Consider the following 72,089-nt stretch of genomic DNA (forward strand, 5'->3'; position numbering starts at 1 on the left):
GATTGATATGGTCCTCTTAACTCATTTACATTTAACCAAGATTACAATGAAATATTATATATATGTTATAGTTTGAAAAAAAAAAAAAAAAATGCGGAAGTTACGAAAAGAACATTCAAACTCAAGATAAACTGACAACGCCTTTGCTAAAAAAAAATGAAAAAAAAAACAAGATAGACCAAAAACACTGCATAGAAAAAAAAATATATCACAAAAATACCGAACTTCAAGGTAAATTTAAAAGGGGGAAGTCCATAAAAACTGAAAAAATCAAACGATATCAACAAACGAACAAGTGAAAAAAAACTGCCATATTCCTGACTTGGTTCAGACATTTTCCGAAAGTAACATAGAGAACATATCTTTATCAATAGAAATCCCGCCGCAACAAGTGTTATAGTAGGCATTTTAGAAAGGTTAGAATAATTTCTTATTATATTATGTGAACAGAGCGGCAAAATTTCATCAATGGAACTTCAAGCATACGGCTGGTTTGATTTTAGCATGGTTAAAATATCAAATCGAAATATACAAATTGAATGACATGTTATGGTATGAATTGACAGTAGTTTCATTTCAATAATTTCATGGCGAATATCATGCTGCATGACCAACTCCAAAAGAAAAAAAAAAAACAAAACAAAACAAAACAATAAAGGCTTTTTTGAAAGATTGTTTTATTTCGTCTCAATAGGTTCTATTGTTTGCTTGAATAGGTTTAAATAAACATTTTTTGAATAGTTAACAATTCGCAAATAGTAATTTACTTTCCCAGTTATGTTGTTGTTAATTCTATTAATTTGGCTTTATCTTCATTGATACGCTCTTTAAAGAAACTTCTGTGGCATGCCAAGATTGCCAATATATTGCATCATTTTGTGACAGTTCATTTGTGTAAAACATTCCATTTAGGTTGCCATCAGTACTAATTTTAAACCACCAGCCAGAATGTTTCAATACAGCAGCATTAATGGAGTGTTTGTCATTGTCTCTGTCGAATGTAGTAAACGCCATTCCATTTATCTGATACATTGAACCCCTGGGTGGATTTATTATGGAATCACCTGAAATACACAATTATATCTGAAACAGGTATAAAATGTACAACATGTCAAATGAATTCTAAGCATTGGATTGTCTGTCTTACATTGTAGCTTGATAAATAAAGATTTACTATTAAACAAACTATCATGTAACTAACTACTAAATACTACATTCTACACAAGTTTGAATGTCCTACATGTCTATAGGAAGACCTGTCATTGTCTTCTAAAGCATCATCAATTAAGATATAAACAGAAAACATGAAATTGAAAGGAATAGATCAAGTGCTCATTTAGGTTAATGTCTTTTTATATTTATTATGATGTTGTAAGGAATTACTGGATTCAGATGACTGAGTGTCTTTTCCTGGTACTGTTTTTGAACGAGTCGAGTGTAAGTGGTTTGAATTGTGTGTTATATTGTCCTATCTAAGTTGATTTTAAATGGACTTTGGCTAATTTTTAACGTACGTTTTGGTCATATAGCGCTTATAGTTTTTCGTTATTTATACATTCTTGCAATTTGGATTTCAGATTTTCTGATGAAGTTATATCTAAAAAAGCCCTTCGGAAGCATTCAATTTATAAGGCTATATTTTTATATTGAATACAAAATAATGGCAAACAACATGTATACTTTACAGACAATTCTTAGGAGTCGACGTTACAACGCTTTTCATACTAAAGTCGTAATGAATAATTCATTTGAAATAAGATACTTTGCATTTGAAGCATTGTAGATATGACTATCACTCTATTTCAACATCCTTCCTATGGCATTAATTTTACTGCAAATGACAGAAAACTAGATGCACGATATTGGAGTCGAACGAATAGACTGATCAGTCCGTAGAGGATCTCCAAAATATTTTCTGGAAAATTCTTTTATGAAATGTTACAATGTACTAGTATAAAAACTGAATATTTAATCAGCGAATTCTGAAAAGCCGATCAATATGATCAATTTGAGATTAACGAACTATATTTAGTCATTTGCCTATTATTAAAAATGAAGGATACATAAACCAGTCTAAAATATATTTACCAGCATCTCCACTATATCCAGCAACTGTGAGCATATAGTTTGTGTTTTCATTTCCCACAACAAACGTGTCATATTCTGCATACCGTGTATCATCATTCCAGTCTTCTAAATCAATCCGTAGTTTATAATTTTGCGTAGATAAGATCTTATGCAAGTTATCGTTTCCTATGAAATATAATCGCATACTGTTTTATTGCATTTGGTATAATCGATTACTTTACTTTGACTACATAAAGACAGACACTCGAATTTGTCATGTTTATATACTATTTGTATTTTCCGTAGTCCTCTCCCTTGCATTCACTGCTTTATTGATATAAAAAGGAATAATAATCCTTTGTCATTATATGAAGAAATTCGAACTTCTTTTAGTCGGTTTAACAACGAATGACTACTCTAAGAGCAGATAGTTGACGGTAATTAGTCATCATACCAATAATATAAAAGCTTCAAATAAACTTAACATTTGTTTACACCTGTCCTAAGCCAGGAACTTGATGATCAGTGGTTGTCGTTTGTTGATGTGGTTCATAAGTGTTTCTCTTTTCTCGTTTTTATATAGATTAGACCGTTGGTTTTCCTGTTTGAATGGTTTTACACTAGTCATTTTGGGGTCCTTTATAGCTTGCTGTTCGGTGTGAGCCAAGGCTCCGTGTTGAAGGCCGTACTTTGATCTATAATTGTTTACTTTTACAAATTGTGACTTGTATGGAGAGTTGTCTCATTGGCACTCATACCACATCTTCTTATATCTATTAACAGTTTGTACTATTTCATAAGTACCAAGAATGTTATCGAACGTAGATTTATTTAAGAAGTATTAAAACAATTCTTAATTTAAATAAGAAGATGTGGTATGAGTGCCAATGAGACAACTCTCCATTAAGTATTTATTGGGGTATTCGTCCAACATTCAACCAGGAACCAATTACATTATCGAGTCAGTGTACAGTCTTCGATATGAAACATGACTAAGAGCCAAAATTACAATTTTTGGTCAGAAAAAGTTGAAAAAAATCCCTAATTTTTTCTGCTACTTGCCTACTGGTATGAAGTTGTTTGACATGTAAAATGAGCTCTTAAATTGTGATAAATGACAGTACAGTCAGCAAATGTTCAATGATTTTGATGCGCAATTACAGTGTGGAATGCTGTATCTGTCTGGTAATCAATAATCAATAATCGGTTTCATATTTCATAATACTTTTAACTCAATTGGTACGTTATCGCGTTATCATTCATTTACAATAATGACTCACAATATCACACAAAACTAGTATTCATATTTTCTATTTCGAAAATTGAAAATGCATGTTGATAATGCAGATAAGCTCTGCTACAATAAATACCTAGCCAATATTCAAAATTGACATTCCCGAATCCATCTTTGTATTCCTGCCAATCTCGATAGAAATCTGTTGTGCCATCTATTCTTTTTTTTGGATCACCTGTTGATATATTTTGTCTTATTTACCATAATCACTATAATACATTTCTACTACTGGTATATAAGTATGTATTTTGGTTTGTGAATTTTCAATCATTTGTTAAACATGTTAAAGGATTTATCTGTTGCAAACTGCACATATTTCATTATTATTATTATGTTAATAAAATACACTCTCAATTACCACCGGTGGTTAATGGTTCTGCTGTGTTGGCCATAATTATTCCGAATTGCATTTGGGCATTATAAAAAATAAAATTACAAAGTGTTTTTCAACAAATAATCAGGATTCGCATGGGAACCAATTGTGCTCGTCTTCTTGTTAACTTTATTTATATGAGGTAGACTTCATATCAGGAGCTTCTGCGGAAAAAATGAGAGAATCTAGCATTATCCTTTCAACTTCACGTTCCGTTATAAAGATGATGTCCGATCACTAAATTATTCAAAGTGGTGATTTTGTTAAACGCATTTATTTTATCGAATTTAAATTAAAGGATACAACATATACTGTTGAGTCTAGCTCATGTCTTGACTTGCATCTAGAAATTAACAATGACGATCGATTGAGAACAAAACTTTACGACAAAAGAGATTATTTCAACTTCTCAGTTGTGAACTTTCCATTTGTATATTGCAACATTCCAGTAGTGCCTGCATATGGAATATACATCCACCAGCTGATACGATACTCAAGAGCTTTTATTTCCTGTGATGATTTCCTTAAAAGATGGTTGCTGCTTATAAGAAAGCTATCAATTCAAGAATTCCAAGTAATGATGTTGAAATTATCCTTACCAAAATTTTACGGGCGTCATCACCGTTATGGAATATCTGTTTCACAGTTGACGAAGGACATGTTTCAATTGTCGTAACCACAATACGTCCTTTTTTCCTCGAATGTGACATACTGAATTAGACGCAACACGACGGATACCACTTGATGAGAAGGATCTTGCCGTAGGGCGGCTTTTGGTTGGGTTCGTGTTGCTCAGTCTTTAGTTTTTCTGTTTTGTGTTGTATACTGTTGGGTGTCTTTTGGTCGCTTTTTTGTTTTTTTGCCAAGGCATTGTCTGTTCGTTTTCGACTTATGAGTTTTTTTTTATCCCTTTGGTGTCTTTCGTTATTCTTCTTCAAGACATCCAACTCAATACGCGCATTTTTAAATTCTATTACTCGTCAATGGTTCTCAAAACTAAGTGCTGAATTTGAAAAACATCACTTCCAGTAAAATTACCGTCATCTGAAACTGAAGAGTATATGTATATACTTCAGTACTATGATAATTTAAATGATATAGTCGTTTGATAAGAGGAGTAATCTCGTAACTTGCAACTATTCATAATTATATTTTTGTTGTTTAACAATCACTAAACGAGACTTATTACCAGAGTTATACATAACATGATCAGCATAATCGATGTCACTAATGGAAATGATACTGATGACCCTTTTGAAAAACCTAGGATCATTCCCAGCTAAGGGGGATTTCCACTATTCACGAAAGTCTTCTTCTTTATTATAATAGCGGACGTTTCGCATGTCCCGTTATTGTCGTAAACTGAAGTATAACCTTCTCAGTCGAAGTAAACCTTATAAGGATTTATTGTTTCATTTAGAAAAAAAAAAAATTTTCATTACTTTTAAACCAAGTGCCGTTCGTTTCCAGTGCGGCATCACACTTTCACATAATATTTACTGATATTATAGAGTATGCAGCCTATCCGAAAAAGATTTCAACTGAGATATGCTAAGAAACAATACTTCAGATAAAGCCTCACGATTAAACATTTGAGTATATTTTTATTTTTGTTTACAGTAACGATATTTTAGATTATGATCGAAATGGTACAATGGCTAAAAGAGAGGCGAAAGATACCAAAAGGACATTCAAACTCATAAGTCGAAAAATTAACTGAAAACGCCATGACTAAAAAAGAAAAAAAGACAAACAGACAAACACATGAAACAATAGTAAACAAAACAAAACATAGTAAACTATAGACTGAGCCCCACCAAAAACTGGGTGTGATCTCAGGTGCTCCAGAAGTGTAAGAAGATCCTGTTCCCGTCGTGTTGCTCAGGTTAGTACAAACCCGTAACGGTCAACAAACTCGTGATGGAGTCCGTAAAATTTACGAAGGGGTGATTTCAACTTCAACACTTGGAACTCTTGGTTTAATAGCTTCCTTGTGAGCAGAAACACTCTATCAAGGAAATCATGATAGGAAGTAACAGCCCTGGAGTATCTTATCAACTTAGTGATATATACTCCGTATGCAGGCGCTGCGCGAATGTTGTTACATAAAAATGGAAAGTTCACAATAGGGAAGCTGAAATCATCTCTTTTGTCATAAAGTTTTGTTTTCAACCGACCCTCATTGTCAATTTCTAGATGTAAGTCAAGATATGAGGCAGACTTAACTGTACTGTTGTATCCTTTATCTAAAGTTTGATGGGATAAATGCGTTCAACATAGTCATCAGATTTTGAATTATTTGGTGAGAGAACATCATATATGTAGTGGAAAGTAAAGTTAAAGGATACTGCTAACTTCTTTTAATTCTTCTTCAGAAGTTTCTGTATGAAGTCAGCCTCTTATGGAAAAAAGGAACAAGTCGGCAAGAAGAGGGGCACAGTTGGTTCCCATGGGAATGCCGATTGTTTGTTGAAAAGCACGTCCTCCAAAGGTAACAAATATGTTGTCAATCAAGAAATCAAGCATCTTGATAATGTCAGTTTCAGAGAAATTTTTGTTAGAATCAGAGTGAATTTTTACAAAGTATGATTTATCCATCCCTAAGAAAAGATAGTTGTATCTATGTTGGCCATTGGGTCTTTTAGTTTTGATTGGGGAATACTTGTGTAAAGTGTATAAAAGTCAAATGTTTTAATACTATTGCAAGATGAACGAGTCGTAGATTGTATGCACTCTTGAAGATTTTTGGTTTTTTTTAGCATCCACATCTGATTCACGCCACCTCTAGAATAGGTAGTTTCACAATAACTTTGAAGCCCGGCTTTGATTGCTGATAAAATTGATATTAATAATTTAGAAAGAAGTTTCGTGGAACACTTGGAAGACCCAGCAATATACCATTGTTTGTAAGGACACTTATGTAATTTAGGTATCCAATACAGTGATGGAAGATCCAGTTCTTCATCTTTGGTTGAAATTCCAAAGGAACATAGATAATTCAACTCACCTGCTTATTTGAAAAAAAAGAAAAAGAATTACTAGAGACAACCTTGGTTCGATTTCATGAAAACGAGCTAAATTTGGACTCGCAAATACCAGCAAAGTAAATTTTCAAATTCTAATTGCATTAAAGATATTCCGATTTTCATTACAGATAATAATATAATACCGTCCATTGATCATCGCCAATCAATTCGCAGTAAACGTCAACTGGTTGATTTTCAATATATATTGTATATACACCACCAGGACTACCACTTGCAACTTCAGTACAATCAATGATATCGTTGGTCGTTTTGACGGTTGTTGTTTTCACACTTGTTGTTTTGAGATTTGTGGTTTCAAAGCTTGGTAAGTCACTTATTTTTGCTTCATTACTTGCTTTTGTGTCTGTTATTATTACATCACTTGTTGGCATGGCGAATGATGTTTCGTAATTTGGTTTGTCCCTTGTTGATTTGTAGCTTATTACTTCATAGGTTGTGGTATTCCATGCTGTTTTGTCACTCGTTGTTTGGTAGCTTGTTTTGTCAGTTGCAACTTTGTAGTATGTCATTTCCATTGTCGTCTTGTCACTCGTTGTTTTGTCACTCGTGTGTACCCCCGTTGTTTCTTGGTTGCTTAGTATAACATCTGGAAAAAAGAATACAAACATGTATATGTTCTTTTGTATTTGGAATTAATTTCATTTGTTCATTTATTATGCATTCATTTTATTATTAAAATGTTACACTCGATGAGAATGTATGGTAATGTGTACTGTATACGCGTCAAAGGCAACTGTTAACTCTTTGATAAGTTTTTTTGTAAAGATATCCGCAAGGCAGTTATATGAAATACAAGTAATAGTTTTCAGTTGTTATATTTCGGTAACTATATATTTATCATCCAGTTAGGGGTTATGCATAATTGTCAACCATTTTCAAAAGTGTACAAAACATACACTTTTCCAAACCCCCCACCCTCCCTCAAAAAGTGTACATCAACCATTTTCAGATTTCAAGACAAGAATCAATCATTCTTAATAAAAAGAAGATCCTGTCTATTATAGTATAGTTTCAGATAGAAATTTGCATTGAAATTAACTGAAACATATCTTACTGTATTATTTGATGACATCTATCTGTGATGCTTGTGTTTTGTCAGCATAAAGAGGATAAAGATACCATTTTGTTGTTTTTGTTGGTTTTAATGCATGGGATAGATGCATTTACACGCAGAATACCAAGATATTACACTGAAAGCATGCAATCAAGCATTCCGGAAATCAAAAAAAAAAAAAAAAAGCGTACGATAAAACTGTTGATTTTTTAACCCCCCCCCCCCCCCCATTAAAAATGGTATGGATGACCCCTTATTTATTACTTCAAACGGGTTTTTAGTAAAAAAAAAAAAAGTAGGGATAATTGGTATGAGTGTCAATGATACTACTATCCACCAGAGTCACTTGAAGTTCTTTTCACATGTAATATTTTGTCAGCTCCTACCTTTCACTTAGCAAATTTGGTGACGTAGTTTGTAAATTTTATACTTTATACCAAATACAATGACAGAGTGGTAAAGATTTGAATCAAGAGCGAATTGATATTTATTAAATGGGATTTGTCCTACAAAACAAATAATCAGTTATCAATTATTTTTTTTTAGTTTACAAAAATATCTTGGAAAGACTTTTTTAAAATACACAAAGATTGATTATCGTTTTTTTAAACAATTTAAAAAAAGAAAAACATATATATATATATATATATACGCCTCCGTTTGTCAACTTAATCATTTATTGAATGTAACTTTATCATTTATTGAAGAAGACTTACTTGAAGATTTTCGTAGAATCGTTCCATTTTGGCATGCTTCAAATTGTGGGAAACAATTGTAGTCGATCTGACACTCACTTGTTTGTTTATCAAAACTGACGGAACAACATGGTGAATAATCTACACACAAAACAGCACATGTTATTGGCGATTCAGTTCTTCTTATTTCAATAGATGTAGTAGATGATGTAATCTTTATATTTTTCTCAACCTTAAAGCTTTGACTTTTCATCTGAAAACTGGCGCAATGTAAAGATATTACACTGTTCGCGTATATAACCAAAGAAGTAAACATATTGTACTGCATGTTAAGAGAGGATTTTAGTAAAATGATATGAACTACTCGATCATTACTTTATAAAGGGGAACGGAAAAACTAAAAAAGAAAAAAATGTAAAATATTCATGTTCTTTGAGCCAATTGGCACGTATTTAAACATACTATGGTCGGTATAATCCGTTAATTGCATTTTTTTTAATAAATAAAACATAGATTAAGCTTTGAACATTAAATGATTTTAGAAAGTTAAAAGTCACTTCATCTTTATAAAACTTCCTGTTTAATATTTATACACAACGCGATAAAATGTTACATTCAATAGAGTTATTGTAGGAATCAGACGCTTTGTAGTCGACAAGCCAATTCTTTTCTTCTGCATAATATAGTACTGTATGCAATTTCTTTTCTTCAACTTTAAAAATTACTAGTTAAACATAATTATAAAGTGGTAAGGCATTTAAAATGAACTAAGGTTCTACTTAAAATAGACAAAGAGAAATGTGGGATTTAAATCATTGCGACAGCAACCAAAAAACATAAATCGCTTACAGCATTTTATAATCTTCGGCAAAAAACGGATGTCGTTACTATATTGCAAGCTCTTAATTGTCCCAAAGTTGTGTTTGAATTATACAAATGTTCTTCAAATTACTAACATATTTTGATATGACAAAAGACGATCGCTGATTAGGTTCCAGACTTGTAATAAGCATCAAAACATGCGTCGTGGTTGAACTAGTCATGTTGACACCTTAATCTTACCATTGTTGATATCGATCAGTAATACAATGTATGGATAAAAGAAGATGTTGGGGATACGTACACGAGACAGCAAGCATACAAAAAATATAACCAGCAGACATCTAAACGGCAATATACATAACCAAGAAACATGTCTATGCTTTCATAATAAAGGTTTACTGTTTAATTTACTGTTTATTAGACAATCGTACAAAACGATTAAGTTACTTTTCAGTGTCTAGAGATAAATGGCTTCAATCAGCTACCCAACGAAAACAACTAAAACGAATGAACCAAGCATTTCACATGAACATTTTGTCATATACAGTGTACAATTATGGACATTGATTAAACTATTCTTTCGCTCGTGAAGTTTTTCCCAGCAATTAAAACAATCCTTGTAGTCGACACTCCTATTTTACACTCATTTGAATCTTTGTAAAATACATCTTGTAGCAAAATATAATTTTAAGTAAAGCCTAGGCTAATATCTAACTATTCATGAAAAGATCTCACAATGAGGCTTTTTGAAAGTTTTTGCAAATATGTCATAAATGCAAGACGTTTGAAGCCTTAAGATAAAAATTATAGATATAGATACTGCAGATGTTATCTGACTGTCTTGATTGTGTACACTAAAAGTATTCTATTTGACAGATTTATAATACATTGCTTTTTATTTCAAGGGACGAAAAGAGAGTTCTGATCACACCGTTTCTTTAGCCGCTCATAAAATTTCAATCATTGGAAAAACTTACTTGATTCTACACATAAACATAAATCACCTTATCTATATTAAGCACAAGTTTTTCGGATTTAACGGTTTTGATGCGATACCCTTTTCAATAGATTTTTTCGACAAGGCTACTAAATTTGTAATATCAGGTGTAGTTTTAGACGTTGAAACGTTATTACGAACATAGAGTTGACTGATGAAGTGTATTGTGAGAATAACTGCCTTATGAATAAATTGGCGTACACATGGTAAAGTGTATGGTCACATAAACTTGTTTTGTATGGTATTAATATCCATGATAAAGGGAAATTCATTTGGTTATGAGAAATGTATAATATATAGCCACATCCAGTCGAAAATTTGCTGCCCAAAGAGACATTTCATATGTCGAGGGATACTTTCAAAAGCGTACACAAGAACGTTGGAATGTGTAAAAAAACATTTATAACAGATGAATATTCGATCAATTGTATGATGATATTTAAATTACAGAACTTGTTTTTTGTTGGTAACTTTTCGTCAATCGGGGAAATGATTACTCCATACTTGAGAAAGATTATGCAGTTACAAAGGAAATTGCCACTTGATACAACTTTTTAAGTCTCTAATTGAAATTGTCCCTATCGGTGACTTCTCTTATTGAGTTGCAATTTGACGGAAAAATAAACTTTCTTACATCAAAACCTTTTTTTTTGCGGATTTTTCATAGTTCTGTCCTTACTTCAAATAGGACAAAGTTGTTGCCTTCTTAATATTGCGTTTCACATTCAGTTATGAGTTAGTTATGATGATAAGCCTCTAGGAAGTTAGAAAAATAGGATGATATTATTGTTTTGAAATGTAACTTAGTTTCATAGCTATTCAATATTAATAAAAAGACGTACAACACCATTCAAAACTAAAAAATTTAGGTCCAATTAACTATATCTTATCAGAAGTTAATTGTGGTACTGAAACAATCTACACTCAATCTTAAAATACATTTTCTTTCTGATATTTGATTGTTTGTTTGTTTGTTACAATTACAAACAGTTGAGGAAATGTCATGATACTGTTTTCTAAGAGTAAGTTCTACTGATAAAGTCCTTGCGAGTATCATTAGATCAGTTGAAAGTGTTTCGGTACATGATATTTAATACAGTTTTGTTTATTTCCGCGTTGATACCACACAATTAGAAAATATTTTGAAATTACGGTTCTATCGCCCTGATGCAAAGTTGACCTAAAACGAATTTAGCTGTTATCCATTGATCATATACACTAGTAACCAGAATTAAGTTTGATCGGTCAAATAGTTGAACCTATTTAAAAAGATTACTTAATATAAAAGATTACTAAATATAAAAGAAAATTAAAGAAAATTAAAAACTTTTCAATAGATTTCAATCTGTTTTAAATTATTGTAATTCCAGTCAAATAGTTACCTTTGTGGTAATTTCAGTTGATTTAATATATGGTTAATCTTCGTCAAACTAATCAGGCACTGGTATTCATCCCGTTTAAATATTTAAAGTGCCTATTTGTTTGTAAGTTAAATCACTCAAACAGAAAAGCAACCCCTATATATCTATCGTCATTCCGTTCCAAACGTTATCGATTTTAATTAGATAATATACATGATATACCGCCATCCGATATTTTTATGATTAAATTACGGGGCCCTCAATTACAATGAATTTATGACTAATAAAATGTACATATAAGTCAATTAAGTAATTTATGGAATATCTGTTTCACAGATGACGACAAATATGGCCAATCGTCCTAACCACAATTCCGTCCTCCTTTTCCTCGAATGCAATATTCGGAAATCACCGGGTTTGTACTTTCGTGAGCAACACGATTGGTGTCACATGTGGAGCGGGATTTGCTTAATCTTCCGGAGTACCTGAGATCACTCCCGGTTTTTGGAGGGGTTCGTGATGGTAAGTGTTTTATGTTTTATTTTGTATACCGTTGTTTGTCTTTTGTTTTTCTGCGGTTTTTGTTTGCCATGGCGTTGTCAGTCTATTTTCGACCTATGAGTTGAAATGTCCCCTAGGTATATTTTGCCTCTTTTAATTAGTTAGTGGTGGTTGACTTTTAAAATGCAGTGAAAAATATAATCATTTGGAAACGAAATTAAAAAATAAATTTTTTTTTTTTTATTTTTCCACAAGCAGTAGCTCTAGATCTAGATCTGAAAGATTGTTAATAATTGATATGAACACTCGTGTTATCTAAGTAATTGTTCAAAATAATACGAGAGAGTGATTCAGAAGGTCTTAATTGCCCTCAATGGTGCGAACCCAGGGATTGTGGAAGATAGCAAAAACATCAAATAGACATCAATGGATTAAAACAAATTTGTCAATCTGTTTCTCTTTATGATGATGAATTTTTATTTAGATTTCTTGTTTAATTAATCATTTAAATGTGTCAAATTTACGTTTGTTCTCGTATATTTGTTTTTTTTTGTCTGCATTTCTATCTTGTATTTATTATTTGATAATACATAGAGGTACACATGTAACAGGAACAGAAAATAGTAATTGTTTACATAACTTAAATTTATATTAAAATAAAGGCAATCGTAGTATACATGGTATACCGCTGTTCAATAGCCACAAATATATTTAACTGAAACAAATCAGGGATACAAACCAAAACCGAGGGAAACACATCAACTATAAGCGGAAAACATCGGAACAAAAGAAAAACTGAACTGCTACAAAAACAAACGCCAACATACATCATGTACATAGAGACGGACACTGCCATATTCCTGACTTGGTACAGCACATGTTAAGAAAAAATGGTGGGTTGAACTTCGTAATACGGCTAGCCAAACCTCCCGCTCATATGGCAATGTTAAAAATACCGCTAAAATGACAACATTACGTAACAGTACATGTCAAGTATAAAGTATGAAATTATAACGGTTCTCTAGATATATAGCGGGCATTTGTTAATGACGGACGGACGGACAGACTGATCACTATAGGGTGACCCGCCACATGGCGGGGCCCTAATAAACGCAAGAACACTCAGGACAGAGAAATACATAAATAAATAATATAATAGTACATTATAACATGTAAACCACAGAATAAAAACGAACACCTCAAATTAATTTACACCAGCACAATAGAATTATGAACTGTATGTCACACGAAAACATACTTTTACAATTACCGGCAATTACAACAGTATTTATAAGAAGAAATTCATTGATTGTAAAATGTTGAAATTTATTCCGTAACAGTTCGTTGTTTAACCCTTCATCTCGGTCAACCCATAAACATTACTAAATTGACTTATGAATCAAATGTTTAATTTGATTTTTAGGCGAACTGAATATGTTTGATGATTGCTACTGGACGTTATGCAAACAACAATCAATTTAAAGGATGTTTTTAGATATCTATTATTCTTGACTTTCAAATGTTAAGGTATGAACGTTTTTATCAAAGGTAAATCCGGAAAAGTGCTTTGAACGCACACAATCTTTAACAAGTGTTATATTCATTTACTACAGATAATGAGGACCTTCGGTGTAACTTAGAGTAATTATATTGATTCGTTAGATATAAATAAAGGCTAGAATAAAAGTCATTTTTCAAACTACAACTTGAATACTATAGTGCCGAACAATGAATGAATTATCTTCTTTATTGTCGAACGGCAGAATATAAATGCATTAGGATATAACAGTGACTGGCGTCTAATTCATTAGAAGACAATCTGTGAATATCAGTATTTGATTTGATTGTTTCATTTGCTTAAACATGTTAAATAAATATATCTGACACTGACGCTTTTATTTTTTAACTTGGCTTTATTTTCATTGATACGCTCTTGAGGGAATACCGTGAGGATTGCCAAGACTTCCAGAATATTCCATCACTAGCTGTCCGTCCTCCTGTGTAGTACAATCCATTAAGGTTGGCATCAGTATTCCAGTTTAACCACCAGCAAGACCGTTTCAACTCAGCAGCTTTATAAAATGGGGCTTTATCGTTATCTCTATCGGAAGTCGAGAACTCCATTTCATACATCTGGTTAAAATAACCTGACGGTGGATTAATGATGCTATCACCTACAACACACAATCAAATGTATAACTATTATGCAATCCCACTTATGCTGCGGATACTTTATTTTGCGTTTACCCCTTTTCAGTCGACTTCGTGGCAATTTATTTTCGTTATTTTATTTTACTTTCTTGATGAATTTATAAAAAGGATGACCGACGATTTACATATTCGCGACGATTTAAATTTGCATTTTTTCTTCATTTCGATAAAATCACGAAATAAATCGCACGCCAAAAATAGTTGATTTAAAGTTTGTCAAATAAAGAGTCTAATTATTTTTTAGTTTCTTAATAATACATGCAAATTTAGTAGCTGTAATATGTATGTAGCAATAACTTTAAGAATACCAGGATAAAAAAAAAACAAATTAGAGGCAATAGTAACATTGAGAATGGAAACAGGGAATGTGTCAAAGAGACAACAACCCGACCAAAGAGCAAAAAAGAGCCCAAAGTCACCAAAAGGGTCTTCAACACAGCAAGAAAATCTCGCACCCAGAGGCGGACTTCAGCTTGCTCCTAAACAAAAATGTTTACTAGTTCAGCAAAAATGGACGTCACACTACAATCCGATACATATAAAGAAAGCAAAATAGAAAAAAACAAACATGCAAGACTAACAAATTCCAGAGGTTCCTGACTTGGGATAGGCGTCGGGCTAAACATGTTTTGTGAGTTTTTAACCCTCCCACTATACCTCTAGCTAATATATAATAAACACACAGCAATACACACAGTAAAACTTGGTTTAAAAGAAGCCAGAGTCCGATGACAGAATAAACTATGCAAAATGCAAAGATCAACATAATTTAAACTCAATTAAACTGATTGAAAGTTTATGTCTTCATCATATGAAAATCAAGCACAATCCCTCTCGTTGGGAGTTTTGTAGTTTCATAAAATATACGAGAAAACATGTAATTGACAAGTTTTGAAATCTTGTACATTTATTGACACTACACAAAATCAATGAGAGAAAAAAAATAGAACTGAAATGAATTGAACAAACTCCAAATTGATTTTCAATATATATTGTATATACACCACCAGGACTACCACTTGCAACTTCAGTACAATCAATGATATCGTTGGTCGTTTTGACGGTTGTTGTTTTCACACTTGTTGTTTTGAGATTTGTGGTTTCAAAGCTTGGTAAGTCACTTATTTTTGCTTCATTACTTGCTTTTGTGTCTGTTATTATTACATCACTTGTTGGCATGGCGAATGATGTTTCGTAATTTGGTTTGTCCCTTGTTGATTTGTAGCTTATTACTTCATAGGTTGTGGTATTCCATGCTGTTTTGTCACTCGTTGTTTGGTAGCTTGTTTTGTCAGTTGCAACTTTGTAGTATGTCATTTCCATTGTCGTCTTGTCACTCGTTGTTTTGTCACTCGTGTGTACCCCCGTTGTTTCTTGGTTGCTTAGTATAACATCTGGAAAAAAGAATACAAACATGTATATGTTCTTTTGTATTTGGAATTAATTTCATTTGTTCATTTATTATGCATTCATTTTATTATTAAAATGTTACACTCGATGAGAATGTATGGTAATGTGTACTGTATACGCGTCAAAGGCAACTGTTAACTCTTTGATAAGTTTTTTTGTAAAGATATCCGCAAGGCAGTTATATGAAATACAAGTAATAGTTTTCAGTTGTTATATTTCGGTAACTATATATTTATCATCCAGTTAGGGGTTATGCATAATTGTCAACCATTTTCAAAAGTGTACAAAACATACACTTTTCCAAACCCCCCACCCTCCCTCAAAAAGTGTACATCAACCATTTTCAGATTTCAAGACAAGAATCAATCATTCTTAATAAAAGAAGATCCTGTCTATTATAGTATAGTTTCAGATAGAAATTTGCATTGAAATTAACTGAAACATATCTTACTGTATTATTTGATGACATCTATCTGTGATGCTTGTGTTTTGTCAGCATAAAGAGGATAAAGATACCATTTTGTTGTTTTTGTTGGTTTTAATGCATGGGATAGATGCATTTACACGCAGAATACCAAGATATTACACTGAAAGCATGCAATCAAGCATTCCGGAAATCAAAAAAAAAAAAAAAAAGCGTACGATAAAACTGTTGATTTTTTAACCCCCCCCCCCATTAAAAATGGTATGGATGACCCCTTATTTATTACTTCAAACGGGTTTTTAGTAAAAAAAAAAAAAGTAGGGATAATTGGTATGAGTGTCAATGATACTACTATCCACCAGAGTCACTTGAAGTTCTTTTCACATGTAATATTTTGTCAGCTCCTACCTTTCACTTAGCAAATTTGGTGACGTAGTTTGTAAATTTTATACTTTATACCAAATACAATGACAGAGTGGTAAAGATTTGAATCAAGAGCGAATTGATATTTATTAAATGGGATTTGTCCTACAAAACAAATAATCAGTTATCAATTATTTTTTTTTAGTTTACAAAAATATCTTGGAAAGACTTTTTTAAAATACACAAAGATTGATTATCGTTTTTTTAAACAATTTAAAAAAAGAAAAACATATATATATATATATATATATATATATATATATATATATATACGCCTCCGTTTGTCAACTTAATCATTTATTGAATGTAACTTTATCATTTATTGAAGAAGACTTACTTGAAGATTTTCGTAGAATCGTTCCATTTTGGCATGCTTCAAATTGTGGGAAACAATTGTAGTCGATCTGACACTCACTTGTTTGTTTATCAAAACTGACGGAACAACATGGTGAATAATCTACACACAAAACAGCACATGTTATTGGCGATTCAGTTCTTCTTATTTCAATAGATGTAGTAGATGATGTAATCTTTATATTTTTCTCAACCTTAAAGCTTTGACTTTTCATCTGAAAACTGGCGCAATGTAAAGATATTACACTGTTCGCGTATATAACCAAAGAAGTAAACATATTGTACTGCATGTTAAGAGAGGATTTTAGTAAAATGATATGAACTACTCGATCATTACTTTATAAAGGGGAACGGAAAAACTAAAAAAGAAAAAAATGTAAAATATTCATGTTCTTTGAGCCAATTGGCACGTATTTAAACATACTATGGTCGGTATAATCCGTTAATTGCATTTTTTTAAATAAATAAAACATAGATTAAGCTTTGAACATTAAATGATTTTAGAAAGTTAAAAGTCACTTCATCTTTATAAAACTTCCTGTTTAATATTTATACACAACGCGATAAAATGTTACATTCAATAGAGTTATTCTAGGAATCAGACGCTTTGTAGTCGACAAGCCAATTCTTTTCTTCTGCATAATATAGTACTGTATGCAATTTCTTTTCTTCAACTTTAAAAATTACTAGTTAAACATAATTATAAAGTGGTAAGGCATTTAAAATGAACTAAGGTTCTACTTAAAATAGACAAAGAGAAATGTGGGATTTAAATCATTGCGACAGCAACCAAAAAACATAAATCGCTTACAGCATTTTATAATCTTCGGCAAAAAACGGATGTCGTTACTATATTGCAAGCTCTTAATTGTCCCAAAGTTGTGTTTGAATTATACAAATGTTCTTCAAATTACTAACATATTTTGATATGACAAAAGACGATCGCTGATTAGGTTCCAGACTTGTAATAAGCATCAAAACATGCGTCGTGGTTGAACTAGTCATGTTGACACCTTAATCTTACCATTGTTGATATCGATCAGTAATACAATGTATGGATAAAAGAAGATGTTGGGGATACGTACACGAGACAGCAAGCATACAAAAAATATAACCAGCAGACATCTAAACGGCAATATACATAACCAAGAAACATGTCTATGCTTTCATAATAAAGGTTTACTGTTTAATTTACTGTTTATTAGACAATCGTACAAAACGATTAAGTTACTTTTCAGTGTCTAGAGATAAATGGCTTCAATCAGCTACCCAACGAAAACAACTAAAACGAATGAACCAAGCATTTCACATGAACATTTTGTCATATACAGTGTACAATTATGGACATTGATTAAACTATTCTTTCGCTCGTGAAGTTTTTCCCAGCAATTAAAACAATCCTTGTAGTCGACACTCCTATTTTACACTCATTTGAATCTTTGTAAAATACATCTTGTAGCAAAATATAATTTTAAGTAAAGCCTAGGCTAATATCTAACTATTCATGAAAAGATCTCACAATGAGGCTTTTTTGAAAGTTTTTGCAAATATGTCATAAATGCAAGACGTTTGAAGCCTTAAGATAAAAATTATAGATATAGATACTGCAGATGTTATCTGACTGTCTTGATTGTGTACACTAAAAGTATTCTATTTGACAGATTTATAATACATTGCTTTTTATTTCAAGGGACGAAAAGAGAGTTCTGATCACACCGTTTCTTTAGCCGCTCATAAAATTTCAATCATTGGAAAAACTTACTTGATTCTACACATAAACATAAATCACCTTATCTATATTAAGCACAAGTTTTTCGGATTTAACGGTTTTGATGCGATACCCTTTTCAATAGATTTTTTCGACAAGGCTACTAAATTTGTAATATCAGGTGTAGTTTTAGACGTTGAAACGTTATTACGAACATAGAGTTGACTGATGAAGTGTATTGTGAGAATAACTGCCTTATGAATAAATTGGCGTACACATGGTAAAGTGTATGGTCACATAAACTTGTTTTGTATGGTATTAATATCCATGATAAAGGGAAATTCATTTGGTTATGAGAAATGTATAATATATAGCCACATCCAGTCGAAAATTTGCTGCCCAAAGAGACATTTCATATGTCGAGGGATACTTTCAAAAGCGTACACAAGAACGTTGGAATGTGTAAAAAACATTTATAACAGATGAATATTCGATCAATTGTATGATGATATTTAAATTACAGAACTTGTTTTTTGTTGGTAACTTTTCGTCAATCGGGGAAATGATTACTCCATACTTGAGAAAGATTATGCAGTTACAAAGGAAATTGCCACTTGATACAACTTTTTAAGTCTCTAATTGAAATTGTCCCTATCGGTGACTTCTCTTATTGAGTTGCAATTTGACGGAAAAATAAACTTTCTTACATCAAAACCTTTTTTTTTGCGGATTTTTCATAGTTCTGTCCTTACTTCAAATAGGACAAAGTTGTTGCCTTCTTAATATTGCGTTTCACATTCAGTTATGAGTTAGTTATGATGATAAGCCTCTAGGAAGTTAGAAAAATAGGATGATATTATTGTTTTGAAATGTAACTTAGTTTCATAGCTATTCAATATTAATAAAAAGACGTACAACACCATTCAAAACTAAAAAATTTAGGTCCAATTAACTATATCTTATCAGAAGTTAATTGTGGTACTGAAACAATCTACACTCAATCTTAAAATACATTTTCTTTCTGATATTTGATTGTTTGTTTGTTTGTTACAATTACAAACAGTTGAGGAAATGTCATGATACTGTTTTCTAAGAGTAAGTTCTACTGATAAAGTCCTTGCGAGTATCATTAGATCAGTTGAAAGTGTTTCGGTACATGATATTTAATACAGTTTTGTTTATTTCCGCGTTGATACCACACAATTAGAAAATATTTTGAAATTACGGTTCTATCGCCCTGATGCAAAGTTGACCTAAAACGAATTTAGCTGTTATCCATTGATCATATACACTAGTAACCAGAATTAAGTTTGATCGGTCAAATAGTTGAACCTATTTAAAAAGATTACTTAATATAAAAGATTACTAAATATAAAAGAAAATTAAAGAAAATTAAAAACTTTTCAATAGATTTCAATCTGTTTTAAATTATTGTAATTCCAGTCAAATAGTTACCTTTGTGGTAATTTCAGTTGATTTAATATATGGTTAATCTTCGTCAAACTAATCAGGCACTGGTATTCATCCCGTTTAAATATTTAAAGTGCCTATTTGTTTGTAAGTTAAATCACTCAAACAGAAAAGCAACCCCTATATATCTATCGTCATTCCGTTCCAAACGTTATCGATTTTAATTAGATAATATACATGATATACCGCCATCCGATATTATTATGATTAAATTACGGGGCCCTCAATTACAATGAATTTATGACTAATAAAATGTACATATAAGTCAATTAAGTAATTTATGGAATATCTGTTTCACAGATGACGACAAATATGGCCAATCGTCCTAACCACAATTCCGTCCTCCTTTTCCTCGAATGCAATATTCGGAAATCACCGGGTTTGTACTTTCGTGAGCAACACGATTGGTGTCACATGTGGAGCGGGATTTGCTTAATCTTCCGGAGTACCTGAGATCACTCCCGGTTTTTGGAGGGGTTCGTGATGGTAAGTGTTTTATGTTTTATTTTGTATACCGTTGTTTGTCTTTTGTTTTTCTGCGGTTTTTGTTTGCCATGGCGTTGTCAGTCTATTTTCGACCTATGAGTTGAAATGTCCCCTAGGTATATTTTGCCTCTTTTAATTAGTTAGTGGTGGTTGACTTTTAAAATGCAGTGAAAAATATAATCATTTGGAAACGAAATTAAAAAATAAATATTTTTTTTTTTATTTTTCCACAAGCAGTAGCTCTAGATCTAGATCTGAAAGATTGTTAATAATTGATATGAACACTCGTGTTATCTAAGTAATTGTTCAAAATAATACGAGAGAGTGATTCAGAAGGTCTTAATTGCCCTCAATGGTGCGAACCCAGGGATTGTGGAAGATAGCAAAAACATCAAATAGACATCAATGGATTAAAACAAATTTGTCAATCTGTTTCTCTTTATGATGATGAATTTTTATTTAGATTTCTTGTTTAATTAATCATTTAAATGTGTCAAATTTACGTTTGTTCTCGTATATTTGTTTTTTTTTTGTCTGCATTTCTATCTTGTATTTATTATTTGATAATACATAGAGGTACACATGTAACAGGAACAGAAAATAGTAATTGTTTACATAACTTAAATTTATATTAAAATAAAGGCAATCGTAGTATACATGGTATACCGCTGTTCAATAGCCACAAATATATTTAACTGAAACAAATCAGGGATACAAACCAAAACCGAGGGAAACACATCAACTATAAGCGGAAAACATCGGAACAAAAGAAAAACTGAACTGCTACAAAAACAAACGCCAACATACATCATGTACATAGAGACGGACACTGCCATATTCCTGACTTGGTACAGCACATGTTAAGAAAAAATGGTGGGTTGAACTTCGTAATACGGCTAGCCAAACCTCCCGCTCATATGGCAATGTTAAAAATACCGCTAAAATGACAACATTACGTAACAGTACATGTCAAGTATAAAGTATGAAATTATAACGGTTCTCTAGATATATAGCGGGCATTTGTTAATGACGGACGGACGGACAGACTGATCACTATAGGGTGACCCGCCACATGGCGGGGCCCTAATAAACGCAAGAACACTCAGGACAGAGAAATACATAAATAAATAATACAATAGTACATTATAACATGTAAACCACAGAATAAAAACGAACACCTCAAATTAATTTACACCAGCACAATAGAATTATGAACTGTATGTCACACGAAAACATACTTTTACAATTACCGGCAATTACAACAGTATTTATAAGAAGAAATTCATTGATTGTAAAATGTTGAAATTTATTCCGTAACAGTTCGTTGTTTAACCCTTCATCTCGGTCAACCCATAAACATTACTAAATTGACTTATGAATCAAATGTTTAATTTGATTTTTAGGCGAACTGAATATGTTTGATGATTGCTACTGGACGTTATGCAAACAACAATCAATTTAAAGGATGTTTTTAGATATCTATTATTCTTGACTTTCAAATGTTAAGGTATGAACGTTTTTATCAAAGGTAAATCCGGAAAAGTGCTTTGAACGCACACAATCTTTAACAAGTGTTATATTCATTTACTACAGATAATGAGGACCTTCGGTGTAACTTAGAGTAATTATATTGATTCGTTAGATATAAATAAAGGCTAGAATAAAAGTCATTTTTCAAACTACAACTTGAATACTATAGTGCCGAACAATGAATGAATTATCTTCTTTATTGTCGAACGGCAGAATATAAATGCATTAGGATATAACAGTGACTGGCGTCTAATTCATTAGAAGACAATCTGTGAATATCAGTATTTGATTTGATTGTTTCATTTGCTTAAACATGTTAAATAAATATATCTGACACTGACGCTTTTATTTTTTAACTTGGCTTTATTTTCATTGATACGCTCTTGAGGGAATACCGTGAGGATTGCCAAGACTTCCAGAATATTCCATCACTAGCTGTCCGTCCTCCTGTGTAGTACAATCCATTAAGGTTGGCATCAGTATTCCAGTTTAACCACCAGCAAGACCGTTTCAACTCAGCAGCTTTATAAAATGGGGCTTTATCGTTATCTCTATCGGAAGTCGAGAACTCCATTTCATACATCTGGTTAAAATAACCTGACGGTGGATTAATGATGCTATCACCTACAACACACAATCAAATGTATAACTATTATGCAATCCCACTTATGCTGCGGATACTTTATTTTGCGTTTACCCCTTTTCAGTCGACTTCGTGGCAATTTATTTTCGTTATTTTATTTTACTTTCTTGATGAATTTATAAAAAGGATGACCGACGATTTACATATTCGCGACGATTTAAATTTGCATTTTTTCTTCATTTCGATAAAATCACGAAATAAATCGCACGCCAAAAATAGTTGATTTAAAGTTTGTCAAATAAAGAGTCTAATTATTTTTTAGTTTCTTAATAATACATGCAAATTTAGTAGCTGTAATATGTATGTAGCAATAACTTTAAGAATACCAGGATAAAAAAAAAACAAATTAGAGGCAATAGTAACATTGAGAATGGAAACAGGGAATGTGTCAAAGAGACAACAACCCGACCAAAGAGCAAAAAAGAGCCCAAAGTCACCAAAAGGGTCTTCAACACAGCAAGAAAATCTCGCACCCAGAGGCGGACTTCAGCTTGCTCCTAAACAAAAATGTTTACTAGTTCAGCAAAAATGGACGTCACACTACAATCCGATACATATAAAGAAAGCAAAATAGAAAAAAACAAACATGCAAGACTAACAAATTCCAGAGGTTCCTGACTTGGGATAGGCGTCGGGCTAAACATGTTTTGTGAGTTTTTAACCCTCCCACTATACCTCTAGCTAATATATAATAAACACACAGCAATACACACAGTAAAACTTGGTTTAAAAGAAGCCAGAGTCCGATGACAGAATAAACTATGCAAAATGCAAAGATCAACATAATTTAAACTCAATTAAACTGATTGAAAGTTTATGTCTTCATCATATGAAAATCAAGCACAATCCCTCTCGTTGGGAGTTTTGTAGTTTCATAAAATATACGAGAAAACATGTAATTGACAAGTTTTGAAATCTTGTACATTTATTGACACTACACAAAATCAATGAGAGAAAAAAAATAGAACTGAAATGAATTGAACAAACTCCAAATTTTTAGAATTTCAAGCTATTCATGCATCCTCCGTCATGTCAATCTACACCCGGTCAAAGTAGTCCTGTTATCGCATACACAATCAGAAATTTGGACACTGTAATGAGTAACAAATCACTTATAACATTATACAACTCCAAAGTGATAAGATCAGTCTGTTTTCTTCATCCCCGAAAATATGTTTACTTTGTAAGTTAGTATTATATATACATGTATGTATTAAAAATGCATCATACAAAACAAAACACTAAAGACCATACAGAAGTATAAAAGTCATCTCTCAGTCTTTTATAAAGTTAACTTAATTCTATTACATTTTAAACTTATAAAAACACCATATCGATGTCTATAATAAAAATAAAAAAGGAAAATTACATTTTTTGTGTGTGTTCAAAGCGCTTGCTCATATTTACGGTCTTCTAAACGTTTAATTAAAACAAGGTGTTGGGCATCCGTGAAAGAGACAGCCAGCCCACCCATAAAAAATCGAAATACAACAAGAGGTCAATATGTGCCATAACAATATGTTCAACTCTTTCTCAATCAACCTACGTTCAGAATAGAATGGATTTAGCAGAATTGTATGTAGATAAATTAACAGCCAGCGAATAATTCTATCAGAAAAAAAACTCTTTTCTGTGAGTGTGACATCACCGATTGAAACATTGCCACATGTTGAATAAGATGTATGCCCCCTTCCGGAGCACCTGAGATCATCTTAGGCGGCGGTTCTTTTCGTATTGTTTAGTCTTTGGATTTCTATGTCATGTGTGGTGCGGCCTTTTAAAATGTTGTTTGCCTTTTTTGTCGTCGTTTTCATGGGGTTCAGGTTGTCGTCGACATATGAGTTTGATCATCCATTCGATATCTTCCAACCCTCTTTTACATTTCGAAAATGCAACATTTAATTTTACCATCGGTATATTGTTCTCGGGATTTTGACAGGATTTTAAAAGATATTGCAAGATTTTACTGGATAGTAGTTTTAGTCATTAGCAAGTCAAAATAGATTATGGACAGTTATGCTAGTCTAAGGGATAACCAATATTTTCTACATTTACCAGCATCCCCACTGTATCCAGAAATAGTGAGTATGTAATTTGTGTTCTCACTCCCAACAACAAACGTTTCATATTCTGCGTACTTCGTCACACCGTTCCAGTCTTCTAGGTCAATCCTCAATTTGTAGTTCTTTGTAGATAACATCTGATGTAAATTATCGTTCCCTGAAAATAAAGATAATAACTACTCAATCTGCATCAGATTTTCGCATTTTAATTATAGATTAATTCCTAGGAATAGTTTCGAATCGTATGTAGAAAATACGTAATTTTGAGTGAATTCATAATATTTTCATTATGCTCATATAGATATAAGAAGATATGGTATGAGTGCCAATGAGACAACCCTCCATCTGAGTCACAATTTATAAAAGTAAACCATTAAAGTCAAAGTACGGTCTTCAATACAAAGCTCACACCGAACAGCTAGCTATTAAGGGCGCCAAAATGACTAGTGTAAAACCATTCAAACAGGAAAATCAACGGTCTAATCTATATAAAAAACGAAAAACGAGAAAGACGTATGAACCACATCAACAAACGACAACCACTGGACATCAGGTTCCTGACTTAGAACAGGTGCAAAAAAATGCAGCGGGTTTGAACGTTTTATCTGGCGCCAACTTTCACCCTAACATGAGACAGTGGTGTAACAATACGACATAAAGGAACACACTATAAAACATTAATTGAAAAAGGCTCAACTCATCAAAGTATGAATACTAACAGATTTTAGACAAAAGTTAGACCATGAAAAACAAATGACCAAATACTAAAATAATAAACCACAGAAAAATATATCAAAGCCAAAACCAGTATGAAAACAACCGGTCACTTATGGACCACTCAAATAGAGCTTGTTGAGAAGGATCTTTAACGTGCAAACAGCGTAGTACTCCCTGAACACGGGACCTCGGATTTAACGTCCCAATCCGACTGACATCATGTATGAAATTCATATGACATTGACAATATGGGCAAAATAAATAATAATTATTATCTTGATCATCAAACATATTTTGTCATGATTATCAATTTGCCAAAAATTTACAGAACTAAAAGACCAAGTTCAGTGTTTCATTTTAGAATTTAAATTGTAGTCACAGATGTGTATTTCGTTGCATATTTAACATCATGGTTAACTTACACCCACAAAATAAATGCCTATTGGTATCCAACGATTAACAATGTTTCCACAGTTATACTAAAAGTCTTATAAACAAGCGTATATTACATTCCGTATATTACATTTTTGATATCTCCAAATCATGACGAATGTTGCATACTCTTTAAATATCGAAGACCACAGTTATGCGACTAGCACCAAATGCAACGTTCGAAAACACTAGAGCATGCTCGTCTGTCTCAATCATACCTGAGTGATAAAGTGTTGATGAATCTTTTGTCATTCGGGTTAAACTCAACTGAGCTTTTATTTGCTACGAGTTATTCCGTAACATATCTTTCAAAACCTATTTTTACATTTTCAGTTCCCAATCTTAGATTACCTACCAAACCAATATTCAAGATTAACATCTCCAAATCCATGTTTGTATTCCTGCCAGTTACGATAGAAATCTATTGTACCATCCAATCTTCTTTGTATCACCTAAAATCATTTTTTTTTAAATAGTAAAATGAGAAACATGAGAAAAAAGTAATATTATGATATAGGACAATTCATTTGTTTGATTATAACATGTATAAGGCATGGAAACCTTTTGTTTTTGTCCTGATTACTATTATTATGTTTCGTCAGCCATTTGAGAAGTTATTAATTTCGCGACAAACAATGAGGTAACGAAGGTAAAATGTTTTTGACACCGTACAGTGATTGCAGCTTCACTATTTACACCGTTTATCAAACCACATATTTCTTAAGTAGTTTTCTCTCTGTGCACTGTTTTTTTTTGTCATATTTATTCCTTTCAAAACGTTAAAAAATATCGACCTTTTTTCTTAATTGTTTGTAACATCTTCATCATGTTTTAATCAATTTTGACCAACGCGACCAGGAAACATTTTCTTGGAGTTATTACCATTTTCATAGAAGACATAAGTGATTTGTCGATATTACTAATACATCGGAGGTCGTAAGATTTAGAGTATGTTGATATGTGCTCCTTGGATTGTTAGGAGCACATTACGATCAAGGTCAAAGTTTAAGGTAATATTTGTTTTTTAAACTTTGATATCGTTATAAACCGTAACAGTAAGTGATAAAATATTTTTTTTTGACGGTTACGATGTGACGTGTCTTCAATACATTGGGTCGAAATACTCTTGTTATTTTGTATAATAGCTTCCGCCCCTTATATAATTTGAATAAATGTAAATCCTTTTCCATACATATTGCAGACCTAGGTTTTTTCTAGTTGTGATTCATGACCAATTATTTTAATTTTACCTGAAGTTAAAGGCCACGTTGACGCTCTAATAAAATGATCGGTACCAACTTTTGCCCTTTGCTTTAACTTCATAGAAGTACATGATAAAGTCATAAGGTATGAAGTTTTTAGTTGGAATATATTTGTAGGACTCTGAACCGTAATGGTATTCCGAACCACGATGGTCACGCTGAGGTGCGATGGTTTGACTCTGAAGTGCGTTTCTTATCACGCTGAAGTGCGATGTTGACATTCTGACGCTATCTTGTTAATAGCTGCGCCGAAGTGCGATGGTGGTGACGCTGATTTCGATGTAGAAGTGAATGTGTATGTTAAAGCAGTTTCTAAGGGTTTTAAGTTGATAAGGGGTTTATAAACTTTAAATACTACGGTAAACGGGGAAGATTGGTGGATAGGGGAAAATTAACCTTCTGCAGCGATTTTTTTTTTCGAAATCTACAAAAGGTTCTGTTTTATGTACGATGGAGCGTCATATTCTCTTAATACATGCGGTCCGCTGACAGACTCTCTTCATTATAATATTACAGTAAACGAGGAACTGATGAGAAAAACAACGTATAGATAAAATGCTGATAAAGAATTAGGTCCCCATGTAGAAAATCTAAGAGGACGATCTCTCATTTAGTATGCAACTGTTATTAAGGACAGCCATAGACAATAATGAATATAAATGTATATACTAACTTTTAAAAAATCTACTTCGCATGATAATTGAACGTCTGTAGATTTTAAACTAGCAATCATGCGTCAAATAGACCATCGCACATCAGCGTACGGACCATCGCACTTCGGCGTAGACCACCGCACTTCAGCGTGACCATCGCACCTCCGAGTCCTACATATTTAACCTTGAAAAAGGTAAAAATAAAGAAACTGTTATTTGAAACCAAAAAGGATATTTTGTAAACCGGATGCATTTAATTGTCTCCTTTATCTAAAAGAAGAATTCGTTATATATATTGAAGCATTGAGGAAAAAAAAAAAACTCTCATGCGACACCAGAAATGAGATTTGATATACTTGACGTGGCTTGATCTATCTCTTACTTGAAGTGGAAGTGTTTGGAAACCATTCTTTTTTTATCAGTGTCAGGTAAACATGAATGTGACACCTGGTGTGATTTTGTATATATTCCGGAGGTTGCTTATATTGTCTCCTTTTTCATATAAAACTTCTTCAAACTTTATAATTTTGGGATCAGTTTATGATGATCCATTTCTGGACAACAAAATAGACATTTTACAAATAGTTGTTTACTTTTAACCTTCATTTTCTTATTAATAAAGGGAATTGTAGAATAGCAATTGTTTTCTGAGCAATTTGTGTTTCAGATATTTTATGTTCTTAAATAAGAACTTATATGATGCATGGCAATATAACAGAATAAACATAAAATAAAAAAGAGGTTTTGCGTTAGAAATCAATAAAACAGCAACCCAGAGACAAAAAAATTACCGAAAAGAAATATATAAAGCAACAATACATCCTTTAAAAAGAAACATTTGTATTTACAACATCATAGCTCTGAATAATCCTTAACCTTTAAACATGTTGATATAAGTTACACAAACCATTCAAAATATATGTATATCCTATTTTAGCACAGTTTGCAAAATACTCATTTCATTCTTCCCGCTCTTTTTGTGATTAAAAAGAAAAACCGTAAAATAGATATACAAAAAAAAAAAAAAGAAAACAATGACAAAAGTGGTAGATTTTGTAGCTGTCATACTTTAAGGAAAGCCAAAAAGAATTTTAAGAAATATCTCGGCTTACATTTAGACTTTTTTTTTAATTTGTGATTTGTGTTATCTTATCTGTAAATAATCAGGCGCATACCTTAGCTTTCTCTGTACTCACATTATACGCAGAGCCATTACGGTAAAAAAAAAAACCAACAACATAAGTTCACAGCAGAAAAGGTAGTTCGACACAGGGAAAACTGTAAATTTAAGCACATTTCTTGGATACAATTTAAATTTAAGCACATTTCTTGGATACAATTTAAATTTAAGCACATTTCTTGGATACAATTTAAATTTAAGCACATTTCTTGGATACAATTTCAAATGGATAATTTTGTTCACTTTAATCAGTTTTAGTTTGTTTAGTTCCATTAAGGGAAGGATAATATTTAAGGGTTTGTTTAGTTAAAGTTACGATTTAGCGGTAGGGCTAGCATTATGGTAGGTATTAGTTAGGTTTGGAATAACGGTTATTTTAGTATAGCCCCTTATCGGCTGGGTCCTCTATAGTACACGAAGGCCAAATTTATAAAAACTAAATAATTGTTTGGTAAAATTGCGGTTTTTCTATTTGTTCATTAAACTATATGATATAATACCGTCCATTGACCATTATCTGTTATTTCGCAATAGACGTCAACAGGTTGGTGGTTTGAAACGTATATTGTATACACACCACTAGGACTATTACTAGAAACCTCACTACAATCAACAGGATTTCCTGTCGGCCCATTGTCTGTCATTGTGGTGCTTGTTACATCGATTGTTTCGTCTGATCCATTTGAATTGTCTTCTATTTCGTTGTCTGTATTTTGGTCTGATTCATTACTTGAACTGTTTCCTAATTCATTGTTTGAAAAGGTGTTTGCTGTTTTGTCTCTTGTTTGTGTGTACCTCACTAAATCAGAGTTTGTTATGTCCTTGTTCGTTGTTTCATAGCTTGACTCGTACCTCGTTATTGTCTCAAAACCTGTCTTGTCCATTGCTGTTGTTTCGTAGCTTACCGATTGATAACTTGTTGTTACATCTGATTTATACCAAAATGCTTAGTTAGATCTACATTCAGTGATGAAATCATATTTCACTTGTCATTCGTAAAAGAAATAATAGTTTCAGTTAAAAAATAAAACACTTGTACAGTATGAGAACATTTTCATATAGTATATTTGTAGTCGTTTCCCTTTTTGGAAGGATTTTCTGCATAGATACTCGAACATTTACAAAAATAACAAATTGCAAAAAATAACATTTAGAATTTTAGAATATGTTGTGGGATCCAAGAATCCACTTAATTATGGGTATACATGGTATATATGTATGTTTACAAACAAAAATAACAATTCATAAATTTTGCGTGTGAGAACTATTTTTTTAAAAAACTTTTGGAGGTACCTTTATCAGTTTGTTTATCTGAATTAAAAAGAGAATTATGATTTAAAATTAATGTCAAAAGCGCATTAGCGTTTTAAGATATTATAGAATACTGAGAAATAAAGAGGAAACTTCATAGTAAAATCTTAGAATGCAAATCTTAGGAAAAAATCAAGAAAAGCTATATTTCATATTAAGAACATGTTGAACATGTCAGTAGTAAACACCCTATGGTTTTACTTAGAATTCTTATATCATTCTATATTTGCCCTTTGTTTGTTATTGTTTGCTAACGTATTTATGTCTGACTGTTTATTTAAATTTGTATTATAATCTTCGACTGTTCTTCCTATTGTTTATATATTCCGTCAATGTAAACACGTGGAGAGTTGTCTCATTCGAAATCATACCACGTCTTCTTTTTTTTATTTTCTTTAACTTGTGTAGTAGGAATATATGATAGTCTCAGATGTATTTTGCCTCCAAAGTACTTACTTAAAATAGTTTCTCCTGTAACTATATTGAATATTGATTTGACATTAAACGAATTATACATGTTATACATAAAGAGTAATTCATACTGTACAGACTGTACAGATATTAATGTTAAGTATACAAGAGAAAACGTTTACAATATAAAAATGAATACTCTGATGTATGACACAGTTGAAAACTTACATAAAGATTTTCGTAGAAAAGTTCCATTCTGCGATGTAGCACAATCTGGAAAACAATTAGAGTCCAGCAAACACTCGCTTGTTTGTAAATCATAACTGACAGAACAACACGACGTATGATCAACGCACAAACCAGCACACACTATTCTAGATTTTACTTTTTTTATTTCCATAGATGTTACATATGATGAAATCTTTATATTGTTGTTTACTAGAAAGTTTTGATTGTTTATCTGCACATTGTAACAATGTATAACTGTTACAAGACACGCATATAAAACCAAAATGATAAACATTATGCTTTGCATGGAAAAGAGGTTCAGTGAATTAACGTTTAATATTTCAGTCATAACTATATATCATGATAAACAAACAAGAAAAAACACAAAAGGACAAAAATGGCGATATTAGTTACCGTAAAGTCGATAGTAAATATTATACATCTTTTAATTGATTTCTTATATAAAAAATAAATTTACCGTGGCAACTAAAATGATATCAAATGGATTAAAGACTCTCAGTATTCACAAAACTTCCTGTATTATATTTGAACACAAAGTGACTAAAATGTCGATTCAATAGAGTTGATCTAAATAGAAAAAATCTTTTGTCGTTAATTAATTTTCACTTTTCAGATTTTTGTTAAACTTTGAAAAACGAGTTACACTAATGACAGTGCATACAATTTAAATATCAAACAGAGTACTACTGTACTACTGAGAAATGAGATGTGTGTTAATGATGTGTATATACATTATCAAGCCAGCTAGCTAATATTAATGATGATCAATAAACATCTAAAAGAGATGTGAATAGACTTTGTCAAATACCTCCCATAACCACAAAAACAAAAAAAGTCACAATATTATAGCATGATTTCAGACAACCACTGAGGTTCTTATAATAGTATATGCACATAACATGTATCAAGAGTTGAGTTTCATCCCTCCCTTATTCAAATCTCGTTAAACGAATTTAGTAGACTTGTGTAACACTAAAATCAATATTTTGGAATCAAAACTACAAAGAAATTGTAGTACTAGTAACTGAATTCTAATGTACCCAATTCATAAATAAATGTTCAATCGATACACTTCAATTATTATGTGACCGCAAAAATAGAAGTACATAAAGGGTCAAACTGAAACGGTCAAAGAAGACGAAAATAAAACGTTCAAAGACAAACAAGGAATAGACAGAGAAGAAGAAAAATTGAAATGGACGAAGAAGAAGGAAATAAAACCGAAAAGAAGAATAAAATAAAACGGAAAACATGGAAAAGAAGAATAAAATAAAACGAAAAAAAAACCAATAAAATAAAACACAAAAAGAAGAAGAAAATAAAGTACAGAAATAAGAAGGAGCTAATACAAAAGAACAGCCAAATTTCTGTAAACAAATGAATGTTTGTAATTGCTGTTACTCTTTGCATCATTTAAATATTGGAACGCATAGATATAGAAATCTGGGCTAGCACTTATATCTCAATTATCGATTTGAATGTGATATTAAGAGTACTACGGAAACCAAAAGGACTTTTTCATTTATTTGTTCTTGAAAGTGTGGGCTAATATATATGTGACGATTTTTCATTCTTTAGTTCCTCTTTCTCAGTAGAACCATATCCTCATATCTCCAATATTACATTGCGTTCAAACACGACCTCGTTTTACGGCCTTCCATAATTGGGTCGTACTCATACTCATGCTTCAGCAAGGTCATGACAAATGATGATAGAATTGAAACATCACAAATTGGTGACCTGATACTGTTTGTTTAGATATGAGCTTAAGGAGCCTCTGGCCTTTGTTAGTCTTGTTTCATTTTTAATTTTAGTTTCTTGTGTATAATATGGGGTTTAGTATGACGTCCATTATCACTGAACTAGTATACATATTTGTTTAGGGGCCAGCTGAAGGACGCCTCCGGGTGCGGGTGTTTCTCGCTGCATTACAGACCCATTGGTGGCCTTCGGCTGTTGTCTGCTCTATGGTCGGGTTGTTGTCTCTTGGACACATTCCCCATTTCCATTCTCAATTTTATTATGAACAAACTGGCATACTAAATGCTTGTAAGCATTGCATTGATTTTATCGATCTTTTGAATATTGGTTTGTTTAGAAGTAACACATCTTAACGTTGATGTTGGTCATTAATTGAAAAACAAATGATAATCAAACTTTTTTTTATCTCAGCTTTAAATAATGTGAATAATAGAATAACGCTGACCTAAAAAAAAAAATAATAAAAATAAAAAAATTTATAATACCAATACAATTGAATACAACTATTGTGAAAACCAAATCGATTCTGTTTAATCTGATCAAAGAGAGATAATATTAAAGTCAGTTCTATAAATCAATTTATTCTATAATTCAAAAGTATATGAACTTACGGATTTAGTTTAGGCTTTGTGTTTAAACTGATTGTCTATAGTAGGCCACTTTATGTATGTTTCAAGATCAATCGGAATATAGGCCTTTTATTGAAAGCTGAGTTTTTTTTTAAATGTTTGCTTTTCAATGGAAAATAAAGATACATTATCGTTTGATTTCAATTAGATTGTAGTTAAACCAATTGAAGCACAACTGGTATATTCTACAATGAAATTGAACATTTGAAGCAATTAAAATGTATTAAAATTAAACTTCAGTTAAATAAAGTACAAACGAGTAACATGATAATCACTTTCCGTGCAGATACAATAACTGTGTCAGATATGAAGTGTACAACAAATATTCAACACAACTTGAATCGGAAGTATATGAAAATTTAAAACAAAACAAGTTAAGGGTATGACGTAAAGGGACACGTTTTTAACCTCCAGCAGTGATACTCATTGAAAATCACATCAATACACCACTCCAGTGCCATAGTATACAGGAAGCTATAAAAATCCCGTATTCGTCTTTGATGGTTTCTGCCTAATGCAACCTGGAACGTGATTTTCACATGACCTACCACTAGTGGAAAATGAAGTGCTAACTATTCATTATAATCTGATTCTCCTCTGGTTGTTATTTATGCATTGCACAATCTAAATTTTTGGGTCGGTGAATTCTTGCTTAACTTTTCGTCTATCTTTTGTTTGATCATCATATTAGAAATTATCAAAACGAAATAAATTGAATCCGTAGGTATCATCTTTATGTAATTATATCTTCATAAACCTATAATTTTAGTTGCATATTTATAGGTTTTATAACGAGTGAGAATTGAATATCGCTTGATATCAACTCTAGTCATGAAATTTTAAAATTATATAATAAACCAGCTTTAATTTTTCACTAGTTTATTATAACAATTTTAATTAAATAGCTATAGTTGGTATCAAGCGATATCCATTTCTCCCATGTTATTTCTCTTATGATGTGTTATCGATGTGTTTAATAGAGTCTGCAACTCGTAGATCAAATCTTTTGTACGTACTATTATGACGTCATATGTCTTGTTCCGGCGTCAAACTTTAACACCAGACATTGTATAACTTTTTGTAGCCATTACAATGTAATACAATTAGACAAAAATAGGATTTTAAGGTAAAAAGTGTGAGTGTTTTGTATATGATCGAAGAAATCACACATAGTCGTTGTCATAGAGGTAATGCACTTCATTTTGACCTCTGAAATTGACCAATGACATAACGAATAGACACTTGAAAAATCGTAATATCGTTTCAAGATGCTGGGTAAGCTATCAAATGTACGCATTTTCGTATCAAATTCCGTGCTTTGACATACAAAAAGTATATCTCCATGTGAGAAATAGAAAACAGGCAGCAAGAACCGTAAGAGAATCAATGTTTAAATATCCCACTCTGTATACATGGTATAGCAGTTGTGCATTTAGCATTTAACGTGAAGTAATTTTTGTTAATCACATTTTTACTACTGAAACTTTTGTGTATTTCCAATGTTTAACCAATGCAACATTCGTATTACCAGTATGATTACATATTATATTGACTCCATAAGATTTTTTTTTAAGTTTAGTACGTACGCATACTTATAAAAACACAATACATATTGCAATGTCGCTCCGTTACTTTGAATGGCTAATATTTGATTCAACAAGAGCATTTGGTCAAAACTCGAATCCTAGTTATTATCTGAAGGATTATGTAGTTTGTGTGGATATAAAAGAGTATATGCCCTTTTCTCAGTTACGTTTTATTGTAATATCCACAACAGAAATTCTAACTATAATCTTTAGTAAAACTACGAATCTAAGACCGGAAATAGAGGTTTTCAAATTCAAACTGTCCCTTGAAAAGGCGGGTACGCTATTTCGAGGCATGTATTTTGCCTTGCATTTCACCCAAAGAGGTGCTTCACGGCGTTTTTAAAAGGTAAATAGACATAAATGAAACGGAAGACATCAAAGCGATAATCAAACTCATAAGGCGAGAACAAGCTGACAAAGCCGGTATAAGAGACGAAAAACGACGAAAAGATAAACAGTATACAAAACACAACATAGAACAAAGACTTAGCAACAAGAACTCAACCAACAACCAAGGGTCATCGCAGATGCCCCGGAAGTGACATCCGTCAGGTTGATCATGTAAGTACGTATTCGGTGATACGCCTCGTTTGGTTATGTCAAATTGGAGGAAAGAATACGGGATAATGTTTTTATGACTATTGGAATATATCCAAAGTCATACTTGAAACAGATCTTCTATAACAATAAACCAATTCGTGAAGGCTTCTGTTCAAATTTGTTAGAAATGTCTTTTCTTTTACCACTCAAAACCTTGCCTTCCATAAATAACAAGTAGAAGATATACGACATATCGGGGGTAAGGGGAATCGATAGTCATTAGACAGTTCTGAAGACGACGCTACACAATTAGGTTGACAAACACAATTCATTAAACTATAGACAATTGTTGAATAGTATTTGTCTTTTCCGTTTCAGTCTGTGGGCCTCTTTAATGGAAGAAATTAGACACACGAAATATTTACCTGAAAAAAGTTACTAATAACACGCGTCGTGTTACTTTTATCTATTGCAAATGAAAATCCAATGATAAATCGCATTCGATAAGGTAAGTTTGAAGATAATACCTTACATGTGTGCTTTACTATTCTCTTAAATATATATTCAAAGGCTTAGACATTGTTAGAACAATCACTCCTAAAGGAAGCAATTTAAAATTGAAATATTATCAATTTGAGTTGTTTCCCTTCATATACTGAAAACAAACGAATGATTTCGGTTGCATTGCGTAGGGCAAGTTTTCAAAGTTTACCGTGTATTCTGGAAACCGAATGTTTTGTTTTGATGAGAAAGACTATTCCAACGTAAGTCGTAATTAAATGCTTACATTTGGCTGTGACAAATTGAAATATAGTAGATACAAGGAAAATTAATTCTAAATCATTGAAATACAAAAGGGGAATAAATCTAAATTCCTTTATATAGAGATAACATTTTTTGAAAACTTATTTACACACAGAGAAATAATATATAGAATGTTGATACGCTTGATGGAGTTTTACAGTTAAATACATTATAGCCATGGTTTAAATACATTATAATAATTCTTCAGTAATCCTTTTTTTATTTTATATATTTTTGTAACTAATTTTGAACCATTGGTCGTATTTATATGAGTGTAAGAAAACAAAAACCAAAACCAACCTTTTGATTGTTTAAATAGTTTAATAATATGTATTTTTGTGGTGAGTATTGTGGTAGGAAAGGATTCAGTGAAACAATTCGTGATTCGAAATCTTTACACATACTTGACAGTTAAAAAAAGAAAACAGCACTTTTCTTTATATCAAAAGTTGTCATAGTGACGTCACGAACACGCAGAATAAAACACACCTTCACTGCAATTTCCAAACGACAAAGAAAATCAGTTTGAGCGAAATTCGTAGTTGATTACACAACATGGATTTGCGAACAAAGAACAGAGGCACATTTTTTCGAGCAGATATAAATATCAAATTCAATTTGGTTAACCAAATGCGTATTCGGAAATTATATTTTGCCATTAGGTCTCCAAATTAATAATTTAGATCCGATAATATTTAGAAATTAACCAGACATCAAATAAAACTTCGACGAAGGATTTTAAACAATCATAAAAAATTCCAAGTATACAGTTTTGCATGCCAGATGCGCCTTTCCTCTACACGAGACACACCAGGAACGCTTAAAAAAACCAGTTGGAAGCCAAAATCAATAAAGAATTTAATACAAAGATAATCATTGTCGTTAGGTTTTTCCATTGGTACTTACCATGAGAAACACGACGGGTGTCATGTCTGCAGCCAGATATGTTTATCCTTCATATACTCCTGATATCACCCCGTTTTGGTGGGATCTTGTTGTTTAATATTAAGTTTTTAATGGAATATTTTGTAGACTGATATTTGTCTTTCTTTTCATATTATTTTCATTTCATGCAATGAGTTTGTCGATTTCTCTTTGACTTATGAGTTTTTATACTCACTTTGGTATCATCCACTCCTTTTTTTAGAGCATTAAAAAAGTCTAAACATTTGCCAAATCTATGCCATGCTGGTTGTAGATAAACTTCAGTTTAAAAGATTTGTGAACAGTCAAATTACAAAAATGACGAATCATTGATCTTCCATGCGAGCACAGAAGCAAAAGGGTGGTGATTCCCACAAGGACAAAACAACAACTGGCAGTGACATCGATAGATAAGGAATATTTATGCGTTTTGAGGATAACTTAATCATCTTATACATTTTGTTGTCAATAAAAATTTTCAGTAGTATTATCAGACATATTATGCCATTAAAAAGAACTTGTTTCCAGACTATTACAACAGGAATTTATTTTATTGTGAATACTACTTTATTTGTATGGAGAACTTATAATAGCAATCCTATGAAGTGCAAACAATAATTCTGTATAATCGTCAATGAGACGTTCATTCAGCAAAAACCAAAAACTAAGAATATTTTGATATGACCAATACAGATGTGATTGATAATTTACAGTAATTTCGAACGTCATATTCTAAACATACATATACTCATTCAAGTTCCGTTGTTGTTTTCTGTAATTTACCTCATATTAACCATTTTCCATTACTAAATTTAAACTAGTCAAAGATAGACATATAAATCGTAAAACGTAGGAGGTTATCAAGTTTACCCACAAACCCAAAGATAATGTTTATCTCAAAAAAATTAAAGCAACTATAAATATGAAATGTAATGTCTAAAATCACCAACTGAAGGTTATTTTTTTTTACTCCGTGATTGATTAATTAGTTTATAGTATCGTTTAATATCAAGATATAAATGTTTACCATGTTTTTTTAAGGCGGTAGACGGTGAGGAAATTATATTCCATAAAACATTTGATAACTGTATTGGCAAAATTGTGTGATAAATAACGCTATGTAAAGAAAGATTTCGATATATATATATAAGAAACCCATTACAATTAAACACCAGTCGTTTACTTCGTTAGGTTTATACAATGCATGGTATCAACTGTTGCAAGTAATAGTTTCATTACCATATTAGCAGGCTTGGATGATGCAAAGTTGAAGGTTACAGAATTCTTGACAGTTGTTTTATATATATTTACTTTATTTTCGTCAGAGAAAAACGAGATATTGTGCCACGCTAAAATATAGGTATCGACAGAATGTATAACCGTGAAAATTCATAGGTGTATATTTTAATTGGGTTTTAGCTTATTGATAACAAAACCTGAATATCGTTATATGTAAATGATTAAGGTTAATGTTGCATTCTTTCAAAATATATAGTGGTCAGTCAACACTACAATGACAATGTGTAAATTTTGGAGCAAATAATTACCACCAATAGTTTAAATCTATATTTAGAAATTGTTACTTCATTTCGAATATACAACACCGAGGTGTAAGAAGAAATTCTACACACGGAACTAGACCTTGTGTATTGACCAGGAAAGTGTTTCCTGCTATGCACGTCTAACACGTGATACACACTTAAAAAGAAAGCCATCATAAAGAAATATACGCAATACTATTAAGTATATAAACAAATAAACTTTCCATTCTGCAGATTTAACACCTCGAAAACATGTGGTTTAAGGTTTGAGACTTTTTTTTGTCCTTCAATTCGTGGTCGTAAAATTCTTGTCAACTACAGTTGAAGTTCATCATAACACTGCTGGAATATATTTAGCAAAATGATATATATCGTAGCAAAAAAATAGACAAAGATATAATTTTTTCAGAAATTTACATTTCATAAACAGATTTCAGAATTTCTTGATATCTATACTGTTCGTGTCTCGTGTCCTGTAATTTGTATTTATTGAGCGATGAGCTTTTGTTAGAAAACAAATATTGTTTTGATTATAACATTTGTATCTTAACTGAAAACAAAGATAATCAAAGACTCATAATGATAAAGCATTGTCATTAGCATTATCATTTCCACCCTTTACACCAACATACATGTACCACATGAAAAACTAAAAAACCCGTCTTAAAGAAATCTCCCACAATGGTCTATTCCATGCAAATGGTACCATACGCTACATATGTATTGTTTTGGGCTATATTTCTACAGATTTTGTTAAAAATTAGCCCGAAAATAAAACAAACTATATAAAAAAACAAGTGATCAGTATGCTGGAATTTCTCACTGACAACATATTTGTTGAATTTAGAGGTAAATTTTCCAGCAGGCTTTCATCATTTCTAAGGAAACCAACTGTACACCTCTCCTGGCCACCATTTCTTATTTTCATATGAGTCAGGGTTCCTACAAACACTTGTAAAATAAGAAGATCAAAGAGGCTAGATAAATATATTTAATTTCAAAGGTATATTGATGATGTTCTTTTAATTGCCAATCCAATTTTTTTCTAATTTGGTTCCATTGATATAGCCTCCTTAACTAAAGATAACTTCTAGGCTTTTATCTCGAATTTGACAACAGCGATCATCTCAGTACCAGAATCTATGACAAACGAAACGATTTCGATTTTTCGTCAAAAAGTTCATCGGAAAGTACCAATATCTTATATATAACTATACAGTATCAACATCACAAATGAAACCAGGTGGTCTTGAGTCAAAGATTCTATGTGCTAAAATTGTGAATTTCTATTTTACTTAATTTCTCCATTATTTGTCTTTTATGTTTCCTTTGATCGAATGACTATTAACGTAACTCGCTATTTATGCATCCCGCCTTCAGGTTTGTGTCTTTTAAATTTTGGACTTTCCTGGTGCAGGTGGGTCCTGATGTTCGATTCGGTCACAAAGGATTTTTACAGTTCTGTTTCTATTTTGTTTAGCCTTGTATTTATAGGTACTCAATTTTACCTTATCGAGAAAGTGTATACTATATCCGGTATGTACGGTCAACGACAAAAATTTTATTTTTGTTGAAGTCATTGTCATTTTTACCTCACCTTTTTTGTTGGAAACTTTGTTAGATTTGAATGTTTGTTTGAATTTTTCAGCCAGTTGTGATGTATGTCTGTGTATTTTATCAGAATTTTGGCTGCTAAATCCCAATTATTGTCACATTTACCTGTTATGTCTCTTTGGGTTGCTTGTTTTGTCATATAGCAGAACTATAAACAACTGTCATACAAGTGGGAGGTTCAGCTACCTATAACACCAGGTTTAACCCACCATTATCTTAGGTAAATGCTTGTACAAAGTCAAGAATATATTTCCCCTTTTGGAATTTGTATTTAAGTTCGGTATTTCTTATATACTTTTTTACTTATATGTTAAAATCTACCGTTTACTGAATAGGTGTATGTATGAACGAGTAATTCTTATGTACCTGTGATATAAGGTATGCTTATATTAACGTCAACATCATGTCAATTATTAATTAGTTATAATAAGTAAAGTTGTGTTTAGAACGTGCACTTAAGTAGTGAAAATGACCAGTCAGTCGAACGTTTAACCCCGAATGTCTTTGAGCTTTTACGGATAATTCTCCTAGACATGATTGAGTAATTATAGTTAAACTTTGAATGCAAGTCAGCAATATAATTAACAAGGTTAACCAATGCTTCATTCAAACAAACAGAGAATTGGATTGCAGTTAATACTGGTTTATTTATTGGCAAGATTGTTTGAATAATAACTCTAAATTAGAAGCATAACGATTATCAGGGGAGTCCTGATATATGTAAACATAATTCATTTGCCTTTGTTTAGTAAGTGATATTAGTAAACACTAGTTATTGCCTCTTTTTTAAGTAAATACATTTCCCTGAATCAGCTGTTACAAGTAATTGTTTCATTACTATATCATCTATATGTCAATGAACTACAATAATACAAAGTTTAAGGTTACACTTTGGAATCTTGAAAATGTAATAGAACAATTCAGAGTTATATAAAAAAAAAATGAACAGAAATAAGAATAAAGTTATACAGTGATGATTTAATAATAGATCATTACCAAATGTAACTTACATCTACCGATACTATGACAGGTACAATACCTCTTTAGTCAGCCACACAAAGTTTAAATCACAGGGAAATGTATTGAAGTAATTATTTACTGTACAGCATCTGCAGTAAAGATCATTTGAGCATTTTCGTGGAACCAAAAACATTTCTTTTTTATTGTTGTTTATAAAACATGCTACAACCAAAAACATGCATTTTGAGATAGTGAATAAATATATGCAACAGTTGTCTATCGATATTCAAATCTCATAAAGGAGCGAGACAATTGCGTCGACAGGATACGCGTATGTACGCATCCAAAGCCATGCGAATCAATTAGTCAAAATACATTATCGGGATGATAGTTTGTATTAAGTGGAAGAAAACGAAATGATACACAATAAATTAGCCGGTAAACAATCATGAAGAAAATACATGCATTTTAGTATCAACGGCTAGGGGTTAACAATCAAGAATGATATGAAATAAAAGCAAAAGATTTCCGTTTATCGGTAGAGAAATACATACGGATATGGGAAAAACCGTTATTTATATTACTGAAATAAAAGTTGTAAAAATTGTCCTCATTTCATCAGAAGAGTTTTCGATTTCCGATCTCAAAACACCAGAATAGAGCCCTTCCAAATCGGTCTTAATTAGACTTAAGCCTTTTAACAATATTTTAATCATACAGAATTTTGGAAATCTATCCATAATTACGAAAATGTGTCAACGAACACATTTTCCTTGCTTTGCGAAAGAATATAAAGATAACTTTTTAAAGTTAATTCTGAATTAAAACTGACTAACGCAATTTGTATTTTGAGTTTTACTTACCACGGATGTGTCAGTTGGCAAGCTTTTTAATCGGTAACGAGTCGTCACTTTTGTTTTAGATTATGATATGCAGTACTCCTTCTAGTTCGTTGAAGATATTCTGTTAATACCAAACAAAATACAGTGCATATACTTATCTTAATCATCTGAGTAAGATGGTGTTTCATATAGAAAAATAATTTTCAACTGACTCTGTCGGTGTAATGTGTACTGAAAAGGGTTCTGGCTGAAACAAATATGAATTTTTTATTCATTTTTACAATCAACGGTTGTTGTTAACTCAGATACTTCAACTTGTGGTAAATGAAGATCTGTATCATAACAGAATTTCAAGTCATTCAAATCTGATATAAACTTAAATTTACAATAGGTAGTAAATTGATTTGAAAAGTTATTTTGATTGGTTGCAAACAAAATGTCTGGATAATACAGTACTAACAGCAAAAATTAAATATAAAAATAGCTTAAGATCTTTAAAAGAAATACAAATTATTTGTTCAAATAGTAAATTATTCATTTAGGCATCAACTCTTTTTCTTGTTGAGGCCATGAGATTTTTAAATGTTTTAATGCTAAATATATATGTTTTTTTTAAATATAGGTTATAACACATTATTGTTTGTTTTTAACATATAAACTTGTATCTCTAATATTTTTTATGCCGTGGTCACAAGAAAGCACAGTCAGGTGTTACGGCTTACTTATGGGTTATCGACAGGACAAAAACACCCCAAAAACAATGTTTATCAAGAGTCTTTGAGTCTCAATCACTGCGAAGAGTAGATGTAAGCACTTGTTAACAATCTAAATATATATTACCGTTTCACAGATGATATCGGATATGTTCCTTATGTCGTAACTAAAATACCCTTCCCTTTTCCGAATGTGACCTACCGAATTAGACTATTTACCGGATTTGTAGAAACATAAGCAACACGACGGGTGCCACATGTGGAACAGGATCTGCTTACCCTTCCGGAACACCTGATATCACCCCCAGTTTTGGTTGGGTTCGTGTTGCTTAGTCTTTAGTTTTCTATGTTGTGTCATCTGTACTATTATTTGTCTGTTTGTCTTTATTTTTGGCCATGGCGTTGTCAGTTTGTTTTCGATCTATGAGTTTGACTGTCCCTCTAATATCGTTCGTCCCTCTCTTACTTATATACATATATTATGAATTTACTTTTGCATAATGGGCTTAATGTATACTATGCATACTATAAACTGTGAATTTATGCTGAGTCATCAGATTTAAGGCCCAGTATTTTCTCAATCTTCATAAAATATTTATAAAACTTTAGATTTGAATTAATTTCATTAAAATCTCTGAAGATAAACCAGATTTGGTGAAATTCTACATGTTCTCTTTTTTCGCCCAATATAGCATGTATAGGTTACACTTCTGTTAATATAGACAATGAAATTTCCCATATTGACTCCTTTTATGGCTAAAACTGTACCACTTTTACTATGAAGTTTATTGAAAAATTATATCCTAGGATGAAAAGTTTATATAAACAAACCATCTATTAATATTAAATTTATGCCAAAAAGAGGCGTGGTTTGTGAAACAGCTGTACTTACAAAGTTCAACTTATAAGACCACAGACATTGAAAAATTGAAAAAGGACAAAGACCAACACTAAAGCAAGAGCAACAGAAACATTTTCAAACATAACTGGTGAGATCTCAGGTGTTCTTGAAGGGTAAACAGATCCTGTTCCGCATGTGGCACCTGCCGTGTTGTTCATTTAAGTATCATATCAACTGCTTTAGGTGTCAAACGATTTCAGTACAATTATTAAATTTCATGTCGTATAGAAGGGAACGCATTATTGTATCATATGATGTACGCGTTTGTTAAATATTGGTGCCATAACGTTTTCAATATGAAACTAAAAAGATGTGGTATCATTTCCATTGAGCCAACTTTCAACCAGAGAACAGATGACGTAGAAGTTAGCAACTATAAGTCAACTTATGGCCTTTAACCATAAGTAAAGCCCTACTGCATAGCAAGCTATAAAAGACCCCGATATGACAAATGTAAAAAAAATTCAGACAAGAAAACTAACTTTCTTATGTATTTAAAAAAAAAACAATAAACAAATATGATATACATCAACAAGCGACAACATCTGAATTACATAAAAAATTGAAAACAACACGTTTAATAATTTTATGTGTCCGAAGCGCTTTTCTGGATTTACCTTCATCAGGAACGCTCAAAGCCAAACATTTGAAATCCGAGGATGTATAAGTACCGAAACCGTTGAAGAGCTATATGACAAAAATACCGAAAATAAATATCCAAATTCATCTAAAGCCAACTTTGCCTGAGGGAGTTGAAACCTTAGTTTCTTAATAATTTCAAAATTTAAAAACGGACAATTTTAGAAAAGTTTGTTAAATCATGTCAGTACCGAAGTACTGACTACTGAGCTGATGATACCCTCGGGGACTAATAGTCCACCAGCAGAGGTATCGACCCAGTGATGTAAAAAATTGAAAACAACACGTTTAATAATTTCATGCGTCCGAAGCGTTTTTCCGGATTAACCTTCATTAGGAACGCTCAAAGCCAAACATTTGAAATCCTAGGATGTATAAGTACCGAAACCGTTGAAGAGCTATATGACAAAGGACACGCAAATTCAGTTTGTTTTGATTCTAATGGTGACAATGCGTGCATAGAAGAAGACGTTAACCCTGTCGACGTACATTGTATCGATCCTTTTGAAGTTCATCTAATTCCCCTAATTGTTTTCATTTCGTTTATAAACTCATAATGGATCTACTAGAGTTAAACATCGGTAAATATTGCCTTGTACTGAGTTCACGTGACTTGCAATGTTTGCACTCGTTTGTTTAGCCCGTTTAAAATCGAACGTGATTATGTCATTTGTTTTTTAATTTTTTTTCATCATTATAAGTCTATTTTTTTTGTAAGTTATTCAATTGTTGTCCTGTCTATCAATACTACTTATTTCAAATTCAGTGTATTAATACATGTAATCGCTCATTGTGTGTTAATGGGATGTATTTTATTAGAATTAATTGCCTTTAGAAACAAAGAAATCGATAAAATATTCAACATTATTTTATTTGTCTTAACATATAACAAATCAATGTATTAATAATCAACTTCCCTAGTAGTTTTTCAGTACTAAACAAAACAGAAGACATCACGAAATCTCGTTTAATTTGACCAAATGGCATGACATTGAAATTCAATACTCAGTTTTGATATGTCACAAGATACAAAAATTATTCATACTGGTCGAATCGTTGTCACAGAATACTGAAACGCACTTTTATATTGTAACCGTTAAGAATTAGTGCTATTGAATAACATATGCCACGTATTTTTTCTTAAATATATATTCTGCAACAATTTTTGTAAGCTAGCAATGATTTTGACATCTACAATGTTCATTGCCAGTGTGTTATATTTTAACACCTTCCCTTTGTCTTTACTGCATTCATATTTGCTACAAAAACCAACTACACAATCAAGTAGAGTGTTGATTAGTTCAGTGTCAATCATAATTGAGTGAAACCGTGCTGTACTCGGTTTTCGAATTCAAGAATTTGTCTACGCCTAATCTAAATTATGATCCGATGTACCTGATAACGTTTGTAAACCTATCACTCTTGATCTGTGACAACTATTTAATGTATGTTTTGATTCGTATTCGTTCTGGAAGTTATCCTGGTTATCATTTTTTCACGTGTAATATTTCTGAAACAACAGCCAACAATGAGCAAAAGACAAATAACTTTTGATATGATTTCTTTGAAATAAATAGAAAAACAATGTATTTTGAAATTGAAAAAAAAGAAGGACATTGTGTTTTTTCGTGACAAAATGCAGTCAATAATTAGGAATAAGGGGCAGTGCTTTTTAAAGTGCTTCGACTCAAAATCGCAGTACCACATATTGTTTGTAAGTGGATAATTCAATTAAGTATTTTTGAAAATCTGAATTGTTCTTGCCTATCTTATCTGTATTCAAATTGTCGACTTTTTGTCAAAAAGCTTGCATAGATAAGAAACAGTTAATACTAATGGATATGTTGTGTTAGAAAAATGACTACTATTAAAAAACTTTTCCGGTTAAGAAAAGATTCGAAACAATATCATTTTGTTTTGTATGTGTATGTCAAAACTGAATGAATGAATGCATCTTTATTGCAAAACCATAAACATGATATGGCAAAATTAACAACATATATTACATAACATAAAACATGAATATACAGCAGAGAACAATAGTATAATACAATGACATATAAAGTTATGAGACTATATTAGATCGAATATTCCATGCAGCTTTTACGTAATTACACAATTTGATCGTAAGAGACTTACTAGAAGCTTGTAGTATATTTAATAGTTTGCGATTATTAGGCCAAGAACTATAATACTTTGGTAAAAATTGTGTTCGTACAGATCTATAAGCTGGACAAACATGACAAAAATGGTATTCATCTTCAATAACACACATTTTACAACATTCACATAAACGATTTTCTCTAGGAATATTATTATAACGACCAACTTCAATATTTAACTTTAATGTTCCACTACGTAACTTTGTTAACAGACTAACATTATTAATATAAGAAAGATATTTTTCAATATAAAAACTTAATTTAAATCTCAATAAAAAGACAGTTTACTACATTCCTGAATAGTTGGTGACCAATTTTGCAAGTATTGATCTTTAATACGAGTTTTAATATTATTTATACATATCTGTATCTGTACAGAACTGTATAAGAATTACATTCTTCAGATCTCGGAACACAAGGTAAGCATATGTTGATCAAAGAAATTTATGTGCCTATTTCAAATTACAAAAAGCTTTCTTCTTCCTCTTCAATCTCTGACTCCGTGCTATGGTCACTTAAACTAACCCAATCCTCAGTGCTCAGTTCATCTTGTTTATCATCTTCCAAAGCTTAATGTGATAATACTCTCCTATAATTGTCAACAAACATGATTCTAAGTACATCAAAATGTTAGTATCCTCATTCGCTTTAACAATTAAATCATGATTGAAAAACATTATATACCTACATTTTAGAAATTAGTGTCAGTCTGAATAAGACATCAATACATGTTGCCAACGTAAAAGATTTTTATTAAACACGAGTTATAATCGCCTTTCACGAACAGAATCTCAAAACATAAATATCTATATATATCCAACTCTTCCTTAACATTATGTATGTAAAAGCAACGTTGCCTATCTAATTTTTAATTTTTGTTTTTTTTATAAAAAACAATCGTTTCAAATACACTTATGATAAAACATGGTCAAACATTTAATTTCATTTCTGCTATATATTTCATACATTTTGACATTACCTTCTTCCAATACATCTCAAAAGAAAAATCAAGATATTGTTCTTTCAAAAATTATATTAATGCCAATGTGTGTATCATAAAATAATGTTATCTGTAGCTTTTTGACTTTTAATTTTTCGGGGTTTTTTCTATACTCATCAAATTCGTTATTGATTTGAATTACCTTTATTTTGATTCGATTCACACTGACGAGTCTGATGTAGTCGACAAAGCCGTTTTGTATACCCAGTTGTATAAAAAAGTATAACAAAATTCAAAACTTCAAGGCAAATTCAAGAAAGGGGAAATCCATAAAACCTGATAAAATCAAACGTTATCAACCAACTGATCGTGTAAAAAACAACTGTCATATGCTTTTGGGTTAGCGGATATTGCATTTTTTCATGAATTTGTACATTTTCCTGAAATTCTGTTTCGAATACATATGATGATTATATTGCAAATAGATTTTTTTAGAAACGTGTGTCGTTAACTTGATACCACATGTTTAGTTGTTTATAAGAAGAAACATATTACATTTATGTATCAATTATTACTGTATGAATAATCATATTTATGACAATAATTCTCTAAACGTATTGATTTTTTATCTCTTTTCTTCGTTTTCCCATTGAAATGTTTTACAAATGTAAAACCTTTTAATCTTTTTACTTGTATTTATCCAAAAAGGACAAGAGAGAATTAGATTAGTTTATTTTCAGATATATCGTGTAACAGTAGTCCAGATCCAGTGAAATTGTAAAGTAACGTGCATTTAAAGAGAAGGCGTGTATTCAGTTAAAGGCGACTAAAATCAAACAATGATGTTGCAATTTTTCAAAATGCTTTCTTAATGAATTGAATGTATCCTGTGGTTAATATTCAAAAGCCTGGGTTAATTAACTCATAAGGGTGCATTGACTTGATTTATTTTCTAAATACAAATAAATTGTTTTACAAAACAGTAAAAAAAATGGAGGCACCGAAATGTTTATGAACTTTAATATTTTAAAGTCAACAATTTGAAAATGACATTATTTAGACTTTCGTTTTTAGGGAGTATAGAAGCAACAAAAATGTGAATTTAAACAACCAATTAAGGGTTGTTATGTGATGGGTAAACGACTTTTGGCATTATAATGAACACTGCTATTTCTTAAAGAAACTTGCTTGTTTTATGTTTTGTTCAGTTTAAATTACAGAATTTTGAATACGATTATTTCAAACACAGACGAAATGTTGGTCTTCATTTTTCTTAGAGGGTCTAGATGGGATTTACGCTATAAAGAATGCCATGGAAAAAATGAAGAAAGAAGAAAATTCGCCAGAAAAAAATACAACCGTGTAATGAATAGAGAATAATGGACAAAAAAGTACAAAAACGAAGATCCCCTCCTGACTTTCTGCAAAAACCTCAGACAAAAAAAAAAGAAAAAAAAAACCTACCTTCATAAGAAGACATGCAAGTAAGCATAGACCGGTTACATTCGAATGATAATGGTTTCCAACATTAAAAAAAGTCGGGGAAAAACGACAGTAACAAGACAAAAAACACAAAATAAACACCGATAAATGGGTGTCAGATTCAAATAGTTGCACCCATAATATAGCTCATAGTCAATACAAAGTCGATGATACGTTTGTGTAAGTCTCATTCGGTAATCTCATACTCAAGGAAAAGGTAAAGATATCATAGAAAACTCGAAATGTATTTCATCGGGATGCATTCTCTCATATCATGATCTATTAAAATGCTTTTTATCTAAGATGTGTTTCTACATGTTTTACTATTAAAAAATCAGTTTGTATTTGAGTAATTTAAGGAAACAAATTTTCTAGTCATGTGTAACACTAAATCAATTTGCAAAACTCAAACCCGTCTTGCAGGGTATCTTTCATTTCAACGTGTTACTCTTTTGGAAAGAATTAGTAGGACAATTAAAAAAAATGTAACCGTATGTAATAAATATATAGATATTAGTTTATTGATTAACACAGTATCAAGAAATTTATAGCGCACAAATTTGCAAGTCCCACAAACCACCTAAAATAACATACTTATTTCTTACAGGAGTTCTAAGCATTTAATTTGTCTAGTTAAAAGTGCTCTGTTTCCGTTTAGAATGACAGGTAATAAACTTACTGTCATGGGTTATAAACATCATTACATTTATAGCAAGGAGATTTCGTGATTTCCCTGTCAAATTAACCTATATATAACATTTGAAAGAAATCCAGTGTTTTTCTTCTTTGACGTCATACAACAACGGGTGTTGTTTACATATTTACAACGAAGTCTTATCTAAACAAACAGGAAACAATTATAATAAGTTTTTTTTTTTTATTTTTACTTGAGTTGCTGGTTAATAACTTACATCAATGTTATAAAAATCGTACTCAAAGAATTGAAATATGATAAATATTCGCCTCGTGACGATATCACTCATTAATCACTCATGTGCTATAAACGTTAATGAAGAATGTTCGGTCAATAGCTGAATATATTTCGATATACTATATATCTAAGACTTTTCCTTAAATCTACTACATCGGCCATTATTGTATACAAACCTACGATTTCTGATGAATCTAAAGTACAGGAGGATAAACTGTCGTCTGTTTGTTCTCCTTTGTCTTTGTCATCCAGGTCTTTTGATATACTAGCAATTGTTAGCAGTCGATAGCCTGTTTTTGATCTTTTGGATGTATCTACAATTAAATATTCAATAATTTACAAATTACAAAGAAAGTCTAAAGATACCAAAGGGGCATTCAAGTTAAGTTTTGCGTGAAATATTTTGCTAAATGTTGTATATCTTTTTCTTTTGACCATACGCGTGGTGCTGTCCGGCCCTATTTAACTTATGGGTTGCGATTGACCCTTTAGTATATTACATTCATCTTCTTACTTTCGGGTGTAATCAGTTGAAGACTGCTTTACATTTTGTTCATTAAAGAATATTAGTAACTTTGAGAAGTTTATTTTGCAGGGTTGGTGTGTTTTGGTGTTTCTTTAGATATCAAATGTACTTTACTTACTGTGCAACAAAAAAATATCTGAATGAGTCGTCATTACCTACACCAAAACTATATTTGGCATAACTTTTTCAAATGAAACTTCATGTCATGCGTCCAAGTGCTATTCGAAATTTATCATCACCAGGAACAATAAAGCCTACACATTTTAAAAGTAATGATAAATAAATACGCAGAAGCGTTAGAAACTTTATGACCAAAAATGAACCTGAAACGAATAGCAAAATTGAACGTACAATTTATATGACCTTCCAACTTGTTGATTTGAGCGTTACTAAAAAGTCTTATTTAGACGAAATGCGCATCTGGTGTACTTCATTACAAGCCTGGTATCTTTAATAAGTTATTACTGTATATATCTCATGACAGAGGAAATATCGTGAGATGATCATACTTAAGATATAACAATGTATAATATATAATGCTAGATTGATTCTAGAAATGCTTTCAATGTTAACAAAGGATCATACTACAGATAATATATAATTAGACTGAGTCCTCTTTCGCGGATTCGCCTGCCTTGTGTTAGAAATTAAAATGAAAAAAATAAGTTTTACAAAATCGATTATCGATTTAAAATGCACATCCCACAAACACCAGTCGTCAAAAACAAAAATAACAAAAATACCAAAAAACCAACGAAAATTCAAAACAGAAAGTAAAGCCTTTTATTAAATGGCAAAATCAAAAGCTCAAACACATCAAACGAATGGAAAACAATTGTCATATTCCTGACTTGGTACAGGTATTTTCTATGTAGAAAATGGTGGATTAAACCGGGTTTTATAGCTAGCTAAACCTCTCACTTGTATGACAGTCGCATATAATTTCATTATATTGACAACAATGTGTGAGCAAAACAAACAGACGTAATAGGTATAAATGTCAAAAATTGGGATACAGCAGTCAATATTGTAATATAATCCTAATCACAACAAAGAAACAAATAACTATTTCAACAAAAAAAAATTACTGGCATATAGACACTCTAAACACAAAATACATAAGCAAAAATGAAAGACAAGAATAAAACATTGACCATAGCACAATAACACAATGGCGGGATGTATAAATATCGAGCCATACCAAAAACTATTTGACCTTTTTGGATTATGCTCTTCATCTTTTTAATAAGCTTTGGATTTTCAAATATTTTGGCCTTGATCGTCTCTGAAGAGATATTTATTGTCGAAATGCGCATCTGGTGTAGACAAATTGGTACCGTTAATGTTATTACCAAAAATGGACAAAAAATGAAAGGTTAAAAATGTACAAGGACAAATAAAAAGACCCCTTTAACACTAACTAAGATGACAAACAACGTCAGTACCTAGAATCTATACTTCAAGACCATCTTGTGTTATTTGTGAAGTTTAACATTTATCAATAAGGTCTTGGTATCTTCTTATGAACATTGTTTTACAAGAAGCACGAGACGTTCGTTGATATAACCTTGGTTTATCGAATTTCTGGTTAGACACTGGTGACGTTTTATAAAGTCTGACTATAGCAGTTGCAAGCTCTTGAATACCGAATGAGTAGGGAAATGTGTATCCCATATGCAGGTGAAGTTGGTATATTGCTGCTAAGGTGGGGGGAATTTAAAATTTCAAAATGAAAATCGTCTTGTTTGTCATAGATTCTGGTACTGAGATGACCGCTTATGTAAAATTCGAGGTATAAGTCTAAAAATGAGACAGAGGAAGCCGTGTCTGTTGTTTCTTTAATTTCTAGTTCTGAAGGATATATTATTGGAACCAAATCAGAAAAGTTTGGATTGTTAATGGAAAGAACATCATCAATATATCTGAATGTGAAATTAAATGATCTGGATTCTTTGATCTTATTGTTTTCGACAAGTGTCTGCAGGAACTCCGACTCATATGAAAATAGAAAGATATCGACAAGGAGGGACACACATTCGTTCCCATGGGAAAGCCGACAATTTTTGAAAATGGCTACCTCCAAATTCAACAGATATGTTGTCAATAAGAAACTCAAGTATACTGATCACGTGTTCCTTTGTGTAGCATGTTTTACCCTTTTCCTCACTATTAACAAAATATGCCGCATGGTATCCAAAAGCAAAATATGTATAGCGTATGCTACCATTTTTTTTTAAAGCATTGTGAATTATTTCCCCAGATTTGCAGTTCAATGTGATGTTCATTGAAGCCATGAAGGACTTTTGATTTCCCAAAATATCATCCTTGTCAAATGATATGTTTTTGTATGTGGGATTACCTAAGTGCTCATTTATTCACTCGTAGTAGTACTTATACATAAATAAACCGTACTTTGAACATTATTCATATGATGAAGACATAATCTTTCAATCAGTTTAATTGAAGTCTGGAGCTGGCATGTCAGTTAACTGCTAGTAGTCTGTTGTTATTTATGTATTATTGTCATTTTGTTTATTTTCTTTGGTTACATCTTCTGACATCAGACTCGGACTTCTCTTGAACTGAATTTTAATGTAAGTATTGTTATGCGTTTACTTTTCTACATTGGCTAGAGGTATAGGGGGAGGGTTGAGATCTCATAAACATGTTTAACCCCGCCGCACTTTTGCGCCTGTCCCAAGTCAGGAGCCTCTAGCCTTTGTTAGTCTTGTATTATTTTTAATTTTAGTTTCTTGTGTACAATTTGGAGTTTAGTATGGCGTTCATTATCACTGAACTAGTATATATATTTGTGTAGGGGCCAGCTGAAGGACGCCTCCGGGTGCGGGAATTTCTCGCTCCATTGAAGACCTGTTGGTGACCTTCTGCTGTTGTCTGTTCTATCGTCGGGTTGTTGTCTCTTTGACACATTCCCCATTTCCATTCTCAATTTTATTTGACCTATAATGGTTTACTTTTACAAATGTGACTTGGATGGAGAGTTGTCTCATTGGCACTCATACCACATCTTCTTATATCTATACAAAGACAATATTATTTGAAGTTTTGTTCGTGACGAGATGATAGACATTTCACAGCTTCTTTGTCTCTGAAAACGGAATTTGGTCGATCATTCACACAGTTTTTCAACTTAATATTAACTCGACGTTTTATCAGAGACCTGATTGTTTTGACCCATTCTGACAAAGTGTCCAGTTCAACTTCTTTTCGTTTAGCCAATGCTTTGGTGTAGTCCTTAATTGAATCCTTAATTGTTTTGAAGTCATGGTTTCAATTGATGTGTTGGGGTTCTCTGAACTTAGGACCATTATATATCACCTTTCGGAAATGTTCATGTTGAATTATGTGTAGATCCCCAGTAAAGACATGGCCACAGGGGTTGTAATTATAAGGCGAGTGGGAATAGTCCATGTCAGAGGTTTTTTGGAGGTATTTTTCTAGCATCAAGGTCCTGCAATGCTTGCTTATAGTTAAATACTTAATGTGTAATGTTTTGGTGTAACTGTAGCATACAATAGGAACAGACTGATTTTGAAAATAAAGTGGAAATTTAGATGTTAATTGTAGATTATTTAACTACATATCATTCCACCTGGTGGAAATAAGATATGTTAAGTGCAAACATCATGGCATCTGGCAAGGATATACATGTAGTTAAATAATTGCGCCTTTATGTCTTTTTTCTTCGTTCGGTTTATTTTTTTATCAAGATTTTTTGGGGGAAAATTAACCAAGAAGATCATCTTTTGTTGTTTATTAAAGAATTTGGTATAAGGAGTATAACTTGTATTCTGAATTAAATAGACACTCGCCCTATATCTTACGAAAAAAGTTTGCCATGTCAATACGAATAACAGAGGAATTAAATTAAACTTCATAGAGACAGCAACCACACGAAATTAAAGTAAAAAATTAATATTAAGGTAAATACAGTATGCAATAATTTACAGGTGTCTACACAACATGAAAAGCTCTAGATAGTTCAGAGTATAAATCAAGTTTTGCATTGATGAAATATAACATTGAATTTTAAAGATCTGGCTTTAATACAAACTTTTAAAAATAATAAAACAATGTTTATATTAAAATCATAGTACTTATCTTTTTTCAAAGTTATAATGTTTTTATTATAAGTATATTTCTTCTTTTTTTTGTCACATAACATATTATAAATAACTGATACAATAGTATAATGAATAGACTATAAAATTGAGAATGAAAATGGGGAATTTGTCAAAGAGACAACAACCCGACCAAAGAGCAGATAACAGCCGAAGGCCACCAACGGGTCTTAAACGCAGCGAGAAAATCCCGCACCCGCAGCTGGTCCCCAGCTGGCTCCTAAATAAAATTGTGTACTTTTTCAGTGATAATGGAAGTCACACTAAACTCCAAAACATATAAAGGAACTAAAATTAAGATTATACATGTATAATATACACCGTTATAATGTTAGTATTTTTCTGTACCAGATGTGCATTTCGACAATAAATGTCTCTTCGATGATGCTCGATGTCTAAATAATTGAAAATCCAAAGATTATTTTAAAAAATGAAGAGCTTAAAAACCAAAAAAAAGGACAACAAGTATAGCCAAAGTCATGCAAGGAATCAGAACTTTGTTTCAGGTGAAATATTCCTTAATTCAAAATAATTTCCAAATTTTTGTAACAGCACATTTTTATAACACAAAATACGTATTTTCATGTCTATATCAAAATACTGGCTAGTGGGCTGGTGATAGTCTCGGGGACTAACACTCCACCAGAAGAGGTATCCATCCAGTGGTTGTAATAACATTAACGGTATCCAGTATAGTATACACGTTTGTTCAGAAGAAGAAACAAACTATTTGACCGTCTTATTATGAGAGAGAGAGAGAGCGTATTATTGTCTCAACAAGGGACATTGAATTAAAAGTCTTCAATCAAAACGGACCAGACTACTCATTGATACTCTCAAAGAGATACAGAGACGTCCCTCCAGAAGAGATACAGAGACGTGCCCTTAGCACAGATACAAATACGTCCCTTCGGCACAGATACAGAGACGTCCTCTGAACACAGATACAGACACTTCTCCTAACCACAGATTAACTAATATTAGGGAAACGACCATTAATATATTTAATACATAACCAGGACGATAATGTATAAAAAAACACGTTGTAAAAGAAGATGAGCAGTGTACATTATTAAGAATGTCTGTGATGCAAAAAAATGTATTTTGAATCGGACCAAAAATTTTCAAAAGTAATTATTGCAAGGTTTGTTTGAAGTGACAACATCTTGGCATCCTCAACGAGGATATGAATTAATGCGGCAGTATTTTATCGATGTTCAGATGTAGTAAATTGACCAAAAAGAGACGAATCCTGATAGCAAATCTAAAGTACTTAATGATTAATCTGCTAATATTGAAATCATACCTTCTTAGATCTTCCATAAAAATTTTGCTTATTTAAATATTTTATTTCCACCTGCTACACGAACTTTTCATCACTACTAATCATTATTACATAACACCGTGAATATGATATTGCAGTCCATGAGTTATAAGCACCGATCATTTATCTCTTGTGAAAGCTTGTCTTATTTCAAATTTAAATGAATGAGTCAAAATGCCTTTAACATTATTGTTGAAATAAAAGTGAATGAAAATCCAGTTCCATTTTATTATTGAAAACTTTGTTATGTTTTGGATTAAATTGAAGAAAAAAAAACTACTTATCTAAAAAAATCCCCTGTCCCTGACAAAGGATGAACTATCGGCTCCTTAAAGAATTTGCTGTTGCCTTAAAATGTGAATCGTTATTTCGCAAAGTTCCTTCAAAGTATTATAATGTTTTCATTATTGTATATATAGTCCCAACTGTTTCAGTTAATCCTATGACCTATGCGACAGTTTTGAGATACTCTCTGTTTCAATGTGGAAGTTAAAAAGTTCGCATGACATGACAGTTTTGTATACTAATTAACTTACAAAATAACACATGTCAAGAAGTGCCTAGTACTTAATTTTACACCTACAGATCAATAAAGAATTCGAACATTGCTAATGGAACACCTACAAACATCCGTACTTTGATCATAACTTGTTTTATAGTTGACAAATGATGCAAAAGAGCATGTCAATGAATCTCATTTAAAAAAGCTTCCGAAAGAAGCACTGGTATTGTTAGGGATAATCAATGAATTCGCCTTTTAAAACTCTGTTACAAGTACAAATGAGTATTGTAATTAACCTTTTTATTATGGAATGCATCAAATGTAGGTTTAAATGACTTGTGATCGTGACTATTTATCATCAAACATTATGTTATTGCAAAAAAAATGGTAGCATTTTAAGAGCAAAATTTAATGCACAAAGACTTTTATTATTGAGTTAAGTGCATGATATGTGTGGTAAAGAAGTAATTAAAATAGCTGCGCTAGTATCAATCTACATTCTCTACGGGTTGCTTAATACACTCCTCGTATATATTTTTGCGCAATGTTAACATTTGTATAAAACTATAGGATCAACCTTTCGTTAAATTACATCACGAGTACCATGACGGGTGTAGCATGTGGAGCAAGAGTAGGACATCAGATCATTATCACCGAAACATTTACGTTATAGATATATGTTTGTCAGATTAACTGAGCATGACAATTTTAGTGTCGTTTTATTACCAAAGATGCAAGAGATTGTAAGCCATAGAATGACATGGTATTACACATAAACTGCTGCAACAGAGGTTTGAAAACGATCGACTGAAATCGACACTACATAAGTATTGAGGTTGACCATCAAGAACTTGTTGATACGATGTGTCATGTCTCATTTTACTTGCGACATTTTTTCGCGGTCATTTATCTTTAGTTACCACTATAGTCAGCTTATCCGTAAAAGAGAGGCAACAGATACAAGATGCCAGTATTTATATTTTTGTATTGTTCAACAAGTGTATTTGTGTAATAGGAGATAGATTTGTACAAGCAAATTTGCTTGTTTCTGAATCCTAAATATTTATTTCAATTGTATTGTATTATATCGTTATGTGATGTTCTATTTGAATAAATATTGTTTCAATTAAAGATAACAGATGGACATTCAAACTCATAAGTCGAAAATAAACCGACAAAGCCATTGCTTAAAAAGAAAAAAAAAACAAAAAAACAATAGTACACAAAACACAACATAGAAAACTAGAGACTGAGCAGCACGAACTCAGTAAAAAAAGGGGGGAGGGGTGATCTCAGGTGCTAATTGTACCAATTGTGTCCTTTTATTGTGACAGAGACTAAATTCGCATGTCGGATTATACATGAATACATAGTCGTCGCATCAAGTGTGTTTCTACTTTTGAAGTTCATGCGATTCCCTGATTTTTGTCTGTTGCCTTGATTTGTATCTTCCTAACCGATTTGCGAAATTTGAACACCGGTTAACCACAGTTACATTTAGAAAAATTATGAATAAGATAACTTCTACCGTATAATAAGAAATCTTAGCATGCTAACATAACCCATCTTTTTTTCAAAAGGGTAAGGTGAGAGTCAAAAAATAATTGAAAATAGATAATCTGAAATTGATATAAAAATATAAATTCATAATATAGTACATATTGATGTGAAGGCAACGTTAGTTTACCGATGTTTAAATCCGCTTTGCCTAGAAGGGCGGAAAACAATGACTCCAGATCATCCCCTTTTTGTTAACTAATGAAGAACACACTGATCAGAAGTCTTTTGTTTTCCATGTACATGAATATTATTGCAAAATTACATCAGGTCATTTATCTTTGTTGAATTTGATTACCTGTAGTATAACAATATAATTACATTACATGTATGTTTCATAAGAATAGGTAATTCTGATTGGCTGACAACAATCACGAGGCATTCCAATATTAAATTTTTTTCCGTATGAAATACAACAGCTATGATTGGAGTTTGCACGTGCTATCCATGACAATGCATAAAAAAAACTAAAAGCTTGATATACCTTTTAATTTAATGATTGTAGCATACTTTTAATAATTTCACAAGAAAGTGTTAATTGTGCTGCGTACATTTATAGAATGAAGCGCTCCATAATCAATGTGCTTCGGTCAACGCTTTTACGCTCTAAATTATGAAAAGAAGCATTCAATTCTTCAATGACCCTTTGTATATCATGGTAGAAAAATATATCCCTAGGTAACCCCCTTCGTAAAGAAGAAATGTAACAAAACAACTTGGTGTCAACCGTCTTAAAGTTGGTAGTATAGATTAGTTGATAGAATAACCTCCTTATGCATGTATATCTTTAAGGAGCCTTTTACGTGATAATGACCTGAGATCTATTCATTCTGGTCGTTTTGAAAACTAGATGTCTATACATTATGTCAAGATTTAAATTGTAAGTACTAGTATTTGGCATTGGAGACATTTGAAAACAAAGTACTAGTAAAATAATGAAAACAGTATAAAAACACCATTGAAAGTGTATTATCTGATTTTATATCGAAAAGAATAAAACATGTACTTTCCAACGCAAAGTCTGTTATCGATTGATGAATATTCTTTCGTCAATCGGTTTGCCTGTTTGCATAGAAAACCTATCAACATTTTTCAATTAAGTTTTGACTACAGTATTAGGTATTTTCTAGTATGTGACAAGAACAAGAACCAGAGAAGAAACAAGTATAAAAATACTGCAATGCAGCATATGTGCATACGCCAAGTTATATCGTTAAATTACATGAAACAAGATTCTATATTCATGTATATATACTAATAAAGTCCTATTTTTTAGTACATATACATAATATAATGAACGAAAAAATGTTTCAGTCATAAACAATTTTCCCTGCTAATTAATTTCATGTTATATAACCGATGTTTAACGAACATAACCTTGATAAATAATCAACACGAGATCATAGAACACGTGAAAAATATGTGAGATGATGGATATGCAATAAACTTTGTTTATTATGTTTTATCTTCAAGCGTTTTAATTTGTAAAATAAACTTTGTCATAACAACTGTTAATTGATTTGACATACTGAAATTTTTCTTTCAAAATCAAATTACACTATTTAACTTCCACGTTTGTCTACTTTTATTTCACGGTCATTACAAAAAGGGGAAGTCTATGAAAACTGACAAAATTAAAGTAAGACTATATCATGTATATCAAGCAACGGAATTAATAAAAAACAACTGGCATATTCCTAACGTGGTATAGAAATTTTCCGAAGAAATAGGTGAGTTCGATTCTTAATATATGCTTCATTGAGCCTATCCTTTCATATCTGTGTAGATTAACATGTAACAATATGCTGCCAAATCAATTTGATAAAACTTGACACAAATAATTATAAAAAAAAAACACTGAACATACCAAAAATGTACGTTTTACTTTTATATGGGGATATATGTTAATCCTATTGTCACGATCGTAGTCATATTACATTTAAGACCTTTATGTAAAAATCGATACATAGGCATATTTAATATTTACAATATGGTTCCAAATCGGATAGATTATTATATTCTATCCTCTGCCTTGTCAGATCACTTAAGGGGACTTTGTAATTATTGTCACCAAAGTTAAATTACTACCATAACCTTGACTAAAAACATTTTGCGACTGCACTCTGAGCGAATAATTTCAAGAATCCCCCTGCCATGGTTATTAGCTCGGTGTTGATTGCCGAAGATGATGAAACATAATTGATTTTAACGATGATGCCGTCACAGTGATTCTTTGATCTATTTTTTCCTATGGAGCTCTGCAGAAAGATGTTTAATTCGCTTTCCTACAATGTCAGAATAAAAAAGAAGAACTGATATAAATTCAGATTTATTTTGTTGATTCTATGCAATATCTGCGTCGAAGGTGGTTACCCAAATGTTCTATTTGTCGTAACCACAATCCCGTATTCTTTTCCCTCGTGTATGATTTCATAGATGCAACTTATTACCAGATATTTGTTTCTATCGGGAAAACAACAGATGACTACCGCAGAGTAGAAATTGCTTACCATCCACAGCATCTGAAATTCGAACAAGTTTCGTGTTTCTCAATATTCAATTGTCTGTGTTGTATATGTAGGACTGTTGTGTCTGTTCAGTCCCTTTCTTGCTTCGTTTCGTCGGCTAATATTTTGTTTTTATCCCCACTCTTAGTATCTTCTCTCAGTTACATAGAAAAAAAGTTCTTTGAAATGATAAATGACACGATTTTCATGTATATCAATTGATGAAATTGCCAAAGTGCCTTTCCCGTTTCCCTCCGAGTTTCAGTCACTTATATCGTTACTATCTAAAAGAAATTCACTTTTCGAATATGAACGTAGGTTGCAGGTTATACTCTCTAAGATGAATTAATTTGATCATCAGTGCATAATTGTTAAATCGATGTCATAACAGAGTCAAAGATGATAATTGCATTTCTACTAACTTCTATTGCATCCTGTTTATATTAATACTAGAGCTGTCTGGTTAACCTTAATTTCCTATCGGGATGTTGTAAAGATAAAATCAGGCAATATTAGTATGCAAAGCAATTAAATAAGGAAGAAAAACAGTCGTCTTGCAAAACCCTCAGTGAAATATACTGGCAATAAGTAAATCAATGCAAACAAACGTTTTGAACGATGAATTATTAAACATTGTTGGATTAATAAAAAACTTCAAGAAGAAAAAGGTTATACAAAGAAGATATTGTCGATATGATAAAAAAGAAAATCTTCCCCATTTATGTTTTTTTTTTTTTATTTTCTTCTAGAATTTGATGTCAATTAATAAGGATTTATAAAAAAAAAAAAAAAAAAAAAACGCGGTGTTTTACCATTTCACGAGACTAAATAATAAACAGAAGTTTATCTTTATTCAAATTTCATCACTCCTAATATAAGATACAAATCAAGATAATAAACAAAAATAGAGGAAATGTATGGCTCTAAAAGGAACCAGGCAAGTTGTGCACACACCAAAAGCCATTCGAATAAAAAAAGTGGTCAGATATCTTTGGTGGCCTACGACTGTTGTCTGGCAAGTTGTGCACACACCAACCGCCATTCGAATCCAAAAAGTGGTCAGGTATCATTGGTGGCCTACGGCTGTTGTCTGCTCTTTGGTCGGGTTGTTGTTTCTTTGACATATTCCCCATTTCAATTCTCAATTTTATCTTACTTAACAGTTTTCGTGTAAAACCATTCACCTCAAATACAAAAATCAATAAAAGGCCGTCCAATAATAATACAGGACAAGTCTTTTTTATAATTTCAATATTTGTATTGACAGCGCTTGTCATATCCTCCTACACAAACGATAAGATTATGGACGACAAACTAATTTGTATATGTTTAAGACCAACACGGTCAATAACTGGCACTGCTTTTAGTTCCTTATTTACATATCCCGATTTGACTTTACGTCATGTTGTTTCCATTAACCTTTGACATCTAATGATGTAATGTTGATATAAAAATAGGGAGTCCCTAAATAATACATTATTCTCTTGGGAGGAACAATAAAAACAGTGTCTCTAAAAAAAATTTTGTAACGTAAAATTAATGCAAATTGATTATTTATGGGAAATATAAATAGATGATACTGATTCAGTGATTGTTTTTGTAATAATCTGACAACGCCAATGCTAAAATGAAAAAGACCAAAACACAAACAATAGTTCACAAAACAACATAGAAAACTAAAGACTGATCAACACTAACCACCAAAAACCGGATTGATCTCAGGTGATCCGGGAGGATAAGCAGATCTTGCTCCACATGTCCATCCGTCGTGTTGCTCATGTAAGTACAAACCCGGTGATAAGTTCAATTTGGTAGGTCGCATTCGGGGAAAAGAGGTCGGGGTTGTGGTTACAACAATTGGAACATATCCGGCGTCATCTGTGAAAGATATATTCCATAACGGTCAGTTAACTGGTGGTGGCGTCCGTAACGTTTACATATATTGTATACAAAGTTATATAACAAGGTTTGTATCATCATAAACAATTATGGATCAGTTTTATAGGATATTTTTTAATTTACCCCAGAGTGCAGTATTTTTGTCGTAACATTAATTTGCAGCATAAATATAGAGCATGTGTATTTTTATACCGGAAACAGGAATAAATTTTTCAATTTTTGAATTTTAACATAGACATTTGTCACTTTCATTGAGCACTTTGTGTTATAAGTGCCCTTTACAATCTCTTTCGTTGTTCTGCTTAATCTTGTTAATGATGTCCTTTCTAAACTTGTTATTAGCAATACCTTAAAAAATTCGCTGTAAAAAAAAAGACTGTGTAGCAGACAATTATAGGTATAATAATGACTTGTCATCGATGCCAATATTTTTTTTTTCATCATATTTAGTTTATAAATGTAGTAATTATTTTCTAATTAACTTTATATTGTATAGATACCGGTCTGTTTTTGAAACATGCTTAATGATTTCAATACTTTATGATGACCTCTAGACGTCTTCTGGTTATTTGTGAAGGATTTTTTGCACATCTTTTTCTGTATATCTTGCATGTGTTTGTTTAAGCCTGTCCTTATATCCGTCATGACGATTGATTTTAAGCGTAGAAATCTGATCTAAAATTTGTTTTTTCTCTATAATTACTTTGAAAGTACCAAACATACTTATCACCGAATTATGAATTGCAATGAACAACAAATAAGGTGTCGCGAGTTCAGCAGGATCGGCTTACCTTTTCGGAACACATGAGATCAATGTGAGCCTCTTACAATAATAATAATCTATTTCTGCAATGTGCATTCTGATTTTGCTTATTTGTGAAGGATTTTTTCTACATCTTTATCTTTAAATTATGCATGTGTTTGTTTAAGCCTGTCCTTATATCCGTCATGACAATTGATTTTAAGCGTAGAAATCTGATTTAAAATTTGTTTTTTCTCTATAATTACTTTGAAAGTAACAAACATACTTATCACCGAATTATGAATTGCAATATACAACGAATAAGGTGTCTCGTGTTCAGCAGGATCGGCTTACCATTTCGGAACACATGAGATCAATGTGAGCCTCTTACAATAATAATAATCTATTTCTGCAATGTGCATTCTGATTTTGCTTATTTGTGAAGGATGTTTTCCACATCTTTTTCTTTAAATCATGCATGTGTTTGTTTAAGCCTGTCCTTATATCCGTCATGACGATTGATTTTAAGCGTAGAAATCTGATTTAAAATTTGTTTTTTCTCTATAATTACTTTGAAAGTACCAAAAATACTTATCACCGAATTATGAATTGCAATGAACAACAAATAAGGTGTCGCGTGTTCAGCAGGATCGGCTTACCTTTTCGGAACACATGAGATTAATGTGAGCCTCTTACAATAATAATAATCTATTTCTGCAATGTGCATTCTGAGATGATTAAATGCTACAGAGGAAAGTGATGTCAGATAGATGCTTCAAGAACATTAAAATTTCTTATAAGTTTTGCCACATACATACAGCTTAGTTAATCTATGCCTTGGTTAGAAAACTTTGAATGATTCCAATAATTCAACAGCTAATTAATAGTGAATTTACAAAAATGATCGTATTTACAGCGCTTCTCATATCCTCCTACATAAACGAAAATATTATGGATGACAAACTAATTTGTATATGTTTAATACCAACACGGTCAATAGTTGGCACTGTTTATAGTTCCTTATTTGCATATCCCGATTGTCCGTTTCGTCATGTTGTTTCCATTAACCGTTAACATCTAATGATGAAATGTTGATATAACGACATTACAAAATAAGGAGTCCCTAAATAATATCTTTTTCTCATGAGGGAAACAATAAATGCAGAGTTTCTAACATATTTTCAGTAACGTCGAATAAATGCAAAATGATTATTTATGGGAAATATAAACAGATAATATTGATTCAGTGCTTGTTTTATTAATAACCTTATGTTAGAATGATTGAGTCAAAAAAAAAATTCAAAAGCCAATTAGAGTGTTAAATATCATTGGAAGTCAATCATGAGATACGAATCATGATAAAAAGAATAAAAAGTATGAATTCTAGAAGGAGCAAGGCAAGGTGTGTTGACAGGGTATGTGTATCTAGCTATGCACGTATCAACCTTCATTCGTATCCACAACGTGGTCAGGCATCTTAGTTTAGAGAGAGAGGCGAAATTACCAAAGGGACATTGAAACTCGTAAGTCAAAAATAATCTGACCAAGCCATGACAAAAAAAAAGACCTTAACACAGACAACAATACACAAAACACAACATAAAAAATAAAAGACTGATCAACACAAACCCCACCAAAAAATTGGGTGATCTCAGGTGTTCCGGATTGGTAGGCAGATCCTACTTCACATGTGGCACCCGTCTTGTTGCTTATGTGAGTACACTCCCGGTGATAAGTCTAATTTGGTAAGTCTCATACGGGAAAAAGAGGACGGTATTGTAGTTACGACAATTGAACATAACCGCCGTCATTTTCGAAACAGATATTCCATAACGGTCAACCAACTCGTAGTGGCGTCCGTAAAATATAAGAAGAGATGATTTCAACTTCGCCACTATGAATTCTTGGGTTAATCACTTCCTTGTGAGCAGTAACCCTCTACGAAGGAAATGGGAAACAGCGCTCGTGTAAATCAATTCACGTCAAATACAAGAATCAATAAAAGGCCGTGCAATAATGATACAGGACAAGTCGATATCATATTTTCTGTATTTTCATTGACACCTTGTCATATCCCTCTACACAAACGAAATAATTATTGACGAGAAACTAGTTTGAATATGTTTAAGACCAACACAGTCAAACGTTGGCACTGTTTCGTTCCTTATTTACATATACCGCTTGGCCATTTCGTAATGTTTTACCAGTCGATTTGTACATCTAATGATATAATGTTGATATGATAGCATTATAAAATTAGGGAGTAGTAAAATAAAATCAAAATCTCTTGAGATAAACAAACCAGAGTTTCTAGAATAGTGTCAGTATCATCCAATTATTGCAAAATGTTTATTCGTGGGAAATATGCACCGATAATACTGATTCAGCGAGTGTCTCTGTACTAACCTAGATTTCGGAACGCACGCATCACCCGCTATTCGTATTCACAAAGCAGTCAGACATTTTACATGTCTTAGTGAACAGTAATCGTGTAAAACCATTTACATCAAATACAAGAATCAATAAAAGATCATGTAATAATGATACAGGACAAGTCTATATCATATTTTCTGTATTTTCATTGACACCTTGTCATATAACCCTACACAAACGAAATAATTATTGACGAGAAACTAGTTTGAATATGTTTAAGACCAACACAGTCAAACGTTGGCACTGTTTCGTTCCTTATTTACATATACCGCTTGGCCATTTCGTAATGTTTTTACCAGTCGATTTGTACATCTAATGATATAATGTTGATATGATAACATTATAAAATTAGGGAGTAGTAAAATAATAGCAAAATCTCTTGAGATAAACAAACCAGAGTTTCTAGAATAGTGTCAGTATCATCCAATTATTGCAAAATGTTTATTCGTGGGAAATATGCACCGATAATACTGATTCAGCGAGTGTCTCTGTACTAACCTAGATTTCGGAACGCACGCATCACCCGCTATTCGTATTCACAAAGCAGTCAGACATTTTACATGTCTTAGTGAACAGTAATCGTGTAAAACCATTTACATCAAATACAAGAATCAATAAAAGATCGTGTAATAATGATACAGGACAAGTCTATATCATATGTTCAGCATTGTTATTGACAGTCTGTCATATCCTCCTACACAAACGAAATGGACGACAAACTAATTGTTTATGTTTAAGACCAACAGAGTCAATAGTTGACACTGTTTTAGTTCCTTATTTGCATATTCTAATTGGCCAAGTAGTAATGTTGTTTCCATTCGACTTTAACTTCTAATGATGTAATGTTGATATAACGTCATTACAAAATTTGGAGTGACTAAATAATATTTTAATCTTTTAGAAGAAACATTGAATATATAGTTTTTGAAATATTGTCAGTAACTTCGAAATAATGCAAAATGGTTATTTGTGGGAAATATACACTCTGATTCAGCGAGTGTTTCTGTAATAAGCTTAATAGGGAAGGTTTAGGACAAAAAAGATTCAAAGCAAAATAGGGTGTCAAAAATCGTGTGAAGTCAATTTTGACTGAATGAGTTGTGACATAGGTTAAACACACAGCTTACAATGCCAGCAGAGTATCACTATTTACTTGGTTTGTGGAACAATCGAGAAATCATAGCCCGACAGCAACGTTGCAGCATGCCGACAGTAGCGTTATTGGCAGTCAAACATCAGCGTTTCTAACAAAATGGTAAATATAATCATTTGATACCAGATATAGTACGCGCGTTACGTGTATCTATGATAAACTTATTAATAATCAGTTTCAATAGAATCCAATAACTGAAAAATCAACTACATAAGCATATGCCAGGACCAACCCAACAATTATGTAAGGTCAACTCTCTGAGTTACCACGTTTTAAAACTATTAAGTTAATAACGAATCATTAGACTGGATATAATGTGTAATATAGGATTCTTAAAAACAAATGTTTATCTTGTTTAGCCGGTTTGTTCTAGCTCTTCTTCCAAATAGACGGAATTGAAGACATTTGACATTTATATATGAATTTCATATTTGCAACTTAACGTAAAGCACTAATTCTTTAATTGATTCATACAATTTAATGAAAATTACATTTTGTAATTGATCAATAAAGGCAACAGTAGTATACCGCTGTTCGAAATTCATAAATCGATTGAGAAAAAAACAAATCCGGGTTACAAACTAAAACTGAGGGAAACACATTGAATATAAGAGGAGAACTACGACACAACAGAAACACAACATTAAAATGTAACACTCACAGAAACGAACTATAATATAACAATGGCCATTTTCCTTACTTGGTACAGGACATTTTAAGAAAAAAATGGTGGGTTGAACCTGGTTTTGTGGCTAGCCAAACCTCCCGCTTTTATGGCAATGTTAAATATAACATTAAAATGACAACATTACATGACAGGACTACAATACAATATATACTTTAATCATTTCGATACGATACCATTTACACATAGGAGGATCTATAGTCCTCTTCAGTTCAACATTACTAACGAGATACAGAAGAGGATTGTGGTTACGCCAAGTGCAACATATCCGTAGTCATAATAAGTTGACGCAATTTATCTTTTATGACGTGATAAACTTTTTGCAATTTACTTAAACTACAGTTTTTTCATTGTTTATATCTTTGTCTTTTCTTCTTTAATGGACAGTTGTCTAAAAGGCAATCATGGTACAGCTCTTTATTTTTATATTGTTACTGTTTTGATACAGGAGGGGACGCTTAATTTAAATGCAAGAAACGTGTTATTTTAAGCAACAATAAGTATTTACTCATTCCTTTATAATTGTTCCGAAAATAAAACATACTCATTACACAAACCATAACTTATATGACATGTATCAGTATGCTTTTATCTTATCAGAGGCAATTTATTATAAATCCAATTAATGTAATATCCCTTGAGGAGACTTTATAAGCCATGGCTTTTAGATAGAAAATAAAAAGAATTTCTCAATAAACTGAAACGATGGAACAGAATTTAATCGACAAAATGTCGTGTTGATATATTCAATGCTATAAATCGAGGTTAGTATTATCATACATGATTCTGCAATGATTTTCTAGGATAATAACTTCAATAACAAATATAGAACATGTGTATTTTTTCTACTGGAAATCGGAAAACATTTTTCAATTGTCAAATTTAGACAAAACATTAATATCTTTCAATTAACAATTTACTCGTTTAAGTCACCTTCAAATTTTCTTTTTGTTATTCTGCTTAATACATGTACTAATGTCATTTCTGAACTGCTTTAAGTGCAATCAGTAAAAGTGAGCTCAGACAGGCAATTTAAGAAGATGAAATTTTATCTGGATTTTTCAAGACAATCTAATAAATGTTCTATTATTAGAAATATTTTAGAAACTGGGTTGTAAACATGAAATGTTGTAGCAGATGATTATGGAAGTAACAATGACTGGTCATCTACTCTATGATGACTTTGTAATGTCTTATGGTTGTTTCTGATTAATTGTTTTGGTATTGATGCACACATCACTTCTTTTATATTTTGTGCATATTTTTGCCTGCCCTTTCATACGTCATGGCGCTTGAATATGATAGAAAAAAACTGGTTTAGAATTAAAAAATAATTTTTCAATGCCATTGTTTAAGCTTATTTTTTTAACATGGATGGGTAAGTATGACATTTGTCCATATCTGTATACTGATCTATCAGATAAAGTTTATTAATTGAATATCCCTTGGTATTGAAGCACACCTCACATCTTTTAATTTTTATGCATATTTTTTGGATTTTGCCTGCCCTTACATACGTAATGACGCTTGGTTATGATAGAAAAAAACACTGATTTAGTATAAAAAAAAAAACAATTCTTAAACAGCCATTGTCTAAGCTTATTTCAACATGGGTAAGTATGAGATTTGTCAATATCTGTATACTGAGCGTTAGCGTTAGTTTATTATACATCCAATTAATTCAATATCCCTTAATTAGACAACATTTGCCTTGGCTTTATTGTTTAAATAAATAGTTTTGCAATAAACTAAAACAATTAGATAGAGTTCACAACAAAAATTGAAGATATATATTCAAACCTATAGACGCTATATGCAAAGACTAAAAGGAACACTCAGAATTCATAATACAATATATAATTTACTATAATGATCTATTTTAGTCATAAATAGTGTACATGTTGTTATGCAGAAAAACGCTTTCTTGTTCAAATTTCAACATTAATATATGGCTCTTACACTCATTTTGTCTCTGTGAGCCTTTTCATAATCGTTTTCTATTAATATGCGTTCTGATTTGCAGTATGTGCTACCGTTGAAAGTGAAGTGAGGGAGGTGTTTCAAGCACATTAAATATCTTTAAAGTTTTTTTCATATACGGCTTAAGTAGTCTTTACCTGGGTTAGAAAATCCTAAGTGTTTTGAATAATTCAACAATCGATTAACAGTACATATACAAAAAAGATCGTATCAATGATATTTCGTGTCGACATAAATGAGACCACGACTGGGCAATAGCATCGAGCTAGTGGTATTAAAACTAATCAACGATATAAGGCTGATAGTTTGTTTCCCCAGACGGGAGTTTCGGCTACGTGAGTGCTCAGGCTCATCAGTGGCGCTAGAATTAAGACAGTTGTAAGGCTAAATCATAAAAGCACGACAAGAATACAAAAAAGTGGATAGAGCACAATAACACAATGCCGGGTTGCATAGATACTGAGCCACGCCAAAAGTATGATACCAAAAATGAACGAAGCAGTAAAGGTTAAAAATATACAAAGACAAATAAAATGAACACCATAACACGTTATAAAGATGATAAACAACATCAGTACCTAGAATCTATATTTCAAGACCATCATGCATTATTTGTGAAGTTGATACAGAATATTAATCAACAAGGTCTTGGTATCTTCCGATGAACTGTTTAAGAAAAAGGACGAGACGTTCTTTGACATAACCCTGGTTCATTAACTTTCTGCTCAGACACTGGTTACGTTTTATAAAGTCTGAGGAGCATCTGCAAACTCTTGACTACTGAATGAGTTGGGAAATGTATATCCCATATACAAGTGAACTGGTATATTGCTGCTAAAAAGGATGAATTTTAAAATCGTCTCGTTTGTCATAGATTCTGGTAATGAGATGATTGCTTATGTCAGATTTGAGGTATAAGTCTAAAAATGAGGCGGTGGAGCCGTGTCTCTCTGTTTTTTTTAATTTCTAATACTGGAACCCAATCAGAAAAGTTTTGATTGTTAATGGAAAGAACATCATCAATATATCTAGTGTAAAATTGAATGATCTGGCTTATTTGATCTTCTTGTTTTTGACAAGTGTCTGAAGGAACTCATATGAAAATAAGAAGAGGTCGGCAAGGAGAAACGCACAGTTCGTTCCGATAGGAATGCTGACAAAAGTCTATCTCCAAAGTGTTACGGTTACCATCATGAATTGGTTGAACATTGCAATGTGTCGGTGTCTCAATTCACAATCGGCATATTTTTATAGTTTTGGATCTTTAGATACCAGAGTAATGGATCCTATTAAGGTTCGTGGTAATCTCTCTCTTTTGTTTGTTACCTTGTTTTATCTTCTTAATTGATTTATGAGATTTGAACATCGGTAAACTACTATTGCCTTGATTTGAGTACGTTGTACACCCTTTCAGAATCGATGTTGTTATTGTCAGATTAGTACTTGCAGATTATCTTATATGAGTTTCTCCCAGTTTATAATTTTTGATTTGTTATGACCCTTGGACTTATTCAATGTGAAGAAAATAATAGGTTTTTCGCTTCTATTTTTGAATTACTTTTAGAAAATCTATAGCAATAATACTGCGTAATTATGTAATGTAAGGATTTGTACCAATTCCTTTAAAATTGAAGTATTATCTAGATGTCCGTGAATTAGGTGTGATTACAGGTATAAGGTATTGAACCAAAACTAAATCATCTTTGACGTGTAAATGGCAACAAATGATCGTTTCATATTTATTTAATTTGAGGGGGAATGGGTTCGCTCTTGGCTGCAGTTAAGCCAACAGTACCACAGATAATCATTTTTCTAATTGTTGAGCTTACATGTAACAAGGGGGAGGGAAAACTATTATTAAAAAGCTTAGAATTAATTGCAGCTGTAATTTTTAGAATGTCACATTTTTGTATAGATGTTTTTACTATTGATTTTTTTTATATGGAAGAAAGCAAAACAAAAATACCGTTTTACTGAAGTTCACACGTTTCCATTATCCGGTTAAAAAAACTGGAGAAAATTTTAACATTTATTCTTCATGCCAAAACATGCAATGTAACAATTAAGTGTTGATATTCAAAACGGTCGCCTTCTCTTAGTGGAGATATTTCTAACTGCACTATATTTGTTAGTTGACTATTGACCTCACTCATAGAAAAGTAAAAGATCTTCAAATCTAGTTTGATTTAAGAATAAATCTATAGCTTATCAACATGTTATAATACGCAATTTCCGGTTATTAAAAGGTGTATATTTTAAAAGGACAAACAATTCATCGCCACAAAACATGGCATATAAACGTATGCTTTAACAGTATCAATAGAGATTCATTTTTAATTTATAAATCTAAGTAATTTCATATCTCTAGAGAGAGTGTATTAGATGTTGCATTTAGTAAAGAAAGGATATCATTTCACAATAAACTAAAACAATGTAATTGAATTTCTATCGACAAAATGTCTAGTGTTTATATCAAAAACTGTATATCAAGTCACTTTGTTTCTTCAGTGACAATCATG

This window comes from Mytilus californianus, unplaced genomic scaffold, assembly GCF_021869535.1.
Source record: "Mytilus californianus isolate M0D057914Y unplaced genomic scaffold, xbMytCali1.0.p SCAF_7, whole genome shotgun sequence".
Taxonomy (NCBI): domain Eukaryota; kingdom Metazoa; phylum Mollusca; class Bivalvia; order Mytilida; family Mytilidae; genus Mytilus; species Mytilus californianus.